Source organism: Ruditapes philippinarum, unplaced genomic scaffold, assembly GCF_026571515.1.
Source record: "Ruditapes philippinarum isolate M1 unplaced genomic scaffold, ASM2657151v2 ctg3438_1_1_1_1, whole genome shotgun sequence".
Lineage (NCBI taxonomy): Eukaryota > Metazoa > Mollusca > Bivalvia > Venerida > Veneridae > Ruditapes > Ruditapes philippinarum.
The window spans coordinates 1-72,089 of NW_026859150.1; the positions used below are offsets into that span (position 1 = coordinate 1).

Here is a 72,089-nt window from a genome sequence, read left to right on the forward strand (position 1 = left end):
GTAGTAAGTAAAAGTAATTAGTTAATAAAATCGACATGTGTAAACTTATTTTACAAATCATATTAAATAGCATATTAAATACACTCTGAAAATGCTTACATAAATTCATTAGTGATTATATTTACTGGCAACATATTTACTGTTAAAGTTAATTGGCTATATATTGATAGAATTATTAAAAGAATATATATTTAATTGCCCTTTATATTCATCATTATACGACTTGACATATGAGTAGAACCACTGGCCTTCCGTAAGCGAACTGAGTTGAATTATTCATGCAAGAGCTGATATCCGAGCTGACTCATTCTTAATTAAATAATAGCATGAACTGATATCAGAGCAGAAAAACGAGTTTTCAGTAAGTCAACTGAACATAGACTGACACTAGAGTAGAATCACTGTCTGTTTTCAGCCAAATGAATAAAACTACTTAGTACTAGTTTATTTCCAAATAGAACCAGGGATCTCCAGTATCCTAACTGAATATGGGCTGACAATTAAGTAAAACACAAGCCTTCCGTATGCCAACTGATCAAGAGGTGCCATCAGAATAGAACCACTAACTCACGCCGGCCAAGTGAATTAAGATATTTAACATTAGCTGATATGCGAAAAGAACCAGGGCCCTTTCGAAAACAAACTGAGCAAGGACTGACACCTGAGTAGAACCACTGCATGCTGTCATTGAAGCTATCTACGATATTGTAGTAAACTATTTTTGTTTGGAATTTATTCAACTTTCAATGGAATCATAAGGAAAAATTCAAAGGCTTACCTTGTCATAGCAACATTGTATATTTGTTTCTATGAAGTTCAAATCTCCTGAAAGTGATCTTACACCACACAAATCCTAACAGTAAAATTTCTCGAGTGATTCTGCATCGGGAAGATTTTGAAATTTTGATCCAAGGCCGCTGAAACGAGAATAAAGACACATGATTAATACATATTCTTACAACCCGAACATTGTCTTGTTCATAAAATGTTTTGAACAAGAGAGCCGTAATGATTCAATATATCGTTCGCCTGATTTTAAAGGCTCCTTTTGACGTGGACCAATTATTATTGCAAACTTTAATAGTCTATAAAAGAAAAGCAGATAAAGATTAATCAAAGCTTTATGTGGTACTTATCACAAAGTTCATTATAAGTTGCATATAAAACAAGAGCCTCCAGCAAGCGGGAACCACGTTCCACTTTTTCTTACTACTAAGGTTGAACACATTGAAGAAAAGATATTGCAGTAAAGAATACTTCAAACAAGAGGGTCATCATAACACTTATATCGCTCACCTGAAAATTATTACTCTCCATCACAATTAACAAGTAATATTGTAAACTATAAACAAAAGCAGATATAAAATCTTAATCATAAACTGATATCACAAATTTCATATTTGTATGTGAAATAGCGCTCATTTTAAAACATAAGCGGTTGCGTTTGCTAAAAAAAACAACAAAAAACAGTTACATAAAAAGTCAGTGGTTGCAATACAAAATAAATGTTTGAAACTAAGCATTAGCTCGTGTAGATAAAGAGAAGAACTTTAAAAAATAATTTATATACACATAAGAAACATTTATTGTTCCTCGGGGAGCTGTCGGTAGGAAAGCACGCTCGACTATTTTAGTGCTTGATAGTAAAAGAGTCTTGATAATGTAATTTATTTTCAAAAAGAGCATATAATACTCTCAAAGAAGTGTATAACATTTAAACTTGTTTCAAAGCCAGATGTCAACGGGATATGAAAATATTTGAGGTGGTATCCAAAACGTTTACATACATTTTAAGTCAAAAAAGGGGATAATTCAGCCAAAATGCTTGATAGAGTTACCTCCTCCTGTCTACAGGTTTGGGACATGCTGGTGAACAAGTGTGCAAAGTTTCAAAGCCAAATGTCAATGGACTTTGAAAATATTTGAGGTGGTACACAAACTTTTACATAAATTCTATGTAAAAAGGGGCATAATTCTGTCAAAATGCTTGATAAAATATCCTCCTCCTGCTAACAGGTTTGGGGCATGATGTTGAACAAGTGTGCAAAGTCTCAAAGCCATATGTCAATGGACTTTGAAAATATTTGAGGTGGTACGCAATCTTTAACGTTAATTCTAAGCTGGAAAAAAGGGCATACCTCTGTCACAATGCTTAATATAGTTACCTCCCTCTGTCTACAGGTTGAGGGCATGATGATGAACAAGTGTGCACAGTCTCAAAGCCATATGTCAATGGACTTTGAATATATATAAGGTGGTATGCAAACATTAACATAAATTCTAAGTTGAAAAAGGGTCATCATTCTGTCAAAAATGGTTTATACAGTTTCCTTCTCCTGTCTACAGGTTGGAGGCATGATAATCAACAAGTGTGCAAAGTTATAAAGTCATATGTCAATAGACTTTGAAAATATTTGAAGTAATATGCAAACTTTAACATAAATTCTAAGTAAAAAAGGGGCATAATTCTGTCAAAATGCTTGATAAAATTACCTCCTCCTGTATACAGGTTGGGGACATGATGGTGCAAAGTGTCAAAGCCATAATTATGTCAATGTACTTTGAAAATATTTGAGGCGGTAGCTTTTAAACAAGTGTTTTTATTTTCATGTGTCTTATCTGACTAAAATAGTTAAAGGTTTTATTTTAACTATAAAATCTACTTTAAGAATAAATAATTTATTGAAAATATAAAAGTAGTTTTATTTATTATATATAGTTGTTTTTTTTATTTATCATGGAAAAGTTTATAATATATTTCACTTTAATAATCTATTTCAATACTTTGATAACTTATATAAAATTATATATAAAATAATTCAATAAAAAATCTCTTACCTGTGAAATATTTCCAAATTCTTTTTTTTTTCATCCATAACGTTCCGGTAGAAAACTTTCTTGAATTATTTATCCTTTTTCAAATGTTATTATTTCTTTATAAACAACTGTTCCTTAATTAAACTTTAAACAGAAAGAAATGTTTTTAAAATTAATGACAAGCTATACAGTATATGCATAAATTTGAAGAAATCGCCATTTTGTTTTTAACAGTTTAAGTGTCCATTTTTAAATTGTTTTCATTTAAAAGTCTTGAGGTTATTTCTTCTGTTTATTTAACAATATTTTGTTTCGTTTATTCTGTACTTGGTTTTCTTGTTCTGAACACAAAAAACCCCCCACAATAGCTGTTGTCTTGCATCACATGAAAAGTTTGTGAACTCCGAATATTTTCTCTAAAACGATCATATTCTCTTACCGGTTTAATGTCGCTCATGTATACTGTAACTGACTGCGGAAGAATTTCCAACACGGTAATAAAGTTCTGTAAACATCCTGCAGACATTCTTAACAACCACAACGTCACACTTTTAATATTCAGCATGTCACGTGACAGTAACAATGAACTTTTATCTAGATTGATTTTCCCCAACTTAACCTTAACTAATGACGGTGTTGATATATTTAATTGTAGCCTCCAAGGTAACTTAACCAAGTCTAACTTTGATAAAGTTGAATGTTGAGACAAGTCCAAGTTCAATCTCTTACAATCAAAGTGGTGGCTGGTGCCATGTTCCTTACTCACTAACCCCCACAATGTTAACTTTTTCATTGAACTTTGACCCGAGATAAAATTGAAAAATGTTTCCAGTTTTTTGTGAGATAACGTGAAGAATTGAATATATAATTGTTGTAAGTTTTGTAATTTCCACAAATTTTCACTCAGATTTTCTTCATCATTTGTCAACCCACCACGCATCAAAGATACGTACTGCATACTGGGAAACAATATACGATTTGTCTCCGCCTCCTTCTTGCTCTTCCTGCTACCTATATAGTGAAGTTTCTGTATATGACTGAGATCTTTGAGAGAGAATAACTCTATAATTTCACGTAAACTGATGGAAATATGTCTTGTGTCTATATGAAGTGATTTTATGTTGGTTTTATTTTGTTTTAACAAACGTTGCAACTGCTCACTGTGCACGGTACTGACGTCAATGAAGAAATCTTGTAAACATAATTGAATATTTTCACTTTCAGGCATTTCTTGTAAACACGACATGATCATTTTCTGTATGTTATGCAATGGAGTAGTGTACATGTCCTCGCCACGTGTCCTAGTTCTATAGTCGCGTGTAATCTCGTCTTCATTTATCACAGACATCAAATCATTTGATATTGCACACATCCGGTCAGAATTCAATTCAATTACAAATTCCCAAATTTTTGACATGTCTAGAATATCTTGAACAGTTCTACATTTTTCTAGAACAATTGACTGAGCCTCTTTTTCATAACTTATAAATATGGCTGCAAAGAATTCTTGAACTGTTTTGTGGGAAAATGACACTTTACTAACCTTTTTAGTTAGATTTGTTGTTGTACTTTGAGACAATATTCCCGAGTGAAGAGTGAATTTCATCTCTTCTGGTGTGAGATATTTCTCAGTAACTGATCCATCAAATACCAGCGTGTTTTCTCTTGTTTTATTTGATAATGTATGATAAGCTAGTTGTCCTAAATTCACCAGGAGTGGGAAGTATTCCTTACATTTATCATGTTCAGTAAAGCATGCTGGGACATCACTGGAAGAAAGGGTTTGTGAAATATCTCCGTATTTCTGCGTCGTTCTTAATAAGAGGAGTTCGACTATTTTTACATACAGTTCACATTTTGAATTTCCTATATTGAATCCTTCACACCTTAAGCAAATCATATACATTAGAAGTAAAGGCACGTATGCAAGGTGAGCAACCCGGCTATTGAAGATTTCATTAACTAAAGTAGCGTCATCTATTTCTATTGACATGTTATGAGGAGGAGATTTCAATCTTAGTAATGCTCGTCTTATAAGTGTTCTTGCTGAGTAGTAATTTAGTTCGGTAAGTTCTACGGTTTTCCCTAATTCATTCGAACTTAAATTCAAATCTCCTAATTTCCATGGTCTCGTTGTCGTTAGAATTGTACAATTTTCTCGAACGTTCCTGTGGGGGATTGATCGTGGTGCTCTCTCACAATTCCTATTCGGATGAGTCCATTCATCAAGGCCATCAAGAATCACTAGGCAATTTTCACGACTCAGTAGTTCCTGCATAAATTCTTCCGTGAACGATTTTGAGTTGACCAGATTTGAAACAATAAGTTTAAAAATGAGTTCATCAACAGAACATGAAGTGTTCGAATCTCGCAATAACACCAGAAATACGAAGTCAAAGTCACGCATACAGTAAATATCATTCTTTTCAAAATGTGGCACATCCTTATCTGGACAATGCGCCTGGTACCAAGATGTCGCTAGATATTTTGAAAATGTAGTTTTTCCGAGTCCAGCATCAGCCTTTAGATATATTTCTCGGTTAGCCACACCCCAAGTTTTGAACAACTCCTGCAATTTTTTAACAGTTAATTCAGGCCTGATATAGAAAGAAGCCAACGGCGTATCTTTCTCTTCAAAAAGCGGCGAAAGTAGAACTTTGCTGTGACTCCATTTGTAGAATCTCATCAGATCTTCTTTAAGTTCTGAAAAGAAATATAAGAAACTTTATAAGTAAATGAATTATTTAAACATATAGCCTAAAATCAAATGTTCAAAACACTACTGAGTCGAATACGAAACGAAGCTGTAAGTCACTAGTGAATAATCAAGCTGGTTACCATTTAGCTTTATATCTCTTTTTATCGAAAAGTACATTTCAACATTTTGCTTATTTGTCAACATATCCTGATGTTATACTTAAACCCCAAAAAAAAAAAATAAACAAAAAAGTATGCTGCGAATTTATATAGATAAACTGTATATGAAAAAATGTATAAAAAACATAGCTAGATGACCCATTCATTTGGCTGAAATATTTCTTTATTTGTTCTTCCTAAATGTCCATATGAAAACTATAGTATGCGCCTTTGACATTGAATAGGTAAACGGCTATATCATATTCATGACGCTGTTTATATTATTGATATTATTTCATATTAATTTATTAATTATTATTATTTTCATCATCACAATTGGGTGCCCTTGTTTTCTACTTTATATAATCATTTACATTACTTCTCTCTTTATATTACAAGCGAGTAAAATAGCGAGTGCATTTGTTTATAAACAGATAGGTTTGGTTAATTGATTTAAAGTCATGTAATAAAACTGGAATAATGTACAGCAAAATACAAGAGGTCTTCATAAATAAGGAGCCGTTTATTAAGGAATCTGTCTTTCAATCCAGGTATCGAAGATTCGAACACTTATTGAATGCCGATCATGTTTCCTCATAAAGACCACAGTTTATATAAACCAGTCTACTTCCAGATAAAATATATAGGTTCCAAGAAGGGTAAAGTGATGCTTGTACTAGCAAGACAAGGTACATATTGAATTGTATAGGCTCGCAAGACATGGTACAGTGATTTCGTTTACTGTGAAGACACTAATACTAACTTTGCGAGTGATATCTTTTTACAACAATGTTACATGATCAAAAGCAGTTTAAATATACTGTAGCCCCGTCCATCAATAGAAATGAGATATCATATATATGAAATTAAATGAAATATCAGCCACCTTTCAAGAGTAAACCACACTTACAGCTGCTATTTTGTGACTTTAATCTAACATGCGTTTATAAACGATGAAAATCTTAGAGCTTCCTCTTAGATCTAACCAAATTTACCCTTTTGCGCAATTCTACATACAACCTATCTGGTCAAGCTACGCCTCTGAAATCAAAAACAAATGTAACCGCTTCAATGAGGTTAAAAATGAAGCGTTAAAAATGAAATCCGAAGTCTCATAAGAAAGCACCTTTTCTCAAATAATTTTGAATTGGTTTAATTCTGCCTACCTTTTCAGAATGGAATGTTAAGTTACTTTCCCCTAATATTAATAATGTTAATTTTGTAAATATAAAATAACATAAAATACATTAAAAATCTTACAATCGTACAAAACTGGCATCCATCAATCTTGATTTTAGTTCTCGTCTGTTTTATTTCAACTGCGCGGGATGAACGGTAACATACATATTTTGATGGCTATTTCACATGAAGGGACAGCTCTCGTGAAATGAATCAAAGTACTGAAGGCACTGCAATTGGGACATGCATTTGCACGGCAAGCCCAACATAACCATTTTGATCATTTCGATTGCAGAATATTCCATAATAATAATGATAATAACAATAATACCAAATAAAATGATAATAATAATAATAATAATAATAATAATAATAATAATAATAATAATAATAATAATAATAATAATAATGATAATGATAATGATATGATAATGGCAATGACAATAATTACAAAATATAACATTTTTATAAGCAAAATTCTTAAAAAGGAGATAACTCTTGAAATAAAGATGCACGACTTATGAACATTTTCATACATTGTGTAAGTATAATTAAAAAAAAAATCAGTAATGTAGGTGTTGATAATGAATGTTCATTTTGAATTTGAAGTTAATCCATGAAATAATAAGAAAGTTAAACAGAATGAATAAGAAAAGATTAAGGAGGAGATAATTCTGGAAATATAGATACCAGATTTATAACCTTGTCATATCATTATGATGTGGGAGTTTGAAGTCAATCCTATAAGTAATGAAGAAGTTGGAGTAAAATATACCAATTTCTCAAAAACAATCTAAGTGTTAGGGGACATAATTCGGGAAATAGTCTTGCTAGTGTATTGAACCTTCTCACAAATGATTTGAGTGATTATAAGAAACATATATATGAAGTCTGAAATAGATAAATTAAGAAATAAAAAAGTTATTAATTTTTTTTTTCATAAAAATTCTAAGTTCAAGGGTGGTTATTCTGATAATTGTTGTGCTAGAGTTGTAAACCTTGTCACATTTGATGTGGTTGATGACCAAAAACTTATATTTGAAGTTTGAAGTAAATACATTAAGAAATAAAGAACTTATAGTGAAAAAGCCTAAAAACTAGAATCAGAAATCTTGACGAGGTTGCTAATGTTTGGTAAGTATGACATCTCTCAATATACTCCCTATAGTCAAGATAAAAATGATGTGAATAATTGTCATACTGACATCTATTCAGATTTTAAGTTTCATAAAAATGTTCAACTCGTTTTGATTAATCACAAAAATTATTATTATGACATGTTTTAAGCCTATTTGTTGCCTTGACAACCATCTTTTTCATCATAAGAAGGAAATAAAAAGACGAGCATAATCTCCAAACTGCCATCTACCCATAGTTCAAGTTTAATTAAAATAATTCAGAACTTTTTGGGTTATCACTGGATCCAGTTTGTGTAAGATTTTGCCATATTTTCAGTCTGTTTGTTGCCATAGCAACCAGAATATTTAACATAGGAATAATAGAAAAAGACGTGCATTATCTCCATATTGCCATCCATCCATATTTAAAGATTCACAAATATATTTCCAGTACTTTTTGCGTTGTAAATGGTACTTATGTGACTTTTCCTTTGATCTTTTTGGCCATTTTTAGTCACACAAGGCTTGAAAAAATGACACACACGTAAAAACGGAATAAAAAGGATCAAAGAGAATTTACTGTTCCAATTGTTCTCCAAGTCACACAAGTACCTCTGGGTTTGTTCGGACGGACAGACGGACGGACAGACGGACGGATGGTAAACCTAAAGTCCCCTTCGGTTAAACCGATTGAGGACTAATAGTAATATCTTTATCTAAAAAAGGTAACATAATTATGAAGATATACCATCGTAGAAAACAAATAACATATCTTAATTTTAATTGTTTTTCCAAAAACAGTATGTTTAGACATGAAATAATGATATAAGCTAAAACAAATGCACAAATCATCACGATAACTGAAAGACATTCATACAAGTTCTTTCAATATATCTTGATTGCTTATTGATGAATTATGGCTGTTGCCAGAATGATGAAAATTAGAAGGTGCATAAGTTCAGTTTCAGTATAATATGGCATATATTGTATTTGTACCAAGTCCATCATATATGCTCTTTTGGATCTGATGAAATTTTCTACCTCCGACTATTATTCAAAACATTTCATGAAAGTCACGGTGTCACTTTTCATTAATTGCGGATACAAAGATGATTTGTCTTGGTATGTGGAAAGGTTTTTTTTACAGTTACCAGAGATGACACGAAATTCTGACTTGACCTTTAAACATATCACTGCAGAGAAAATTCAAGACATTTCACTTTTATGACATTTCACTATTTAGACAGTTCAATTCCAAGACAATGTTTTACTTTGCGGTTTATTTTTTCACATGCCAACTTTGTAAATGATATTAACGTTTCGTTTTTTCATATTTTCATTAGAGATGTTAATAGGGAGATGAAAAAACAACATGCAAAATGAAACACATTTATTTTTATTTTGAATCTATACTGGCTGGCTTGTGTCATTCGTTTTCATCGCCATGCAACCCTACCAAACAAAAATTCGAGAATTAACAAGTTAAAATGACAGGGGATAGGAGCGACAACAAGGTAATTAGTGTGTTTGAATTATTTATTAAACTTCGCCTGTGCCCTGTCATTTTAACTTTTTTTACTCAACTTTACGCTTGGTTGAATAAATATTTCAAACCACGTGGTCGCACAGTGAAAACACGCTAATTTCCGGGTACTTGGGGCGAAGTTGTATTTATTTATCTCGCGCCCCCGTTTATTAGTGTGTTTTCGCTCCGCGCCCCTCCGTTTATATCGAAAATCTTTGTCCGCTCCCCCGCGGGGCGGTGTTTTATTTATTATATCTTGCCTCAAACCCCCGATAACTAGCGTGTTATCGCTCTGCGCCCGCGTCATTTTTAACTTGGAAATTATCGACATTTTCGCTTGGCGTGCATGAATGAATGAATGAATGAATGATAAATGAATGAATTAATTAATTAATTAAATGAATGAGTGTGTGAATGAAAGGATGGATGGATGGATATATGGATGGATGGACGGACGGACGAACAAACTAACGAATGCATGCATGAATGAATGAATGAATAGATGAATGAATGAATAATGGAATGAATGAATGAATGAATGAATAAATGAATGAATGAACAGTGAAATTAATTAATTGATAAACAAATAAATAAATAAATAAATAAATAGATGACAATGAATAAATTAATAAATAATTAAATAATTAAATACATAAATAAATAATAAAATACATGAATATCTATTATATCTTATTCTATTTTTTTGTTAAATTTTAATTTTATTTTCTTTTAGTTGAAGGCGGGAAGTTTAAGCCTACATTTAATGGAGTTTGAAAGAAATTTCGTGCTCAAGTGTGAGTTATTTTAATGGTAAACAAGCAAAATGTCACCTTGCGAGACGTTTTATTTATTCATTTATAAGTTGCCGGTCTAGCAACCCAATCAAGAAATCTCTGTGAGTTATTTCTAAGAACCATTATTGCTCTTAAAACTCTGCTTCTGATCATTACTAAGTAAGTATTTATAAGTCACTAAAGAGTATGGCTAAGTAAAAAAATAAAATAGTAATGTTAATTGTGGGTACAGGGTAACAGAACTCGCATGGAAGAGGACATTATTATCTCAGTAGTGCTCAAATATGTATGAGCTCTACTCACTGAAACAAGACCACATACTAGCTGGTCGCATTCAACGTTTCTTCCTTTTTCTAAAATCAAACACATCGGAGGAAGAATATTATAGAAACGATTACCCATAGAAAGCATAATTTCAAATGTAGCACATTTTATTAATTTAACAACAACAAAAATACCAAAATGGTGAAAGGTCGAGAGAATGGAGGTAGGAACATAAAAATGCATTTAAACCATTACAAACTGTTGTCAGACACGACATATATCCAATCATCATTGTACCGAAACAGACTTTGGATGACAAATGCATACATTCGTTATACATGATCAAACATCAACCTCTCTGTGAAAACCATGCACGTGGTAGAAATACATTCAACACGTATTAAAATACTCCGCTTGAACAAATATTGTTGTGATCTCACTTATTGTACCTTCCTACTCACCAAAACTTCAGTTCGGTCATAAATAACAAGCTGATTAACATCAGATATCATAAAAAAAAGTTTCAATCATACACGTGCGGTATGTTATAGACATTTAAAAATAGATATGAAAGTGTTTTTTTGTTCCATGTTGGCGGAGGAAAAATTTATATTTATATTTAGTGACTTTCAGAAGCATATATAGATCCATATAATCTTTATTAAAGTCTCATCCATACAAAACATTTACAAATTGTAAAACATAAAATCATAAAATTGCCTGCATTGTCATTCTGATAGGAAACACAGTGAAAGGGGTGACAACTTCTCAACCCATACAGAAAATACTTCCAATATGTATTGAAGAGTTACCTCTCTTTAATTTACATTATAACGATTGAATTCAAAAACAACACTGTTAACCTCGTCCGAAAAGAATCCCAATGCCCATATCGATTTTGGAAAATAACGTTCCAGCAAAGTTCTTTAGTTTTGACTAAATTTAGAAGAAAATAATTCTAGAACTGATTAGCAGCTGTTTCTTAAAATTTAACACTCATACATTTATTTCTTGAAAAAATCTTATTTAAATGTAATATGTTGAAGATTTGATAGTGTTGTTTATTTACGGACGCCCTGAAGGGACATTTTAGTTAATTGTTATTTCTTATTCGTAAAACTATTAATCTACTGCAAACGTTTATATTCTAATTTTGAGAATACTTCCAAAATACTTGTATGAAAAAGCAAAATAAAGAAGATCTAGTAAAATGTTCTGACTAGTAAATGACGTATATAATCAATTATTACATACTGTTTAAAAACTTTTTGTTCTAGAACAATTTATTGTTTACGAACGATATCCACGTGTGTTGGATAATAGAGAGACTCTGTCAAATAAGGTAATAGAAACAATATAATTTCACGGGTAATATAATTTTTAAAATATGTTTCATGAGATATAGCTTGGTCCACTTTAATAGTTATTACTTATTTCTTATAATTGTATAGTATTGAAGCATCTTTATAGTTTCATAGCACTTTGAACTTGTAACAGGAGGCTTTTCAATGAAAAAAGCCATTTTTGCAGAAAATGCTCATGAAATAATGGGTGCTAGAACAATTGAGCCATGCCCATATACCTTATAATTTTGGCCGACGATGATTCTTTTGCCTATTGGTAATACCCAAACGGACGATTTCATTTTACTGAACAGGTAGAATAGCATAATATGTATACTTTGCGGGTCATTGATTAAGGCTGTAATCCAACATATTCTTTCACGATTTACCCTCAGAGGGAGAGAATAATATTTCATTGACATAGTTACTGATGATGAATAACAACAGTTGCTGAACAACGAAAAGGTGCATATACAGAGATAGTTCTGGCTCCACTGTGCTTTTAATTATGTTGCCGTACAGATTGTGGACCAGTGCTTTTTGTTATTTACGACAGTCGCCCTTCGTAAAGAGAGTCATCTTACCAATCCCATCTACTCGGCACTTTTCGTCAGTCTTCGGATAAGGACCTCGAACACAATAGTATGAAAACACAGAACGGATACGGTATTTCGGTCTAACCTACGATTAGAAACTAGACATTTAAACAAATGGAAATTTAATGCTCAGAGTTGTTTACATGTTTATTTCCAATATATCAAGTAAATGCCCACCTAAATTAAATGAATCCATAGATACAAAACCAAGCAGTACATTATTTGTATATTTATTATTATGGCTGTAGAAACCGAAAGTTCAAAATGGCAACCTTAAGACATTCAGTCGTATTTGTTTAAAATTGTACATCAGTGGGCAAATTTAAATTTAAAATGGTTGTCAGATATATTTTCAATCATAGTTGTACCGGAACAGTCTTAATTGTCTTTTGGATGTCAATTATATGAACATTCGTTTTACATTTCTCTCTCTCTTTATATTAACATCTGAAACCACGTGGTAGAACTACTTTCACTCCTTATTGTTTAGATTATAGCCGAGGCATTTCCGAATGACATCTTACATAATGTATTATTACCCCTCACTTTTTTCGTCATGCTAATTTCCCATAGGCCTCTGGGAGTTATTCTTACTGTTAATGCAAGTGTACCACGTGACTACGAATTTTGTACTGTTACATAGGTAACAGTATTTTTTAAGAGGTCACGTGGTCTATTTCCTTAATAAAATGAAATGAAATGGCCGCCATTTTGTTCTCGATTCATTCTTATTTTCAACGTTAAACCCCGATAGGACATCAATTTCTCCTCTTGAGTCCCTATGACACTCATAAAATTTAGTTGTTTGCACCCTGGTGAGCTTTTCGCGTATAAAATATCTTTTTGCTGAATAGTCGAAAAGTGAACATCCGTTTTCAACGGAAGTAATTGCAATGTAAATAATGTGTCAAACTGGAACATACAGACGATTTAAGCATGCAACAAAGGATTATTTAACAAATTTAGTCAGTGAAACGTTACAGATATGGTGGACATAGGATATCATCGTTATTTTGTCAAAAACCATGCTAAGAATATTCTGGAAACAGAAGGATCCGATTTCACAGATCATAACCGTATAAATGGGTTAGTGTTTTGTTTCCTAAATAAAACCTAGCTTATTGTATGTTTATGATTTGTAGATATCATCACTTGCTTAAAGACTGAAAGAAAAAGAAAACTTCTCAAGTAGGCCTACGGTAAAGTACACTTAAAACTTAAAAGGTAAGGACAGTTTAGTTATTGTTATTCTTGGTTTATTTTTGTTACAGTTAGATTTAGTTGACAATTTCAGATCATCTCAGTATTTTTGTTCGGGGTAATAAAATAAAAATAACACATGGGTTTGTGAGTAACAGTAAAAATATCATCCCTCGTAAAAATACTGTTACCCTCGGCTACGCCTCGGGTAACAGTATTTTCCTCGAGATGATATTTTTACTGTTACCCACAAACCCATGTGTTATTTATATAATATCAGTTTGTAAACAATTGGTCGGTTTTGCAGTCAAACTATTGAGACTAACCATGTTAAGCTGTGTTGCTTGAGAGCACTTTTCATGCTTCAGTTGATTATTTATAAGCATTGATAACAGGACATATTTTTTAGCAATTAGGAAAATGTTGTTGCTAGCCCTTCTGATAAAGTTATATGCATTGGGCACTTTTTATAAATAGAGATTATGCATGGGTCCACGGCGAAGGGCTCAAGGGGCTGAAGCACGCCTCTTGACCATCTAAGCCTAAAAGTTCTTATAAAAAAGACACATCGAGAATAAAATATAAGCAAAAACTGGCTGAAGATAATATAAGTCACCAAATCCTTGTTAGTAGTATAGCGGCCAGTTTGGCGCCACGACTGCGCATGCGCGGCACCATTTTTGATTCTATTTTTAGAATGACATCATCGTTCTATTTTTAGAATGACATCATCCTTCTATTTTTAGAATGTTATCATCCGCCTTTTTTTAGAAATCTATTTTAAATCCCCCGGAAGTATGCGGAGCTGACTCGTATACACGATCTAGGTCTTGAATCGCGGACATTGTAGGTCAGGTCCTCGGCCCTTGACAGAGAGATAATTACCTTCATAACAGATAAAAGAAATGTCTGTAAATAGATACGTGCTTAACATTTTAATTTATAAATGAGTTAAATTAAAAAAATACAAATAGTTTTTTAATTTGTTCAAAATAAATAATATTTATACATTTAATATCTGTAAAATATAACTTGTTTACTCTTCAACATCTAGTAAGGAAATGACTGTAATGGCGTAGCGTCCTTGTAGACTGTGTATGTGCCGATCTATTTTTAGTCGCGGTATTTCACAATCACCAGGAGCTATTTCATCAGCCCCACGCAGGTGTCAATGAAAGATTAAGTACAGTCGCCGCTTAGTCTAGGCTCATAATACCTAGCGGACCTATGTTGAACAAAAACCCTTTGTCCTTCGTTACAAAATAAAGCTTTTCATTGTTGAACAACACAAAAGATGAAAAGAATTAATTATCCCTTCAAACGCAGCGACTGTCAAGTACCTGCGTCGCTCAGTCTAGATTCACAATACCTAGCGGAACTATTTTGAACAAAAACCCTTTATCCTTTGTTAAAAAAAATCATTAAATGGCATTGAGGCGTAAATGGTTCACCTGGTGCGTGTCGGACAAAGTAATCAAATCGCATTCATCAAACAACATTGGAAAAGCCAGTACAGCAGTTAGGCGTGATAATTACATTTTTGTACATGGTTAGAAAGTTATAATAGTTTATCTCAGCAAAACATGCATAACATTTTATCAGAAAAATGCGTTTTTCGTCTTTTGTGCAACATTTTACGATATACATTTTGATTTTTTTCGCATCAAATGATAGACCTGCCAGAATGCTTCGAAATAAACCTTAGGGTCTCGATTCGATTTTCAGCCATTCTCGAGTTATGTCCCTTTAGCGGTTTTTAAACCATTTTTTCAAAGTCCATAAAACACTTAGATTTATATACCGTTTGAAAGATCTCTGCGAGTAGATACAGAAAATGTATTATTATATGGATCTATCTCTTACCATTTCTGAGATAGGAGAGTTTGAATATGGCTGACAAAATCACTCATGCGTAAAATGACGATTATCCACTTATTTCTAGACATAACACGGGCATGTTGCATATCAAACCAAAGGTCTTGACAAATGCTACAAGCTCGAACTAGCAAACCGGAAGTGAAATCACTCATTCGTAAAATTATTAAAATAACTTAAATAAGCTTACGACCAGTCTTTACTCCTCGCCTATCAAACTATTTATGACAAGTCACTATAGCCTATACGGTCCATTTACGACAGGTTTAAACCGGTATTGCTATTTCTGATCAGCCAATGAAATTGAAGAAGATGACGTCTAAAAACAGGCAGCCTCGTTATGAATCCACTCTCAACCAATCAAAATGGAGAACGATGACGTTCTTTCCAGAAATAGACTTGACTTGCCCAGTGGAGAGTATATAAGAGAGCGCTCTAGCCCCCTTCGTCATTCTGACTTCAGAACTCTAACCGACAACATGGAAAACATAGCAGCTACTTTTATAATAATGGTGAACTGATGAATTTTGCGGTGACGTGGGGGATACAGGATTTTACCGGGGTGCGGTTCCGACTATTTCAGTTAAGGAACCCACAATATGGAGATGACTTCGTGAATGATCAAATGGAAAAATTATTCGACAGTTTAGACGACACAGTGCAAAACTGAGAAGACGTTAACCTGGAAGATTGAGTTTTGGCGCTAAAGTATGCAAGAAAGCAAGAGGAAATCGAGGGTGCAGTAAGAGCACTATTATTTGACAAAGAAATGGATAAGATGGCGACTGCTTGTGTGAAAGACGGGGAGTGGTACCCACAGTCACCAGGGATACAAGTAGGGAGTGGGGATGAGCCTCAAGCGGAACCCTCTTATAGGTCCGACGCCCCACGGGAGCTTCAGTATACGATAATAAATAAATCAGAAAGGACGTATGCAAAAACAATAATATAGAAAGACATCAATGTGAGACCTCGTGTATAGTATGTAAGACGAATAATTGCCCGGAAACAGAAAATAAACTGCAATATGACATGCGGATCAGAAGAGTGTTATAATAAACATTTAGAGAAACTAGTACACAACAAAGGAAAATTCAAAGGAAAACCCATTGGACTATCCCAGTGTCAAAATACTGGAAATGCCCAACATGCTACAAAGTCATAAGGACAGACAAAAGGAAGAAAGAAGACCATGAGTGTGGAGAATATTTGTGTTACTCGTGCGAACAATACGTGATGGAAGGACATTTATGTTATCTCAGATCAATACCAGCCAAAGAACATTCTAATTCTAAATTTTTATTTTTTGATTTTGAATGTAGTCAGGATGAAGTGTCGGAGTGTGAAAATGGATATGTACTGAGTAGAAAACGAGATTGTAAGGACTGTCAAACACAACAGGTATGTAAATCTTGCTCTAAATAATTAACACTGTAAAACATCTTGGTGCGGAAAAGCCACTTATCGTCCGAATTTTGTAGTAGCACATACTGTGTGTCCAAAATGTATCGATAAGCCATTGACCCCTAAATCTATATGTAAAAAATGCGGAACGCGGTGCGACGAATGTGACAACTCTGAGCTACATGATTATGAAGACCCAGGACCGTGTCCGGGTAAATGTGGATTCAGAGGAGTACGTTCGAAAGTGCCGACACTGCAGAAAATGTGGCGAATGGTTATTTCCCCCCAAGCACGAATATTTCAAAGTATTTGCTCATAATATGAAAGCTTACGACGGTTATTTTCTATCAGAGTACTTAATAGATCAATCCATGAGACCGGACAAGATTATTTACAGTGGGTTCCAATGACTGTATTTTCTGTTTCCGGGCAATTATTCGTCTTACATACTATACACGAGGTCTCACATTGATGTCTGTCTATATTGTTGTAGTGTTTGAGGCATTGGTCGCAGAAATACCTCGTGCTGAAGAAACCCGTGATGCTGCTTATGGCGTGAAAGTGGTCGTCGTCCACGAGGAACTGGTAAATGCATGTACACTCGTCTTTACTAGGGCTGGTAATGAACTTGTTGCCTAGTATGGCGCTGACCATCATCACGCGCACTCCCAACACTTCTTCAAACGCCTCTACGTCGTTTAAACTGGCTGGACGATGTAAAGGCACTCATGCTTATTGGCTGATGGCCACCGCTAACTGTCTCTGTTCGTCTCTCTGTTTATTCCTCAAATGTTTGTAGTAACTTTCTGGTGTACTTGCTGGTGTTCTAGTATAAGTTGTACATTGGATTTCTTTTGACGGTATTTGGCAATCTCTTTCCATTCTTCCGGTGTACATCTATTGAGTTTCGCCCAACTGACTCCGATCGCCCTCGCCATACACATTTGGTCATCATTTTCAATGGTCACTATTGAGGTTTTAAAATTTAATGAATTATTTTTTCCTTTTAGTTTGTATCTTATCCATTTCTTCGTCAAATAATAGTGCTCTTACTGCAACCTTGATTTCCTCTTGTTTTCTTACATACTCTAGCGCCAAATCTAAATCTTCCAGGTTAACATCTTCTCAGTTCTGCATTGTGTCGTCTAAACTGTCGAATAATTTTTCCATTTGTTCATTTACGAAGTTCTCTCCATTTTGTGGGTTCCTTAACTGAAATAGTTGGAACCGCACCCTGTATCCCCCACGTCGCCGCAAAATTCATCAGTTCATCGGCGTCTGTGAAAGAATTCACCATTATTTCAAAAGTAGCTGCTATGTTTTCCATGTTGTCGGTTAGAGTTCAGAAGTCAGAATGAGGAAGGGGGCTAGAGCGCTCTCTTATATACTCTCCACTGGGCAAGTCATGTCTATTTCTGGTAAGAACGTCATCGTTCTCCATTTTGATTGGTTGAGAGTGGGTTCAAAACGAGGCTGTCTATTTTTAGACGTCATCGTTCTTCAATTTCATCGGCTGATCAAAATTTCCGGTTTAAACCTGTCGTAACTGGACCGTTTAACGATAGGCTATAGTGACTTGTCATAAATAGTTTGATAGGCGAGGAGTAAAGACTAGTGGTAAGCTTAATTTAGTTATTTTAATAATTTTACGAATGAGTGATTTCACTTCCGGTTTGTTAGTTCGAGCTTGTAGCATTTGTCAAGACCTGTCGTTCGATATGCAACATGCCCGTATTATGTCTAGAAATAAGTGGATAATCATCATTTTATGCATGAGTGATTTTGTCAACCATATTCAAACTCTCCTATCTTAGAAACGGTAAGAGATAGATCCATATAATAATACATTTTCTGTATCTACTCGCAGAGATCTTTCAAACGGTATATAAATCTAAGGGTTTTATGGACTTAAAAAATGGTTTAAAAACCGCTAAAGGGCCATAACTCGAGAATGGATGAAAATCGAATCGAGAACCTAGGGTTTATTTCGAAGCATTCTGGCAGGTCTATCATTTGATGCGAAAAAAATCAAAAGACGAAACGCATTTTTCTGTTAAAATTTTACACATGTTTTGCTGAGAAAAAAATCTTATATCTTTCCATCCATGTACAAAAATGTAATTATCACGCCTAACTGCTGTACTGGCTTTTTAACTACTTTTCAAATGTTGTTTCATGAATGCGATTTGATTACTTTGTCCGACACGCATGAGGTAAACCATTTATGTCTCAATGCCATTTAATGACCTTTTTAACGAAGGATAAAGGGTTTTTGTTCAAAATAGTTCCGCTAGGTATTGTGAATCTAGACTGAGCGACGCAGGTACTTGACGGTCGCTGCATTTGAAAGGATAATTAATTATTTTCATCTTTTGTGTTGGTCAATAATGAAAAGCTATATTTAGTAACGAAGGTCAAAGGGTTTTTGTTCAACATAGGTCCGCTAGGTATTATAAGCCTAGACTAAGCGGCGACTGTACTTAATGCCTAATGCTTTTTCTTTCATTGACACCTGCGTGGGGCTGATGAAATAGCTCCTGGTGATTGTGAAATACCGCGACTAAAAATAGATCGGCACATGCACAGTCTATAAGGACGCTACGCCATTACAGTCATTTCCTTATTAGATGTTGAAGAGTAAACAAGTTATATTTTATAGATATTAAATGTATAAATATTATTTATTTTGAACATATTAAAAAACTATTTGTATTTTTTTTATTTAACTCTTTTATAAATTCAAATGTTAAGCACGTATCTATTTACAGACATTTATTTTATCTGTGATGAAGATAAGTATCTCTCCGTCTTGGGCCGAGGACCTGACCTACAATGTCCTCGATTGAAACCCTTGATCGTGTATACGAGTCAGCTCCGTATACATCAAGGTGATTAAAAATAGATTTCTAAAAATAGACGGGTGATAACATTCTAAAAATAGAAGGATGATGTCATTCTAAGAATAAAACGATGATGTTATTCTAAATATAGAATCCAATATGGCGCCGCGCATGCGCAGTCGTGGCGCCAAACAGGCCCCTATACTACTCTTGTTATAAGAGTCTGGACCAATGCTGAGTTCCGGTCATAAAATTCTTGCAGTCAAAACATTGTTTGCCTCTTGGCAAAATGTCAACATAATGTCTTAGACTAAATATGTCATTCTCAATTTTTCTTCTATATATATACCAAAAAGTGATATATATATATATATATATATATATTATATATATATATTCACTTTTTGGTGACAATATTTCATATCTACTCGAAACAAATATCCACTATATATACACCTGAAAATCGCCCACCCAAAGATATTAAGTGTCACAAACCTACTAATTGTACAAATTTAAGATTTTGTTTATATTGTTTCTGCTGCTACGGCTACTTGCTGCTAGAGGTTATAAATACTGTCAAGTCCAACTTGCAGTCAGAGGTTATTAATACCATCGTGCCCAATATGCAGTCAGGGGAAATAAATACCGTCGTGACCAACATGCAGTCAGAAGAATTAAATACCGTCGTGACCAACTTGCAGTCAGAGGTAATAAATACCATCGTGACCAACTTGCAGTCAGAGGAAATAAATACGGTGTAACTTCCGAAAACCGAACACCCATGGGACTTGTCAAAAAATTCGGATTTCAGAGGTTTCCGGAATTCAGAGGTTTATGATAATGCGGACAAGACTAAGCCACTTAATATCACTAAATTTCAAGGAAGAAGTGGCCTTTACTGTAATATCATATATAATAGTCTTTTAATCAAGATAAAGATGTGAATGAAAAGAATACATTTTTATCTTACTTGCAAATGCTTTTGAATTTCTATCAGTTTGAAGAAATGTTGTTAATTGCATAAACTTACATATCGTCCGATGCTAGTTAATTAATTATTACATCAAATGCAATAAAATCCCTAAAGACTTTTGATGCATACATTGTCCAATTAATTGTCATATAATCCGCCAATAAACACTTCAAATTAACTGACCGCCGTAAATTACTTTGATTAACCGCATCACTTCAAACATACCATTTCACAGTTTGTGATTTTTAACGCGTGTCAAATTACACGATCACCGCTAATTAGTAAACAATCGATAGGGAGATTAAATCTTCCTGCAGGGTTTACAATGTATTTCACACCTTTGGATATTTCCGGTTTTTGGAGGTAAAATTGCATTGATTTGACTCTAATTTTACGAAAATATCGTCCGGAATTCAGAATTTAGAAGTTCCGGAATTCAGAAGTATTATATTAATAGAAAATAGAAGGGAAAAAATCGGGACTGAAAAAATTGTTCGGTTTTTAGAAGTTTCCGGATTTCAGAAGTTCCGGAATTCGGAAGTTACACTGTACCGTCGTGATCAACTTGCAGTCTTAGTTGATAAATATTGTCATGACCAACTTTCTATCATAGTTTATAATTACCATCGTGACTAACTTGCAGTCAGAGGTAATATATACCGTCGTGACCAACTTGCAGTCATAGTTTATAAATATTGTCATGACCAACTTGCAGTCAGAGGTTATAAATACCATCGTGAACAACTTGCAGTCAGAGGTTATATATACTGTCAAGTCCAACTTGCAGTCAGAGGTTATAAATACCATCGTGACTAATTTGCAGTCAGAGGAATTAAATACTGCCGTGACCAACTTGCAGTCAGAGGAATTAAATACCGTCGTGACAAACTTGCAGTCATAGTTTGAAAATACTGTCATGACCAACTTGTAGTCGGAGGTTATAAATACCATCGTAACCAACTTGCAGTCAGAGGTTATAAATACCGTCGTGACCAACTTGCAGTCATAGTCTATAAATACTGTCATGACCAACTTGCTTTTCATAGTTTATAAATACCATCGTGACCAACTTGCAGTCAGATGTTATAAATACCGTCGTGACCAACTTGAAGTCATAGTCTATAAATACTGTCATGACCAACTTGCAGTCAGAGGTTATAAATACTGGCGTGACCAACTCGCAGTCATAGTCTATAAATACTGTCATGACCAACTTGCTGTCATAGTTTATAATTACCATCCTGACCAACTTGCAGTCAGAGGTTATAAATACCGTCGTGACTAACTTGCAGTCAGAGGTTGTAAATACTGCCATGACCAACTTGCAGTCAGAGGTTATAAATACTGTCATGACCAATTTGCTGTCATAGTTTATTTTTACCATCGTGACCAACTTGCAGTCCAGTCATTGTTTATAAACACCATCGTGACTAACTTGCAGTCAGAGGTTATAAATACCGTCATAACCAACTTGCAGTCAATAGTTACAAATATCGTCATGGCCCACTTGCAATCAGATTTTATTAATACCACGTCCAACTACGTCCAACTGCCTGGCAAAGGCTATTGCATAAGGTTCATTGAAATTGACATATTCATATCTCAAAATAAATTACAATAGACCGTTCAGATTTCATTTACAGTTTTTCATATAAAGCTTCTCCATTTTCGACATTTTATTATTGCAAAATGTTTAAATTCCAAACCTAAATTAATTGACTTATTAGTGTCTTATAAAGGGAATATTAAGAAATATTGATGAAATACCATGCTTATTTTGTTTTCCCTATTTTCACTGTAAAAAATATTATCCCCTGCAGTGAAAGATATTTTCCGTATTTTCATTGGTGTCTCGTCGGACTTTTTTCTAATATATAATATTCTAGGGAAAGTCTTTTAAATTGTAATGTAAAAAAAGGAAAACTGTATATTTCAAAATTCATTCTACTAAATACAAGATTAATTACATCTTGCAATATGGAAATAATCATATTTCACAAGTGAACACTGCAACTCTTAAAATATTTGTTTTCATACCACTCGATGAAAATAAATCCTGTATTAATATAAAAAAAACTTGAATATCCTATATATATATTGACCAACCTGAAAATAAATACATATATACATAAACTGACATTTACTTACCCTTCTTGCGATTTTGATATTTTCCCTCCTCTGTCTGCATAAAAGAGACGACTTCGTTTCTTTTCTCTGTTATCAAATAGATACATATTTTATCACTATATATCCTGATTATTTTCTAAATTTTATATCTTTTTAAAGTCGTATGAAACTAAATTGTAATTTTCGAAACATTGCATTATATTCCATTCACATATTTATATTTCTCCAAACGGTATTGAAAAATATTGATTTTTGTTTTAAAGAAAGGTGATTAACAGTAGTGCAATTATCTTTTGCTCTACGTCCGAGAAAATAACTACACCAGGTATATTTTTCAAAGCAATGGACCGCGTCGTAATATGAAAAAATATCAAAGAAGAAACCTTCTTCTAGTCGTGTTTTGATCTCCTCTTGGGTTTTCTCCACTTCAGTGACCCTCTCTTTTACATTTGTCATTTCTTCTTTCAACCGATCAACATCAGCCTCATAGTCTTTCCATTTTTGTATTTCTTCTTGAACCCTTTTCTCTTCCTCTGGATCTAGAGGGCAGGTTTTGAAATCGTCAATTGTTTGCTGAATATTCAGAGCTGGAGAGCTAAGTCGGACAAGAATCTGAGAAGGAAATTAAACAGGAAATATCAACTACGATGTTTTTAATGCATGCATCCTCAAATTTAGCTTTGGTGTTTGTTAACTTATTCATGTTAATGTTAAGTCATAAAAGACGGAATAAAATGAATGAAGAAAATGAATTATAAAAATAAAAAACATATTGTCCATGTATTCAATACGCACGGTGATTTTATAGACATAAAATTATATACAGATGCACCATATTAACGAACATGTGGCCATATTTATAAAAAAATACTAAGCATTTTCAGTTAAAACATTTATTCTTTTAACTGTTTTAAGAAGTTGAGCATGGCTTTTGTAACATCTATTTGTATCCACTTTAAGTTATAAATGAGCAACCAGTATTGATTCGGAAACCGTTTTAACCTACAAGGTCAATGTGACCTTGACCATTGACCTCTTTACCCCTAAATCAAAAGAGGCCATCTCTGTTTATGAGCAATCACCATTCCAAGTTTGAAATTTCAAGGCTAAGCATTCTTTAGTTATTGATCGGAAACCGTTTAAACCTACAAAGTCAATGTGACCTTGATCTTGGACACCTCGACCCCCATATCAACAGGTTTTATCTACTGGACATCCTGAGCCTAAGCGTTCTCTAGTTATCACTCGGGAAACATATGTCTATAAACCGACAGACCCACGGACCGACCGACAGAAAAATGCAAAGCAACATACCCCCACTTTTTTGAAGGGGTAAATAAATAAACAAACAAACTGAAATTAATTATGTTTTGCTAGGCTATGCTTGAAAACAACCATTTCAAAAAAAATACTTAGAGTTACTTGGAGAATCTTGACCAACATTTTATTCATTTGTTTCAATCATGATTTTCTTCAATCATACTAAACAGTTTTCCCTACTTTGCCCTTGAAAAAAAAGCTAATTTTTCTATGAAGATCCTACCACCTTAAATATATAGTCATCTTTGATTAAAATACTTTTATCAATTGAACTCTAAGAAATTCTTACTGAAAATCATTTTCGAACATAATATAGCTTTATGCAGTTTCATATAGTTTAATTAAAGATGTACTTGAAATGTAAACAGAGACGATTTTATTATTTGAAATGCATCTAGTACTCGTATAACCGTCTATTTATCTCTATGACAATTGTTCAGCGAGGTCATGATCAGTTGTTGCAAACCTATGTTATTACCTGCTCTATGTCCTTCCACAATGTTACAAAGTCATGTGCTTCTATATCTGTTGTCTGTGTTTTATGGCTAATCTGAAATAATAATTAAAAGTACCAGTGTTTAAGTGAAAATACCCACATAAGCTCCTTTGTTTGGAAGACATTGACGGTTTCAAACATGACCTGCCAATGGAAAATTATACTGTTATTATTGAAGTGATGTACGAACTTTAGTTGGTTGGTATTTCAGCTATCGCTGGGACAGAAATTATGGACAATTTCACTTCTATAACACCTTTAGTGCAAGCCTGTCATATAACAGACATTCAACATAAGCATACAATACGTGGATATATATTGGAATAAAACAATGGAAATTACAAATGACACAATTGTGCAAAAGAACGTTTAATTTCTTGTGAATGCATTTCTGTTCAATTAAAAACGTTAAAACTGCTTATAGCAAAACACTTTTGATCTGACGAGAAATAGTTATAACTTTTACATCATTTGACTTGTGTTCAAGAGAAAGTATGTCGTTCTTCTGTTACACGGAACGCTATATATATTAATTACTTTTTCATAGCGTACTTACATCATTTCGATGAGCTTTTAACCGACATATATCTGCCTCAATTGATACATCGGTTGATATAAGTGAAGCCTTCCAGTCGAAATTCCTATTCAGTCCAAAACACCTCAAGCATCTTAGAAGAAAAATGAATATCAGCGTTAAGTCCATTTCTGACGTTGTTGGGACATGACCATCTGTTGGGAACAATATGTCGTATTGTTCCTGTGTTATAACGCCTTTGTTTTTCAAATGTGTAATTGTTGGCTTTCCTTGATTCAAACATGCACTAAGAGTTATGCCTTGAGCAGTCAGGGTCTGGTCAATTAAACTTCTCAAAACAAGGAGGCCTCCATCTATAATGAGTATTTGTAAACGAAATAGATTGATACGGTTTTCTGGCTTATGTGACATTTTCGTTCCCCCTTGTTTTGTCAACTCTTTCTTATAGCATCATCTGTTAAAAATAAAGATACAAATATCTTGAAATATTTGACAAATGATTTATAAACACACAAAACAGTACAATGCTTTCAAGATTATTTTTGGATATACTTAAAACATAACTCGTGACAGATGAATTGTTCAAAACAATATTAAATTGCTCAGATCAATTATTGGTGGTTATTTCAACGGTAGATGATATATACACGTATTTGGAAAATGTTATAACTTTATGTTGGATATTCGGTTAATGTTTGTTGTTGAATATAAATGTTTAAGTTAAGGACTTAACTTCCCCTTTGACCGGTTATTTCTTAAAATCAGCTATTCTGAACGTGAAGGTAATCATTTAGACTAAACTAACTAATGAAGCTGAATACTGATATCGTTATTGTTTTCGTTTCTATGTAAAAATGTCTATACCGGTTTTGACTGTCAAAAAGGTACATGAATTGATTTTGTTCAATACAAGTTTATTCTTGCATTAGGTTGAACAAAATATGACAAGCAAATATCATTCGGTAAAATGTACAAATGAACTAAAAAGGCGCTTACCGAGATTGTTACAAATGTAAAATAACATTAAAACTTCTTTTGAAAAATCAAACAGGCTAGAGCTTAGATATTTAGCATGAAACATCTTATAATGGGTGTCTACCACGATTGTTCAAATAAAATCTCTTGGATTGAAATTGGCCCCGCTCCGGGGGTCATTGCTTTTCCTGTAATGTTTATAGTACAAACGTAAAAAAAATCTTTTTAAAAAAACCTAGAAAAAACCTATATAAGAATGTGTTTCTCCTCAAAAACAATGCTCTATTTACAAGCATGACATTAACAGTGCCGACGTTAATGATCATGACGACCCAGGAGCCTAATGTATTGATCATTAAACCAGATTTGTTACAATGTAATTATTATACATTACTTATTCAAAAATAAAAGTTCTTGTTTAAAATATAATGTTGTCTCACAAAAAACGAACGACCCTTGCATAAAAAATGTGTTTTGTTGGTTCATTGAATGTCTTATCTTGTTTATCTCTGTCCTCAGAGCTGTTGACACACTATCAAATTAATTTAAGTACAACAGGTTGTCATAACTTATTAAAAAGAAGCCCGTCAGTCACAAAATGATATCCCATACAGACTACAAAAACGCTTTGCACGTCTGACTTAAACAATATAGTTATGTATTGATTTAAGACATTTGTCACATTAAAATGGTTTAAATCATCATAACAGACATAATTGTGCCCGGAAGGTAGGCAATGGATATTTAAACGTGTGTGAACAAATAAAACAATACTTTATTTTCTCAATTGATATATATTTCATTGGTAGTTTTGGTTAAAGTTAGATATTATATGTATATAACCACAAACGCAAATAATAACAAAAATTTAGAACAGAAAACGCACATGCATGATTTATAGTATTCTTAAATTGAATATTAGTGCACTCTCTAACAGAGGCCGTAGTCAATAATTTAGATCTTTTTATATATATTTCGAGACACATTTAAGATCATATCTTATTAATTTTAATATTACAGGGAAAAAAATGTTTTCAGTTAAATGCTCGTATTTCAAATTGATAAAAGACAATATTCAACATAGCGTTACAAGACAGACAGAAAGAAAGAGTCCGGGATATGATTGTGCGGCGTGTATAAATAAAAATGCAACCTTTCAACATATCGTTTTACAGTTTATATTCTAGCATATTATTATATCTATGATTAAAATATTACAAATATATCTTCTTATTTCCAATTTAAATGTGGACTTTGAAAAGGGTTATTTAATTCATCTGATGAATTTTTATGTTTGATTGTAATGGGTATCTTTATATGGAGAGCCGGTGCTCGTTAGTGAACCGGTTACGCGCCTATGGTTAAATCCAAATACTTCTTCTGTTAGGTTTTAAAGAACATTTTTACTATCCTATGAGTCGTTGTAGGATACAACAATGTAATTCAAACACATCATGACATCTTTTATAGACACACGTAAAATTTGGCACGCCGATAAAAATGCCATATTTCTGCTCTGTTGTATTACAATAAGTTTTATGGTTTTAAAGTTGGTTATTCAATTTGCATAAATGATAACAGACAAGTATTACACATTGATCAAATAATGTGTTTAATCATTTTGCTTAACATGTGTATTCTGCTGTTTAATTTTTATAACAAATTACTGCTAACAGTCCTAGCTTACAGCTTATGTGATATTCATATTCTATTCATAGATATAAGTTACGTTCTTCAAATAGTACATTTTGGGTATTTTTTTTTCGGTCGGTCATTTAATTTGTGTAAATAAAATTTATTTAATGTTTTATTGACATAAATAAGATATGCAATAATCAATCTTAATTCAATATGCATTCCTGAACAAAAACACTATCGAAGGAATTGTGATATTTAAAGCGTAAACAATTATTAAACATTTTTTTTGTCTGATGACGATATCACATTTCAACTGAACATAAGTTTAAAATACTTTACCGAAACGATTGTTGTGATAATGCACAAACCGTGCAATCATCAAACAAACAAAAAATGGATCACAATAATTAATTCACAGTTGAATTGCAATGTTTTACCGTTAATAATGTTAAATCTAAAATATCTTGAGTTAATTAAAACAACTAATAAACCATAAGATATGTTCTAAATTAAAGTTTGATTGTTTGAGAAGCCGGTTTTTTCAGGAAATCATGCTGTTTTGGTTATATTTGCCGAATAAAATACCGTTTTTTATTATTTCCATTGGTAAAAAAAGCGGCCACGAAATAACCATCTGGACCGGGTTGTTCAAAACATTTGTTAAAATTAACCAATGGATAGCTTATCCACTGGCTAAATCCTTAACCAGCGGCCAGCTAACCAGTGGATAAAATTCCATTGTTCAATAGTTGGATAGTACACTGGCTACCTAACCAGTGGATAGCGTATTTATCCACTGGTTAAGTACCACAATGCAACAGGGTTGGTTAGTGATTCTGGAAACAAAATGGCTTTTTTTTTAATGAATAATAAATTTATTAGAATCAAAAAGCTCCCAAAAAATAGTTTTGCATGTTTTGTGCTTTCATATTTTTGGAATTAAACAAAAAGTATATCAGAGGCCTTAAAGAATTGATAGATTTATTTTTCCCTAAGACACACATAAGAAAAAATTCAAAAACAACTTTTTTTACAATTTTGAATTGAAATTACTTCCATTAGATGGGTAATGTTCTAACTAAGAAAATGAGTACTGACACTTGTATGTTTTATTAAAAAATAAGAAAGTTATGACTGTTTAACTGAATTTTCTGAACTACAACAACAACAAATTTAGATTGAAAAAGGGTTCTAAAAGCACTTTTTTAGAAATGTTTCAATTTAATCCTATGCATTTCATATGAAATGTTCTAGTTAAGAAAAATAAACATATATTTGTAAGAAAAATCTGGTTTTAAACAAGTTTTAATGATTTTTACTGTTTTAATGATGATGACTAACCACTGGTTAAGGGCATTATCCGGTGGTCATAGGACTGGTTAAAGTTAACCGCTGGATAACGCATTTTATCCGTTGGATAAGTTTTGAGCAACAGAATTTATCCAACAGACAAAATTTAACCAGCGGATAATGAATTTAACCACTGGTTAACACTAACCAATGTTTTTAACAACCGGATCCAGGCGGACAAACGGCTTACTGTGTGCAAAATATTATTACCCCAAGAACAAAATAGGCGTACAATGTTCGTGTTTTAAATTAGCATTTTGTGATCGCTCTGTGTTTTATCAAAACAATGCTGGTGGGGACATCTGGATATTAATTCAGACGCACATCAGGCTGTATGATTGTTTTATTCAATATGACTTTGTATTTAACTTTCAATCAAATAAGTTCATAAATATCACAATAAATAATACAGAATTAAAAAAATATAATTATACTATAGCTTGGTTTAATTATTACGTTATCACATGCGTTATTCAAATTCGTTCATTTAGAACACCTTTTTTCATTTTTCATGAACCATGTTTAATTTGCCAAAGTAATTCGAAGATGAAAAAAAAATTGTTACTCTTATTTATTTTGTTATTGGTGATGTTGAAAGTAAAAATCAGATAAGCCCCTTTAGAGCATAGATATGGACATTTCATTTAAATTCAAAGAGTTGGCGTTCACGGTCGAAATCATTTCTAATCTAAGTCTCTGGTTGAATTACCAAATACCTTATTTATGGCCTTAAGTCCTGCTTCTTTTCTTTATTTTGGAATTAGTCCATAATGTAATATAAAGGTCTTGAGCTAGTTCAATAGTTTTTTTTAAAAGGTTGTTATGTCAAATTTTAATACAAAACACCAATTATTAAAATACTATTGTCAGTTCAAGTGACATTCAACGAATTGATCTTAAGGGCCAGTCAATGTCTTATTCCGTACAATTAATGCAAACAGACTTCCTGTAATTTCCTCCTTATAAATTTTCTTATAATTTAATTGAGCGGTTTTAGTCTTTTTCAGACAATTCTATAAGCTTACTTTTTCAGTTTAACCGTTTTATTTAACATTTTTTTGTAATGACTTTGAAGAATTTCTTGTCATATTGACTTGCCTTGTGGTAATGGATGTTAATATTTAATTAAAGTAATAACTTTACCCATGTTATAAAAGAATGCTAAGTTAGCAATTGTTAATACATTAATTGTTTATATATGAATTGTTTACATATAAGAACAAACGTGTGTCGTATGAAATGTTTAGATACATTTGCCCCATATCATATATACTATTTGAAGAAGTTTGCAGTGGTCATATGGCATGGAATGATAAAATAACGTTAATATAAATAAGTACAGTAAACCACCGAAAAGAGATATTACCTAACAAAACAATCCACTATTCAAAGCACGGGCATTTCTTAGGTCTGATAGTCCCCGGGTTATTTTCAATGTTTCATACATAAAATTATTGAGACCGGTTTTAAATTACAATCATATTTGGAAAGAAATAAGACAGAGTACAAATTGTTTTCTTGGCCTGATACATTGGTAAGAAGGTAATAATCTCCCAAAACATCAACATTTATGTGCAGCAGGTACTGGAAACTTTTCATGAATTATTCTACCTTGACATTAGTTTATTACAAATATACTGAACAGTCAACAAAGGTATGGATACTTCAATTCGTAAAAGGAACGTATAGGAGTTTCTTGTTCAAATATTTAAAAAAAAGATATCTGAATATTTCCTACATCTCTAACCGTTGTTTGACGCAGTATTCAACCTTCATAAGAAAGATAATTATTTAACATAGACAGTTGTTCGGATCAAAATTCACTAGGAGACAAAACTGAAAATAAAACTTAAGGTCTCCAGTCGTTAATACTTTAAGGAAACAATTAATTAATTAATTTAATAATAATAATAATAATAATAATAATAATAATAAAAATTGCAAAATAAGGGATTTCCCTCGTTAATAAATTTGATACATTATAAATTGACACTGAAATTATTTAAATAGTCTAAGAGATTTTTGAAGTCGATCACAAACCAAATTATTATTCTTTAGTATTTGTCAGGTAGAGAACAAATAATTTGCTAACTAGTGACTCATTTAAGTTGCTAATTGTCGTATTCAATAAACCTTTGAAGTGGTATGTTGCAAAAACGTTCAATGTAATCATTTATCTAACCTGAATTATCTTATTGTATCACCGATTTGGCATCAACTCATTTGTAAATGTATAATGACTATAAAATAACTACAATCAATACGGTATGCGCTTTGCCAATAGCTTAGTTTTAACATGCATTGTCAACTGTCATTTTATATTTTGAAATTCCTCGTAGGCACCTTTTTATGTTAAGTTTTGATATCCCTAAAATGAACTCCGCTATGATACATCGTTTGATTATATAATTAAAAACAATGTAACATCTTGATATTTTGGCGTCATGGTGTCTCTATATAAAAGGTTATTACAAGTTCATCTGATGATAGAAGACACTCAAAAGAAATATGTCTATAAGATAAAAATACAACTGAAGACATTTAATAGAATTTAAGATAAATAAATTCAAATTTTATTTGAAACGAAAGAAAAACTTTTTAACAGTTTTACACATCATCGTGTTTATAAAAAGTACAAAGCTAAGGATTGACTTTGACAATTGAAAGAAACCATTAAAACAAGGAAACAACCAATAATTGTTGATTCAATCCATCAAAGACGACAGAATTTATATTTTACTGGTAGCAATATGTCAAATAGGTCGCAAAGAAAACATGTCTTCCTATTTCTCATTTTTCACAGTTTTCAAAGCCCAAGTTTTAGTTCTGTTTTTTTTTCCTTGTTTTTTCTTTTGCTTGAATCATTTCTATTTTTTAAATACGGCCATAGATATTCGAGAAAAATTGTATTTTGTCTTTCATCTTGTGATAGATACAGTAATTTCTCTTTATCATTAAATTAATAAGAATGAGTGCGATTTAAATAAAATTACATTTACTCTCGAACACATGATGTTTTTATAACAATACATTGCATTGTTTAAGAATTAGATGATAGGCAATAAGCATATTTCTCCAGTTTTTAATACAAGTTTGTCTCCAAATTAATGTCTGACAAAATACATTAATTCTTAAGGGAAGTACAATTACAGATTGAGCAATTTTTTCCACCAACATTTAATAATGGTAGCGCATTTAAGTCAGTTCAAAATGTGTTGTTTGTTTATTTGATTAGGTTTTAAGTAACACATACACAGTATTTGTCAAAGGCGACGTTCCAGCTTCACTGCTGGAGGAAGACCCCAGACGCCCTTGTGCATTATTTAAGTCACGATCGGGCACCTGAATAGAACAACCAAAACGCGTATTAAATAGTTATGTTTCTATCGTACATTCTGAGTGGTATTTTTATAATGCACTTGTCAACATTGGCCTTTTGTGGTGTGTATAATTATAAACATCATCTATAATTACATAAACATGTAAGTGACACAGACTTTATTTCGTTTCAAACTGGAAAAAGAGAGTATTAATTTGTACTGAAAATATGCTATAACGCTCGACGGAAAGTGTTATACACGTAGAGTGTTAAGAATGTTTAGGAAAGTTAAATACATACAGAGTTTTATATTATATCAAAATAGGAAAATAACATTTAAACCATGTTCTGTTTAAAGATAAAAATTATAATAATTATCATGTGTTCATTCTTACGTGAGTGATTGTCGTAAAGCCGTAATAAAATATTTATAGCCACATAAAGCCATAGAAAAAGAACATTCTGGCAACAAAATAGATTGCACGCATATTTTTTGTCATAATAAACAAATATACATATTTATAATTGTTTTAAACATACTTCTAAAACATTTTTACCTATATAAAATGGGCCGAAATCTATTCACGGCATATTATCAACACTGGTCTAAACGTTTAATTATAAATAAAACAAAAACCTATCATCAGAACCGATATGTGTATTTGTTACAGTTAAGTATTCATTGAAGCACACACAAAAGGCATTGTTTTATGAAAATTAGATTTAAATACTATGCAATGCTTTTCAAAATAAAGACCGTACTTTAGTCTTTTGTTTAATTGTTTCAGCCAACAATACACTCACATCGACTTATATCAAACAAGGATCAATATAAATATTTTTATGTCAATTTGATTCGTTTAACAATTCCGTCTTTTATATTTGTTGGCATACATGAATTGTTTATGTGCGTGCATTGCATCTAAATTATAATCAGATAATGTATTTATTCATTGTTTATGTTTACTATAATGAACAAACGTTCTGAATAAGATGAAGTTAAAATGATATTTTAATATTCGACACATTCATATGAAAATCTGGTAAAAAAAATCCCACAGAAGTAAAAAATATGCCTTATAAAAACTAAACCGAGGTCTAAAACCCTAAAATCTTTAAATCTGATTTTTTTTATTTATCAACTTGTGCTTTTTTTGGTAAAACGCCAAATATAATAAGCAATCATATCCGGTACTAATTTGAATCGTCTTTCAAAGCGGTTTTTGTGGCCTATTCGGATGAAAGCGTTGTAACTCCTACATTTTTGGATCAATTTGTGATATAGATGTGATTATAACTGAGAAACGGAGTGAGTAAATAATTTTTGCACGAAGGATAAGGGACAAATGCATCGTAACTCATCCCCCACTAGCACCAGTTCAAGCGTGTTTCAAAATTCAAAACTATACATTGCTGGGATCACGAAAGATTATTCATATTTTTATTTGAATAGAAGAAAAACCGTGCGCTCTCCGAATTTAACTTTACCCTTATTTGCCAATATTAATGAACATTGAAAATATGCCAGAGAATTGCACAAATACTTTCACAAGTAAAGTCACAAATGTTTGTACTGCAGCAGCTATGTTTAGCCTCGTTTTTATGTAAAGAAATATTTACAACTTAAGTGGGTAGACAATTCACTTTCCGCATTGCCATAAATAAAGATATGTGTGGTTAAATATAACGGAATAGATTCAGGCTAATAAAAATAAGCATGTTTCTCAGTACAAGTAACTTGAGTATATCTACTTTATTTATAATAATGACACTACCCAAAGCCTACCGAATATTTATGCAAAATAATGATTCACGAGACAGTAAGGAGGACATTGTTAAATTTAGCAATGTCGATTTGCATATGTCGTTACTTTCTCCATTAACCTTTCAAATTTTCCCCAAAAATATCAAAATATCTCAAGACTATCACAAGAGATCAATTATTATATCAAATTACAACAGAGATTTACATTTAGAGAAGAAATATCACAATTAAATACACACAACATTGAGTTTCGAATCAAACTAGCCTTTATAGAGGAGATAATAGAATTTGCAAAATATGTCTCGCCTAAAACATAGACATGATGTGTTTTTTAAGCCAACCTCAGTTGTGTCGTATGTTTTATATGTAGGCGCCTAAGATGAACCACCAATCATTTATAAGCTAGCTGGACAGCTTCCTAACATGACCAGTTAAAAAAGTTCCAGGCGGTATTTTAATCAACAGCGGGGTGGGGGTGGGATGGCGGGTAAGTGGTCTTAGATAAACCACATTAAACACACGACCAGTCGTCACCATTTTTTTTTGTTTTATGTAATTGAATGGTATAACATTACTGGTAATGTAATGTCTATAAGTTGTCCAATTGGTATGAATATCACGATTTTCATTTCGTTTCATTCGTTTCAAAAAACATTACCGTTGTTAAATAGTTTGTATATTTGTAAACTTTAAAGTTCCTCTAGGATGTATCCGGATTAAAACATTGATGTGACACCAATTATTTCATCAATATGTAGCAATACTTAGTCACTTTAATATAGCTAAGCTTATCTTCGCCAATTTAAAGTTGCCCTGTATATCTTTGTAAAATCATTCACATAAACTGCACAGCTACATTTTTGACATCTAGACCTTTTTTTCATTTTGTTTTGAATATTCTACTAGTAGAAATTTTTTGATGAGAGTGATAACCAACAGATTTCTTAATTTTAATGGTTTGTATAAGGTATGAATATAAATAATGAATAAGTAGAAACAAGATTCTCAGTCTGAACAAACATCCACGTTATTAACATCCGGATAGATTTATTTTTGCAAAGATAAATGGAGTAAAAGCAGGCAATACCCAATGCACACATGTGTTATCAATACAAATGTTTTGGTAAAATTAAATCAGTTTGACTTTTTTAATTGCTTATCTAAACAGTCAGTCAGGGAAATACCGACACATGAAAACTGTCAGAGCAATTTTGCAGAAAATAAGACATTTCTAAACATTTTAAAAATGAACAAGTAACGAGCTGGATGTTGGTCTTGATGTTGTTTTTCCACATAAAATTCAGGAATATGTTAAAGGACAAATAACAATGGACTAGGACAGCGCTGTATAATTAGTTGGTATTCTATTTATAAACATTAAGAAATGATAAACATCGCTTTCACTTTGATATCTAAAACTAAAAAATAGTATATCAATGCAATGAAATATTTATTAAGCATATTACATATTTGTCTTTGGTGAAACATGTATTATGTTATCAAAAACATTACAAGTGGTTGATAAGGTAATATCTTTAATTTCTAGTAAGAAAATTGTTGTTTTAAAATTTGTTAAAATATATTAACATCATTTTGATAAACTCGTTCAGTGTTTGGAATTATAGGTAGTGACAATATATCATAAAACGTATCATGGACTTGAGCAAGATTTAAAAAATTAAAACCACCAGATTCAAACGTTATCCAATTGTCGCCAATGTGAGCAATTTATATTTTTATATCAGTATTCGAGCATATGACTGAAAAAATACATGCATACACATGTGTTATTTAATCATATTTAATATAAATGGTCTATAATGGAAGGTTTGTATACAATGAATAAATATGTTGATGATATTTAATATAAGACGAATACCACGAAATAAATATACATGGACGTTGTTGGCAAGTGTGAGATATTTTTTGTTCAATACCAGATATATTTATAAAAGCAGATAAAACAATGTTCTAGAATATAGATAATATTAGTCATTATATATATGTTCCCTTTAAATCATAAACAATTTAGTAGCATATTTGTTCAAGAGCATACAAAGAATACATTTCTATTGTTTTATAGATATTTGAAATATGTATGTGCAACTGTTGACCCATCCATTTTATGTAATGGTTTTCCCCCAAAAAGACTAACATTGGCCATAATCGTAATAAATGGGTCATTTCAGGAAAGTAATAATTCACGATCTTCAATATTATTTATCGTACATGACCGAAATTCAGTACAAAGTGATTAAGGATAAGTGGTTTTAGATAATCCAATGCCCAACATTTCGAAAGTAAAAAGTACATAATAACGTTTCGGAAATAACCGTTTTGCTACGACATTAGCCAATGTTAGATTTTTTGGTGGGAAAGCATTACCGTAAGACTACTTAACGTTTAAAGTTTCAGAAATATAATTATCGATAACATTTTTACATGACACAATTGAATTTTTCCGAGCAATAATGTCAAATAACAAAGCACTCATATATTTAGATTTTCACATTTAAAGTTGTTTGTTATAATAAATACATATTTATTTACCGTATTATGTTCTTCTTAAATCCATTTTCAGGTTTAAATAAATGTTCCTTGATAATCTTTAAAATGTTTTCATTTCAAATGTTCATGTAAAACCATGTTGTAACAATTAAAATTAAAATTAAATTATCAAATCACATTTAACACAAATGACTCAGTCTAATCTTATGACAACAGTTGTACAATATATTTTCTCATCTATGCCGAATCTCTTGAAACATAAATATTGTCATTATTATATTTCCTTTACGCTTGACGAAGCCGCTTGCCTGTTAGCCAATGAAAATTAATGAACTACCTCAAGACAACTCAATACTATATAAATTAATTATCTATATAATTAGTAGGTATGTCATTGTTTAAATATAAAAACCTCATTTAAATATATATGCCATGTTTCCGTTTTGCGTTGTCACAAACAAACCAAGAAAACCCATAACGTGTTAATCCATTAGTTGCGAATAACCGTCGTCTATTTAAGATTTATGTGATAAATCCGGTTTATCAGAAACTTGATCTAACTCAAACACGTAATTGTTCAAGCTTGCTTCTCTGCCTTATGCATTGTACAGTCATCATGATTTAAAGATTTAAATCTGAAGTTCTCACAAAGGCCCAAAATTATGTATATTTTATCATTCAAATGTTAAGTTCTAACTTTAACTCATCAGTTGAAATTTAAAACAAGTACTCATGTAGGACCGACTAAGTGATATATTACTTTATTATCCCTTTTGGTCATTGGTTAAGTTAAAGTGATAGTCTAGCTCAATAAAGTATTTTTTATAGAAGACAAAATGCCATTTCTTTCCTTTTTGCAACGTGTAAGACAATTTGTTGTATCATTTAAAAAAAACTAATGCACTCATATATAATGTTCTACACAGGTAAAATGCACCACATGTTAAACGTATGTGACACATATGTTTTACATATGGTAGAAACATATGGTGTCTCAAAGAAAAGTACCTCATATGTTTTACATATGGTGCAGACACATGTTTTTCATATGGATACATTTGAATAACGTATGTTTTTCATATGGTAAGAAACATTGTTTCTGCAAGAAAAAGACACTGTATGTAACATATATGGTATTCCTATACATATGGATTCACATGAATCATGTTTTTCATTACGAATGGTAAATTGTGTTCCAGAGTTTGGTTTGCTTGAACTTGATAATTCATCACCATACTAAGTGAAATTATATATATGTTTATAAATATACTTACAAAACAATTTTCAAATATCAAAGAATATCTAAAATATGTGCTGCAAACATTTTTCCACATTATTTCTTATTGAAAAATTTGTCTTAGACTTAAATATATAGAAAAACAAGGGTGCCATAGTCACAAAATACGCCCGTTTACGAAAGCTTTAGATGGAGATGGGGGCATTATGGATAAGTGTTATCTAGCAAGCAAGTTTTTATCCTTGGCACTGTGTTGTTAAATGAACCTTAAAACAAATCAGTAGGGAAGATATGCACAGGATGTGTGACCTTGACCTTGGTCGCAGGGACCTGAATTTTATGCACGGCACTCAGCCTCACAATGATGAACATTTGTGCCAAATTATATTGAAATCCCTCTATGCATGTAGAAGTTTTGCTCCAGACAAGTGTTTTGCTATGAGCTCTAACTGTGACCTTCACCTTTGACCTAGAGACTTGGTTCATGTGCAGGGCACTACGTCTCATGGTGGTGAACAATTCTATAAAGTGACATTAAAATTCCTCCATGCATGTAGAAAATATGCTCCGGACAACATCTGGATATTTAATCATCTCCAGTGACCTTGACCTTGCAAATATTAACCTAAATTAAATGTGTAACACCTGTAGTCATGATAGTTACCATTTGTGCTACAATCCATCAATGACTAAATGGTCCTTATACACCTCTTCAAATTTTTATTTGAACTTTGACTTCTATGTGTAACCTCGACTTTGGTCGCAGGGATCTGAATTTTGCGTGCGACACTCAGAACATTTGTGCCTAGTTATATTGAAATCCCCCTATGAATGTAGAAGTTTTGCTCCGGACAAGCGTTTTTCAATGAGCTCTAAGTGTGACCTTGACCTTTGACCTGGAGACCTGGATCATGCATGGAGCAATACACATCAAGGTGGTGAACATTTCCATAAAGTATTATAAAAATTCTTCCAGACATGTAGGATATATGCTCCAGACAAAATCTGGGTATTTCACCATCTTTAGTGACCTTGACCTTGCATATATTGACCTAAAGTACATGTGTCATAGCCGTAGTCATGATAATGACCATTTGTGTTACAATCCCTCAATAAATGATGATTAAATCGTCCCTATACACATCTTCGTATTTTTATCTAAACTTTGACCTCTATGTGTGGCCTTGACCTTGGCTGCAGGGACCTGAATTTTATGCGCGACACTCCGTCTCACAATGGTGAACATTTGTGCCAAGTTATATTGAAATCCCTCTATGCATGTGGAAGTTTTGCTCCGGACAAGCGTTTTTCAATGAGCTCTAAGTGTGACCTTGACCTTTGACCTAGAGACCTAGTTCATGTGCGTGACATGGCTTCTCATAATGGTGAACATTTCTATGAAATTTCATTAAATCCCTCCATGCGTGTAGGAGATATGCTCCGGACAAAATCTCGATATTTCATCATCTTTAGTGACCTTGACCTTGTATATATTGACATTAATTACATGTATCACAGCCATAGTCTTGATAATGACCATTTGTGTTACAATCCCTCAATAAATGATGACTAAATGGTCCATATAAACATCTTCATATTTTTATCTGAACTTTGACCTCTATGTGTGACCTTGACCTTGGCCGCAAGAACCTGAATCTTGCGCGCGACACTCCGCCTCACAATGGTGAACATTTGTGCCAAGTAATATTGAAATCCCTCTATACATGTGGAAGTTTTGCTCCGGACAAGCATTTTTCAATGAGCTCTAAGGGTGACCTTGACCTTTGACCTAGAGACCTGGTTCATGTGCGAGACACTGCTCTTCATAGTAGTGAACATTTCTATGAAGTTTCATTAAAATCTCTCCATACATGTAGGAGATATGCTCCGGACAAAATCTGGATATTTCATCATCTTTAGTGACCTTGACCTTGTATATATTGACCTAAATTATATGTATCACAGCCAAAGTCTTGATAATGACCATTTGTGTTACAATCCCTCAATAAATGATGACTAAATGATCCATATACACATCTTCATATTTATATCTGAACTTTGACCTTTATGTGTGACCTTGACCTTGGCCGCAAGGACATGAATCTAGCGCGCGACACTCCGCCTCACAATGGTGAACATTTGTGCCAAGTAATATTGAAATCCCTCTATACATGTGGAAGTTTTGCTCCGGACAAGCATTTTTCAATGAGCTCTAAGTGTGACCTTGACCTTTGACCTAGAGACCTGGTTTACGTGTGCGACACTGCTCCTCATAGTGGTGAATATTTCTATGAAGTTTCATGAAAATCCCTCCATACATGTAGGAGATATGCTCCAGACAAAATTGGACGCCGCCCGCATGCCCGCCTGCCCGCCCGACTGCCCGCCCGCCAGGGGCGTTCCCATAATACGTCCCGTTTTTCAAACGGGCGTATAAAAACGTTTTATTACCTCAATTTATTTACATGAAATTTAAAATTCTGAAATATTTTTTTTATAAATAATGCTTTTTGGAACTAACAAAATTGATAAATCTTAAACATTAAGTTTGTTTTTATTAAGTGAACATTTTAACAATTAAGAACCCAGGGTCACATTTTACGGGTCACTTCATGTTGGGTTCTTGATTGTTAAAATTTCACTTAATTAACACTAACATATACAAAGGGAAAAATCATAAATAAAAAAGAACAGCAGACTTTTCTCCCCCTTATCAGTTTATCACCCTGACGATTCACCCATACACTGTTTCTTCCCCTGACAGTTTTTCTTAATCATGTAAAAAACACATGCAAGTTCACATATATTTAACATATGAAAACTTATTCATATGAAAAGAATGTGATAACCATGAGTTTTACATATGTTTGTTGGCATATGATTCTCATATGGTCCTGTTTAATATATGTTTTTGACAAATGGAAAACATATGTTCTTAAACACATGTTTTTCAAAACATATGAAACACATATGTTTTACATATGGAAAACATAAGCTGAACCAAACATACAACAAACATGTGGTGCATTTTTACACGTGTATAGATCAATTATCAAAATATTAATATTATTCGTTGAACTTTTTAAGACTGAATCATCTTATTAAAGACTTTTAGGTTTAAAAGAAAAACTACTACAGTAAAAACCGTCAATTATACACTATATATCTTAACCTACAAATACTATATACATGTATGTTAAAATATTTAATCAGATGAGAGCAAAACATTTGTTTCTGAAGAAATTTAATATGAAGTTCTCTTTGGTCTGATTTCAATATTAATTACATGTATCATATAAGAAATAAAGTCTTCGCAAAATAAATGTGCTGAAAGCAACATTGAACCTAAGTAACTCTAAAATTTACTTTCACACCTTATTTCATACAATAACCGGGTAATAACATACAAGTATTTTTACACCTTGTTAAATCAAGTGTAATGCCTAAGATCATTCAATCAGATAATAACAACAAATGTGTGGACTTGAAAGGTGTTGACTTTAAAATCAGTGGTCTCAATAGTGAGTTCAAATAAAGAATAAATCACAGAATTTGGACTAAATCTGGTGGTCTTAAAAGTGGATAACCGAGGTGGTCTTAATTCTGGAGCATGTAACTATTGACATCAAGAACCGAATTTTTCGTTCGTTTAAAAACTGGTCTTAATAGCGGGGTGGTTTTAAATCTGAGTTGATCTAAGTAGGGACTCTAGTGTATTTCATTTATTATATAAATAAATTAATGTAATTGACAGTGCCATTAGAGAGTTAATCTTATATTTGCAATGTTATCCTTTATACAACATGAACTTATTCATAGAATTACCAGTGTTAGGTCATAAATCTTCATTTTCAATATCAATAATTTTATCCATATTACATGGACTGTTGGATTTTTTAAAGCGGCGGTTAGCTTTTATTTTCTGAAGTAAAACAATAAGGTATTGATTCAAACTAAATATTTCAATAATTCTCTCCGCATGACAATTATATGAAATTATTTATCTAAAAGTAACATATTTTATTTTAAGAAAAACTGAATGCCACTTTTATTTCAGATAAGATATTAAATGTTACAAAAATAGCACCATTCATTCGAAGGTGTTGTTAGGTTATACAATTACATATAAATAATATGTAAACTTAGCATTTTAAATGTTTATACATATTAATCTCCTCAGAAGCGAAACTACATGTCTTAAAATTACACATTTGTATTCTGGCTTGTTTTCCATTACAAATTAAAGCTTTATGAATCATTCCCATCAAAATTGGTTCCGCTCTGTCAGGTTCTATAGACTTGTATAGAATTGTGAAGAATACTAGAATATACGTAGCTTAGATATTTGACATGAGATAATTTCTAGCAGACCACTAACTAATATTTTATAAAGCATGTAACTTTGGTAAAAATAGAGTAATTGTTTTCATCCGAGTTGCAAAAGTCTGACTGTTATTAGCCATACATCCAACATTCATCAGCAATAAATTACCACCAATGCCTGCTTGTAAACATTTTGTTTTATCATACCCATCTTGACATTCTTTGAAATTGTACATTAAATGTAATATTAAAGTTAAAATCAAAATCAAAATAATTATATAATTTACCTATACAGTATTTATAATAAAAATATGCTCCTTTAATTGGACGTTTCCTTAAAATGAGATTATTTTACAAAACTAGAACTTTTCTACTGTATTAATATTGTCATTACTATTAGGATAACTGTTCAGAAATACTAAGAGGATATTTTTTCGTTTGAGTGAAATATGGAATATATTTTTACGAAACATGATAAAATGCCACATATTTTCACGAGCCGGGACGGCGAGTGACAATATAGGGCATTTTATTATGTTGAGTGAAAATATATTCCATGTTTCACGAAAAACGAAAAATAACCTTTTTATTTTATTTCATTATCAAAGAAAAATGGTTACAAACCCCCTTGATTGCTTCGCAACTGCAATTGTACTGCGCGCAGTAATATAATCATTGTCTTGTTTAGCACGCGATATTTAGCACTACATTGTGACGTCACGTAAACAACTCTTTAAACGTCTGTACAGCGTTAATGACTGAATTAAAGATATTGGTGTTCGGATTTATTTTCTTAGTTAGATTTTTTTTATCATTCTAGATAGTTTTCAAATCAAAATTCAGCAAAAGGTTGTTATCTATTTATCAGATTTTGTTAACAAAATGGCGAAAGAAGTCCCCTTTGTGACTCCGCCCACTTTCATATTTATATTTCATATTTATTGTTTACAAATATGAAATATATTTGACTGATATAGCACCATATTTCATGGGTAAAATGAAATAAAACTTTGTATTGCATGATAACATCAATTACCAGTTTACCGGTGCTGTATCATCACTCTTATTTTTTAATGATTTCATTTTTAATGTTACATGTAACATATGAAATAAGGCTAGTCTTAAATAACTACCTGGTGTTTTCTTCAGTCGGTTTTAATATGATCTGTAAAGTTCAGTTACTGTCAACCAAGTACAGATTTTTTTTTGCAATAAGATTTTATTCGATGAATAAAAGTATAGTAGCCATTGTCAGAAAGGTAAATGCCGTTTAAAGGGACGTTATAGAAACATGATTTCAATTTAACTATGCAGAGTAATTATCCATGTAACTGTTAATTTGTCAGTGAAGAATGATTGTCTCTTTAATACTATCGTCGCTTAAAGGCAAAATAATGTGAATGAATGCCGTTAATTTTCGTACAGTTGATACTGTTACAAAGATCAACATCAATGATATCTGACAAAATATTTTGGCAAAAGACTATTCATAAAAAGAATGAAATAATGAAATAAACGCGTGACTACGGATAATTACCAATATATAAATAACACATGGGTTTGTGGGTAACAGTAAAAATATCATCCCGAGGAAAATACTGTTACCCGAGGGTAACAGTATTTATACGAGGGATGATATTTTTACTGTTACCCTCAAACCCATGTGTTATTTATTTTATTACCCCGAACAAATACTGTGATGATCTGAATATGGAGACTAAATCTAACTGTAACAAAAATAAGCCACGAGAAGCAATAACTAAACTGTCCTTACCTTGCAAGTTTTAAGTGCACTGTAGGCCTACTTGAGAAGCTGTTTTTCTTTTATTCTTTAGGCAAGTGATGATATCTACCAGTCATAAACATAAAATAAGCTGTGTTTTATTCAGAAAACAAAACACTAACCCATTTACAAGGTTATGATCTGTGAAATCTGATCCTTCTGCATCCAGAATATTCTTCGCATGGTTTTTGACAAAGTGCATTTAGAAAATAACGATGATATCCTATAGATTATTGTCCACCAACTCTATCTGTAACGCTTCACTGGTTAAAATTGTTAAATTATCCTTTGTTGCATGCTTTAATTGTCTGCATGTTCCAGTTTGACACAAAATTTTTTACATTACAATTACTTCCGTTGAAAACGGATGTTTCCTGTTGACTATTCAACTGTAATAGGATGGGTATTTACGGTAATCTAATTTAACAGTTAATCTATAAGTTATGAATTACTATCTTTTATACTTATTGCATGGTATAAACAATATTATTCGCAACCAATCAAATTGTTGCACTTAATACTGAATTGTATAAATAAGCTGACTTTGACAATGTTAGCTAGGTTAGGTACTGCACCTACTCTGGTCAGTACAACAAGGCTTAGCCTTGAAACATTAAACTGGACTTAGTCCTTAACAAACGTTTACGTTTATTATAATCGACCACATATAAAATATATCATAAACATAATCTTAATTAAATAATAAATATAGTTATTCTTAATATAAAACTAAATATAATTTGATTAGTATACTCATTAAATTTGTTAGGGCTTTTCATATATTAAAAGCATTGATTGAAATTGTATTTACTAGTTGTTGTTGTTTAGTCCATCATCTTTATATAGTGACATTTATATATAAATCTACTGAGCCCTGAGAATTAACTCCAGTTATAATTTGTGATCGTTTGGTCTCCGTGTAAAGCATTGATTCTCATTAGAACCTGACCACTATTACATTGGTGCCGTGAACATAGAATTTAGTGCTTGCATAGAGACCATACATGTATATAAGTCATATATAAATTAAGTTTAGTTTTTTTCGTGTAAATAATACAATTTTTACAGTGATGACATGACTATATACATGTAGATCTATAAAATTTGTGTATTGTTTGGTACATACTTTGTGAATTGTACTAAATATTATTACGTGTATTTATTTGAGAATCTGTCTCATTTTTAATTTATATTGCACTATAACATTGGTTTCATAACTGGTGTCTTTATATAGTGTGTTCTTTTGCTTATTATTATTTTTCAGAGTCGTGTGTACAGACATTGTAAATCTGAAATACATGTATAAATGTAAAAAATTATATTGGGCATTATTCAGTAGATGTGTATAGATGTTGGACTATTCAATATAAATCTAAGATAAAATTAACATTAGGAATAAAATAGGGTAAATTAAAAATTTAGGAGTTAAAAAAAAAACATAGGATATATTTGTAATTTAGTAACATAAATTAGTAAACTGTTTGAAAATAAACTATAAAATAAACATACATTTATGTCATAAAATGATATTAAAGTAAAGTAAAAAAAAAAAAATAAAAAGTTTAAAACATGATATATTGACTATATACTTGTGTAAAGGTGTAAGGTTTATAAATAGTGGGTAAAATATTATCTTGAGTGTATATAATATAATACATGTATATGTATATATAGTGCAGGTAAAGGTATACCATGGCACAAGGTGGTCAAACAAGTTTTTCTACCGACGGTATCGGTCAATATTATGTAATTGAACAGTTAGGATATAATGAACATAATATACATGCTACTACACCTAGCACGAGAATTTCAAACAATCATTTACCACTTTATGTAGATTCATTTCCTTCTAATACAAGGCAAAGGGACACAGCACATTCACAAAGGTATAGTGAAACTTTTGATGATAAATTAAGGTCTCCATATTTGAAAGAAAAGTTTGTGTTTTCCCCTATCCATAAAACTGAAATTGAGGGACATTTGAATACACCTGAACAAATTATTTATAGCAGGTATAGTTCAGACATGCCTACGCGTACATATGTACAGACACCGTTAGTTTCTGAGAGTAGTAATGAAGGGTTGTTACGAACCAGTGATGGCTTTGTTTTGTCTAATACAAACAATGGACAACAACATCAACGCCTAGGAACGTTTACCCCACAAATGCGTTCAGTAAATAATGGTAGAGAGAAAGAAACAATTTGTCAAAATAAATCTTACACAGTACCAATGGTTACTATAAGAGAATATAGTGATGTTAAGCATTCACTTCCTTTGACTACAGCACCAGGTTTAAAGAGATTTACTACACCAATCACTATCAACACTTTTCAAACACCATTAACGCATACATTACCTCATATGTATAATAAAAATATGGGACAGACATCTCAAAAGTGTATACAAACAAATGCTGCATACATGACACCTCATACACAGTCAAGCTATATGCCTTTGCCTAGTAACATGCCAGTATTTAATTATAATATATACACATGAAAATCATACTAGTCCTCATTCAAACTCAAATAGAAACATAAAACCAGACAAATTTGATGGTTCTACCACTGAGTGGACAGATTATGTAATTCATTTTGAACGTGTTGCCTCCTGGAATAAATGGAATGAGAAACAAAAGGCGTGCATGTTATCCATCAATTTAAGGGGGGAAGCCCAACGCCTACTTTCAACATTAAGTTCCTCTCACTTAACAGACTATAATGAAATAAAACGAGCCCTGACCCAAAGGTTCAGTCCACAAGAGCGGGAACTGGCATATAGGTGTGAATTCCGAAACAGGAAAAGGAATTCTAGGGAGTCTGTTTCAGATTATGGATACGCATTAAGACGTATAGGACAGAAAGCATTTCCTTTAATGCCCCATACAGCACTCGAATCTTGTATCATTGATCAGTACATTCATGGTCTGGGTAGTTTTGAGTTACAAAAAACATGTACATTTTTTACATCCAACTACTTTAGATCAAGCTATTAGTGCCGCGGTAGAATATGCTGCTTTACAGGGGTCACTTGATAAAAGATCAAAACCCGTAGATGACGAAATTACAAGGGGGACTACTCTTCCATTGAAAGAAAATATAGTTTCTTCCCTTAGGCCATCAAATATGAAAACTGATTGTAATCTTGAATATTTACAGCAAATGTTATCTTCTTTGTTAGATCAAAAACTTGAACAAAAGTTTAATGAAAAAATGTCTATGCTTGAAAACAAATACTCTGGTAATGTTATTAAGAAACAAAACATATCAAGACAAAATAGCCCTTCACGTAATTTACGTGCAGATTCATCTCCACAACACAATAACAGACGAGTGGGAATTCAGAATAGATCCCCAAATCATTCCCCAAATAGGAATTTAAGGAATAATTCTAGGAATATTTCCTGTTCATATTGTAATAAACTGGGACATACAGAAAGTCAATGTTTTTTCAAAGAGCGTAGAGATATTTTCTGTACTTTTTGTAAAAAGAAAGGCCATATTGAGAGCCGTTGCTTTCTAAAACAAAATGCTCCCTTACAGGAAAACTAGACCGGACTGAGGTTGTGGCCAAAACTTCAGTCATTTGTAAAAATACTAGGCCAATATGTGACATTACTATGACAAAATGTGACATGCAGTGTTCACAAATTAGTGAAAACACTGAAAACACGAACTTGAAAAATGTTAGTTTACCAGAAATTGACAAACATAAACATTGTTCCGTTAAAAGTACTTTAACGTCTGAACATTCAAATATAAATGAACAAAACACATTCTATAGGAATATCCCGGAAATAACAATTACTCCACCCGAATTAAGTCCTACTCCTACTATAACAGAGACGAATGCTCAACGTGACTTAGGTCAAAAATTAGGACAAGAGTGTTCCGCAAACGAAGGTCAAAATGTATATCGTGCAAATATAGATGAACAAAGTACATGTACGAATACATATACATCGTTTAGTTTAAAATTTAAAGTCACTGATTCAAATCATATTGAGAGTAAGGTTTTGCTACAGAATAATGTTGATATAAAAACACCACAAAATTTAGGCCAAGAAAAGGAAAATATTGTTTCTGATATAGGCGAAACAAATAAAACATCATGATTGTTATTATGTGAAAACTGCTATAGGGCAGGTGAAGGGAGGAATGCTCATAGATTCTGGAAGTCCAGTTTCTATTATTTCCACCAAGTGTTATGATAGACTAGAAAATAAGCCTAGGTTAGAACTTGTTAAAATGCCTTTGTCTACAGCAAATGGAGTCAGGCTGAAAATTGCTGGAAAATGTATGATTAATTTTGAAATTGAACATCTTGTTTTCTGTTTTGAGTTTATAGTTGCTGATATTGAGGAAACAATAGGCATTTTAGGCATTGATTTCTTTGAAAATTATAATGTCAGCCTGAAAGTACACAAACGCTTGCTAAAAACTAGTGTGGGAAAAGTGAGATTGTATAACATTAACTCAAGAATGTGTGCAAAGGTACAAATAACATATATTTCTCATGAAAACAAACCATTATTACACAGCTACAATCAGGACAATTTGAATAAGTTAAGTGCAACACGCAAGTACTGGTTTATAGATAAAATAGATAATGGTAAAATGATACATCAATATGCATTTGACAAGAATCAAAGTAAATCTTTTGAAACATTAGACACAAACTCTGAGTCAATATTTCAAACATATTTATCCTTTGAGAGAAACAAGCAGTTACTTGTCCAAAGCAAAATAAATATGATAGAACTGATGTCCTGGATTAAAAGAGTGAAATGTTACTTAAAAATGACCATGTCTAACCAAGACTTAGACTTATGTATGGAATGGAATGTACAGAAAAATACCAGGTTTAAATCATTACAACTTTAGAGGAAGATGAATTGATATAAATCATTTATCCTTAAATGTAAATGTAATATAAAGTATACATTAATTAAATCTTGTGATGATGATAATACATAGTTTGATTTTAAATAGCAATATTCATGTTGACAATTGGAATTGAATATACGTTCCACATTGTATGTCTGAAAGATAAAGAGTTTAGACTTGTCATTTATTATGTTTATATGAATATTAATTCTTGTTTAATTTTTCAGACTTCATAAACATACTCAAGCCAGTTGTAACACACAACACACTACTTGTAACGGTGAAACATCTTGGACTTCACATTGTTTATATTCCACTATGGCATGCGCTCAATTCAGAGTGCATTCTTACAACAGGGCTTTACAGTTTCATTAAGAAAGTGTTGTGTTGCTTGAGTGATGTTTCATTCTTATTGTAAATAAACCGAATTTGTTTTCCATGTTTGATATTTACATTGATAGTTTAAATCGTATTGTGTCAGTTCACTATTTTGATGTACATACTTTCCTTATTTTGAATCATATACTTTTCGAAAGTAAATTTTTGTTTTAAAATTTTGATAAGTTTCTTAATTAAAGGGGTAATTCTTTCCTTCCTTTGTTTTTGACATTATATTTATTAAGATTAAATTTATAATTACATGGGGATTCTTTGTTTTTAAGGAGGGAAGAATGTAATAGGATGGGTATTTACGGTAATCTAATTTAACAGTTAATCTATAAGTTATGAGTTACTATCTTTTATACTTATTGCATGGTATAAACAATATTATTCGCAACCAATCAAATTGTTGCACTTAATACTGAATTGTATAAATAAGCTGACTTTGACAATGTTAGCTAGGTTAGGTACTGCACCTACTCTGGTCAGTACAACAAGGCTTAGCCTTGAAACATTAAACTGGACTTAGTCCTTAACAAACGTTTACGTTTATTATAATCGACCACATATAAAATATATCATAAACATAATCTTAATTAAATAATAAATATAGTTATTCTTAATATAAAACTAAATATAATTTGATTAGTATACTCATTAAATTTGTTAGGGCTTTTCATAAATTAAAAGCATTGATTGAAATTGTATTTACTAGTTGTTGTTGTTTAGTCCATCATCTTTATATAGTGACATTTATATATAAATCTACTGAGCCCTGAGAATTAACTCCAGTTATAATTTGTGATCGTTTGGTCTCCGTGTAAAGCATTGATTCTCATTAGAACCTGACCACTATTACACAACAAAAAGATATTTAATACGCGAAAGGGACTCTAGGGTGCAAAGAACTAAATTTTATCAGAGTAATAGTTACTTCGGCGATGCCCTATCGTCGAAAATAAGAATAAATCGAGAACAAAATGGCGGCCATTTTATTTCATTTTATTTAGAAAAAAGACCACGTGACCAGATTTTATACTGTTAAAAAATACTGTTACCTATGTAACAGTACAAATTCGTAGTCACGTGGTACACTTGCATTAACAGTAAGAATAACTCCCAGAGGCCTATGGGAAATAAGCATTACGAAAAAAGTGAGGGGTAATAATATCAAATAACTGTTTTGCCTTTTATCAAGTTATAACAAAAACTGCTCAACATAATTTTAACAGTCAACAATCGGGGGTTGATACAGTTTACTTTAATACGAATTTATTTTAATGTTCAATATATCCAATCAACACCTGTCAACGTGATCAGATAATTTGTGTTTTGTATCTTTTATATTTGATCGCTGTAACCGAATAGATAAACCTGTTTTTGTTTCTTTTGATTGTAATTAAATGTGTAAATAATCTTCTCACATGTCATATGATATTTGTTTTTTAGATTTGTTATCCTGATGTTAACAAAACTTTAATATCAAATTATCAATACAAGTCTGCAGTAGTTTCCTCATTTAAAAAATATAAATAGAAAAATGAACCGGTTTTGTTCATTTGTATTTATATCATATTTATATGTACAATATCTTCAGTAGAGAAGACGAGACTTATGTTTTGCAGTGTTTTCAAATTCCTTTTCATACAATACAAAAGTCAATTAAGTGTGTTTTTTTATATTTATGTTACAAGGATTGTGTCTTCGTTTGAATACTATCTATTTGGAGCTCTATATTCCGTACCCATACTTTGTACATTATTTCCCCATAATTTCAATTTTATTGATGCATCTCATTATACATTCACAACCATGGTTTGACAGACTTTATATACTTCATAGTTGAATTTAGTCATGTTAACCGTTATAAATGCGCACAAGAAATAATAAACATTTTATAGGGAGAGTTCTGCTGCCAATTATATAATGACAGGTTAATTGGTGTTATCAAATATGATTAAAATATAAAAAACTATGATAATACGATAAATATATGTATTTTGAGTGAAATTATCGTTATCACAAGAAGAAAGGATATTAAAGGTTGTTTTCTTCTCTAAAACTTTGTTTTTCAACCTGTCTCGTCTCCTCTTCAAATGTCATATTCCTCTGAGAGAGATTTCACATATATCCGTCAATTTTTTAAAAGGGAAATACCAACAATCGTCTAAGGAACATTATTTTTAATTAAGTAAACTTATTTTTTCCTACTTGAAAATATTAACATTATAAACTGTCTGCGCAATATATGTGTTGTGTGCAATAAGGAATATCTTTTAATTATCTTTATATTCAATTTCAATTGATTTTTTATTATTAACTTATTTTTCGATTTCTTATAACAGAACACAATTTTCATATATATTCATATATGTCATATATATTTCGAAGGCTGTTTTATGTTTATGCTTAATAAATCTAATACTTTTGTAAACAATAATTATTTTTTTTACAGATATTATAATACAAGTTTGTTTTTTTAGCTAAGTGTCATAATCAACTTATTCATTTGGTAAAGTCTATTTACTCCACCAAGGAAACCAACATTAATGTCAACATATTAAAAATAGTTAGACGCAGATAAAGGGAAGCAATACCATTCTTATACTGACCATGATTGTAGGAGTTGTTGACACATTTTTTCACCGTCAATCGATCAACTTTTGTAAAACATGTAAATGTTTTAAAATGATTGATTACAGTTTACGTTCCTGTGGCATCATGACTAAATTTTTCTTCTGATTGCTTGTTGCTTTCAATTTAAATACATTAATGCACGCTCTCCATCCTTGTTGATACTTAGACTAATTGGCGTCCCCGCCGAAGCTCAACGCCTTTATGGAATAAAATCAGATTTTGTGAAAGGGCGACAGCAACTTCTCGAGCCTTTTCGTCGGCCATAATAGCCGATCACTCCGATTGGTATGAGGCTTTTTGATTATCAAAAATGAAATGTCGCGAACAATAAATAGCAACTGGAGAATTTCGCAATGCAAACATATTCAAATGAAATAATCTTTTCTGTCAATTAATCGCGCTATTCGGGTTTTTTATTAATCATTTTGAAGTACACAGTGGGTTATTATGGTTTCTTATTGTTGTACATGTATATCCGTAAGCTGTAAATAGAATGATGACCTAGTCTGAAAATCTATTTATAGAGCGATGTACGAATTGTACCACACGTTTATTGTCCGATCTCTCCCGGTTTTGGAGTAGATGTTTGATATTGTTACAGATAAATAAGTTTTTTTTCCAAAATGAATGTTTGTCACTTAATTTGGTTACAATAATTAATAAACACAGATCAACTCTCAAAATTGATTATTATTATACATAAACAAACAATTCGAAAAAAAACCCACCAACAACAGTGTGAACAGATCCCTTAAGAAGTGTGGTGTTGATCATGTTCATAAATGGATTAAAGATGATTGTATGCATTCGTTACTATTAATTATCACGATATTACACTTATGACCATAAAAAATAACAATTATAATATAATATTATATATTTATTTTATTATTTCAAAAATGCAAAAGAACTACTATTTTGTAAGTTCCAAAGAAAATTCCACATGAACTTGAAATTCTATCAAATCACCAATATTAATGATAATATCCAAAATGTCTACTACTTCATCTTCACTTGCTACATTTCTTGCTTGAACGCCCTTTGATGCTGTGCATCAATGCTTTTCTTGTACGTCATCTATAATGATTGAATTCATGTTTTCGATATAAATCAAGTTGTACGTCTAAAGTACTTTCTGTTACATTTTGTACTCGCTTATTTTTCTGTATATATGTATATGTGTCATTTACAATCGCCCGATTTCTATTTCGGGTAGTTGCAAATTGTAAAGCTAAACAGTTGAACAAATAAATATGTAAGGATTACAAATAAGGGAAAAAACAAAATAGCGTGAAATTGATTTCAAATTAAAAATTTAACCAGAAAATTGAGATAGACGCAAACCAAATGGTCTTAAGATTATTTAAAAATTAATATCTTATATAGGTTTCACATGATTTAGATAAACATGTATTATTTTTAACCTGAAAGAGTTAATCATAGGACGTAAGTGTTCTTTATTTCTATGATTTAAAAAGAAAAAACGAAACAATATAACTTTATGGTCGATACTCGAAATAATTGAAATGTAGAATGTTTATTTTAAGTAACAAGCATAAATACTGAACGTAAACATGATAAATCATTTCAGTTTTAAATGGGGGTTTAAATATTATTTAGCAAAGAGTGTGTGCATTCCCATTCTTTATTAGAAAACTACCAACATATTTGTTTCAAACAAACATTTTTGAGGTTTGCATTTTCAAAACTAAAACATTATTTGGAGATATACAAAATGTAGACTTAAACGATTAAGATTTGTAACACAGGCAGACCTGTATATTAGGGATCTACCCCGAATAAAAATCTCTCTGTTAATAAAGACCACTTTTCAACAGACCTTCGCTGAAACAGTTACAGACAAATAAAGACCACTTGTATATAAATGCGCTTTCTAGTCTCTTATTCTAATGGCCTTTGTTAACAGGTTTGACTGTACAAGCACATGTCAGTCCAATATTGGCAATATTTGACTGTTTAAAATATAGACCCGTGGTATTTCTTTAAATCAGCGCTTTTTAATTTGGAAATTAAGCTTAATGTTACCTATTTAGCTGTAAGTTGCTTATAAATTATGTGATAGATGATTATGTACCTCTATAATTTAAGTTCTTTGATGTCTGCTATTAGGGTTTCAACAACGGATCAATCAGAACGCGCGACAGTGTTGTATTCTCAGATACGAATGTTGCAAGAAATCGTTCTGAGATTTGCCGCCATGCGTATTGACTCAACTGAATATGCTTGTCTAAAAGCACTCGTCCTTTTCAAATTAGGTTCGTACAGTATATTTTTGTTGTTGATGCTGTTGTTGTAGTACATTTTTATTGATTATTAGACTTTATATGAATGATTTTTGTTTTATTTTTTATGGTATTATTAAGTTAAAGCAGAATTAATTGTAGATCTTTTTGAATGAAGCTTTTACTTTTGGAGCATTGTTCTGAGTAATTAACGTAAAGACTAGGGAACATCGGCATGCCTCTGACGAGGTTTAATCAAACGAGCCTTGTAGTAATAGTTCCAAGCCTTAACCACTCGGCGGCAATGTCGCCAAATCGTAGTTAATTTGTTATAAGAATGATAAAATGTATATTTGTATTATTTCTGTGTTAAGTGCTATTTAACTTCTCTATACAGAAATCAAAGGGTTTCGTGACTACCTTCAGGTGGAACTGCTACAGGATCAAGCCCAGGTCATGTTAACTGAATACTGTTTCTCCAACCATCCAGCTAACAAGCTTAGGTTTGACAAGCTCCTGCTACAATTGTCCAGTTTGAAGGCAGTTGGTCCAAGGTCTATAAAAGAGGGTTTCTTTCGACGAACCATAGGCAATATTCCGATCGAGCGTCTTCTTTGTGACATGTTTAAATCAAGTTAAAACGATCGCTTAGTGCTTCCATGTTACACAAGTATATCAAATTAACTATTAACCTGCGGGCGACAACTGATTCTACAAGTGGCTAGTGCTGACCAAGGTCATCGTCGGTACTGCTCGCTATTGAATCTGTAAACATCCTGGAAAATGTCTCTAAAATGATGATGGTTTTGTGCAGACTGAACGTTTGAAAGTTTATTTCAGATATTTGGTGCGATTATGGTTCAAAAACAAAGTCCCTTACAATGATCACCAAACGATTAATTGAAATATACAGGTAACAAAATAAAAGCGAATCTTACTAATATTCAATTAACTTTAGAAATTTTTTAATTGATTTTTTCATCTTCCATTTTTTTAGCACTGTCAATTATCAATTTTAGGGATATCGAAATGGAAATATGAAGGGTTATTATATTTTGTGTCCTGAATGCGCAAGCTTTACAATGTACAGCCGTTGCCTGCAAGAAAAAGAAAAAGCATTGCAGCATATCTTACTTGTACAAAGGGACACTACCCCGGGAAACTCTCTCTCATATCAAAGGTTAATATTTAATGCATGTCGTATGTATAACTTCAATAGAACAATTATAAAAAATAATTTACAGCACATTTTTTCAGTGTATTTTTTCTCTCTTTGGTTCTTGTAATTTTTGGTAAATAAAAGAGGCGTATAATAACGCAAACTTCAGTAATACAAAATACATTAAAGTGGATTTGTCTAAAATAAGACCATTTTTAGATATTCTTATTAGATATTTCTAAAACAAATCTTGAAAGGGAGATCTTAGTGACAAAGTATGGACATTTATATGATGAATTATAATCTTAAACTTTTTTTACGACAGCTTAGCTTAATACTATCAATACCATTATTTATTGTATCATAGACCTTCAATTATGAACCAATCCACTTCAAAGAATAGTTACGTTCTTCAAAATGACAATGGCTGAGTATCATTCTGTGTTATTGCTATGTCCTATGTTTTTAATTGGCTAATGAAAAATTCGATAGAAAATTATTATCTTCTTTATTCCATTTTGCTTCGAAGAATCTGTTACTTTTATTATTTCTGTTAGTTTATTTTTTGTTTGTTTGTATTGTTAAAAATAAAATATGATAAAATTGTCAATATTGTCCACTTGTATTTTGTTGGCATCGTACATTCCCATTACATTTGTATAAATCCATGCCGGTAAATTCAATTTATAGCTTTAAGCTCCACTTTTCAAAGTAAAAAAAAATGGAGCTTTTGTCATGACCTTTTCGTCGGCATTTCTTAACCTTTTTGTTAAAGTCCATTTACCCATAAACTATGAAAGCTATTAATTTCAATTAACTATACAGTTTTTTTTGCATAAAAGACGCCATTTCATAGAGGCCAGGTTCATTGTGCACTTTCATAATGCGGCCAGCTTGTCTTGGTTCTTATATCTAGGTTCTATCCTAATCCTATCAGCTTATTTGTTTGGTTGTAAAATCTATGTACATTTATACAGCGACAAGCTTCTTGTGTTTGGTATATCTAAGTACTCTGTTTTTAATATTTGTTGTATTAAGGGTCTTTCATATTGCGGCCAGCTTTTTGGTTCTTATATCTAGGTACTTTTACAAAGCGAACATGATGTTTGTCATGTTTTTTATTTCAAAGGACTTTTCATAATGCTGCCACATTGTTTTAGTTATGATTTCTGGGTTCTTTTATCATGCGGCCACCTTGTTTTTGTTGCTGTAATAAGGTATTTTCATAATGCGACCAGCTTGTTTTGGTTCTGATTTCTATGTATTTTTATCATGCGACCAGCTCATTCTGGTTCTGATTTCTAGGTACTTTTATCATGCGGTCAGCTTTTCAGAATGCGACCGGCTTGTTTTGGTTCATATATTTTGGAACTTTTATAATGTCGTCATGCTGTTACTTAGTTTGTTTTTATAATGCAACACGCTTGTTTTGCTTCTGATTTCTTGGTTTTACAATGCGGCCATGATAATTGTTTTGGTTGTTATATTTAGGTATTTTCATAATGTGGCCAGCTTGTTTTGGTTCATATATTTTGGTTCTTTTATAATGTGGCCATATTGTTTCTTTCGGTTGTCTTTTTCATTATGCCACCTGCTTGTTTTTGTTCGCATTGATATTGTTTCACAATTTAATTTATTAAATATATAGACGATGGTATTACAAAAGCATGGAACATTAATTCATAAATGTCAAAATTGTCAAGTGTCAGAATCCATTGACCGATCAATGCCCGAACAAAATCCGTCTCCAACGTCAACAACAAAATCTTCAGTGGAGGAGAATGATGACGTCAAATGTGCTAGTATGTTTAATTAATAATTCCTTTTAAGACATTGTTATTTTCGTTGGATATGCTCTGCATATGTGCCAATTAAAATCGCCTAATTTCTTTCCCGGGTAGTGAGCTAAACAGTTGACAAATTTTTTAAAGATTACATAAAGGGAGAAAACAAAGTAGCCTGAAAATGATTTTTTTCAATTTCAACAAAACAAATGCATTCTATTTTCCAGTTTCTTCAGAACAAACCTCGTCCAGTGTGAGTCCTGATAGACATGCAACACCTAAAACACCATGCCATGATCTAGACGGCTTCTGTCCAAAGTACATGCCCAGTAATACTCTGTTCAACATATCCAATTTAGGAATGTATTCCGAGAGCAATTCCAATAATCGAGCAGACGTATCACGTCCCAACATTGACGTCACATACGAAACTGCGGCGAAAATAATCTTCATGTCAATAAAATGGGCGCGCAATATCCCGTCATTCCTCGCTCTTCCGTTACGGGATCAAGCCACTTTTATTGGAGGAATCGTGGTGTGAGCTAGTTATCTTAAGTGCTGCTGCGCAGTGGTCCATGTCGCTAGATACAAGTAAGGATTTGAACGAAGATGTTCTAAAATTGTTCTAACGTTATTTCATTTAGCTGAAAAATTTATTTAAACAATTCAATTGTTTAATTTTTGGACCTAGCTCTAAAGGCACCTTTAATGCTTAAAAGGCTTAAAATCATATCCTATGAAATATATTTATAAAATCTAAGATTATGTTTTTCATAACCTTATTGTCGATACTAGAAATAGTTAAAATGTTGAATTTTTTTCTTTTAATTAACAAACAGGAATGCTGAACAGAATAAATCATTTTCTTTAACTTTTAAATGGGGGTTTAATTACTACTTAGCAAAGATTGTGTGCATTCCCCATTCTTTATCAGAAAACTACCAGCATATTTGTTTTACAAGGCCATTCTTGAGTCATTCATTTTCAAAAAAAAACAACATTTTTAGATGTAGACTTATACGATTAAGATTTGAAACACAGTCAAACCTGTATAAATAACTGCAAATAAAAGTCACCTTGTTAATAAAGACCACTCGTCAACATACCTTTTTGTGTTATTCCTTTTCAAAACAAAAACATTTCTTGGAGATGCAGACTTATACGATTAAGATATCAAACACAGTCAAACCTGTATTAATAACTGCGAATAAAAGTCACCTTGTTAATAAAGACTACTCTTCAACATATCTTCGCTTTTATTCGGATGTCCTTTGTTCACAGGTTTGGCTGTACAGGCACATTTCAGTCCAATATCGGTAATATTTGAATGTTTAAAGTATAGACCCATGATATTTCTTTAAATCAGCGCTTTTTAATTTGGAAATTAAGCTTAATGTTACCTATTTAAATGTAAGTTGCTTATAAATTATGTGATAAATGATTATGTACATCTATAATTTAGGTTCTTTGATGTCTGCTATTGGGGTTTCAACAACGGACCAATCAGAACGCGCGACAGTGTTGTATTCTCAGATACGAATGTTGCAAGAAATCATTCTGAGATTTGCCGCCATGCGTATTGACTTAACTGAATATGCTTGTCTAAAAGCACTCGTCCTTTTCAAATTAGGTTAGTACAGTATATTTTTGTTGTTGATGCTGTTGTTTGCGCTAGTATGTTCATGTTAACAGTCACAAGTCGTTTTAATTATTATAAGACTTTATATGAATATTTCTTTAATGTTTTATTAGTCTATGGTATTATTAAGTTAAAACAAACTTTATTGTATTTCTTTTGTGAAAGACGCTTTTAGCTAAAGAATATACTTACGAATAGGGATCTCACAGTTAGAAAAAATGCTAACCGTTTGAATAGCGACCTGTTTAACGACCGTACCAATAAAATCCTTAGATTTTCTTTATGACAAGATATGGAATTTTATTTGCATTAGTGTACTCAAAATGATTACAATCCGTTAGGGTTGTACCGTACTCGATCAGATCGGGAAAAAAACATTGTTGAATAAACAAGGTGTCATATCTTATGATAAAAATAATAAAAATCTAAGATAATATATTAAATCAACTAAAAAATTCGGTTCTTTGTCAAATACTAACCTCGGTTACCGTTTATTAATTTTCTACCAGTTTTATTTGCTAAAAAAACGACCGTACCCGTTTAAACGGATAAACGAAACACCCTTTTCGAAGCATTGTATTGAAAATTTGCGTCAAGCTATCCTCGACGTGTCAACCACGCGGGCATGACGCAAAATTGTCGTTATTTTGTTATAAGACTCATCCAAGTCTATTTGTATTATTTCAGTATATTTGTATGCAGTACTTTTTATTATGCCACCGCAGCATCTGTGATGCGGTGGCATATAGCGATTCACCTGTGTGTGTGTGTTTGTGTGTGTGTGTGTTTGTATGTGTGTGTGTGTGTTATATAGATTATATGGTGAACTTAAAAAATCTTCTTGTGAAAAACCACTTGTCCAATTTCAACCAAACTTGGCAGGATTGTTCCTTGGATGAAGGGCTTCCAAAGTTGTTCAAAGAATTTCATTCCATGCAGAAATCAGGTTGCCATGGCAACCAAAAGGAATTATAAGAATAAATTTAAAAAATCTTCTTGTAAAGACCCAAAAGGCCTAGAGCTTAGATATTTTGCATAAGGCATTGTCTGGTAGACCTCTAACAAGATTGTTCAAATTATAGCCCTGGGGTCAAAATTGGCCCCGCCCCGGGGGTCATTGATTTTCACTATGTACATATAGTAAAAACTTAAAATACATTCTTGTAAAAATCCAAAAGGCCTAGAGCTTAGATATTTTGCATAAGGCATCATCTGGTAGACCCTTACCAAGATTGTTCAAATTACAGCCCTTGGGTCAAAATCGGCCCCGCCCCGGGGTCATTGATTTTCGCTATATGTACATATAGTAAAAACTAAAAACACCTTCTTATAAAGACCCAAAAGGCCTAGAGCTTAGATATTTTGCATAAGGCATTGTCTGGTAGACCTCTACCCAGATTGTTCAAATTATAGCCCTGGGGTCAAAATCAACCCCGCCCCAGGGGTCATTGGTTTTCCTTATATGTACATAGTAAAAACTTAAAAAAAATTCTTCTAGCAATTGACAAATGCTAGAGGTTAGATATTTTGCATGAAACATTGTGTGGTAAACCTCTAGCAAGATTGTTCAAATTATAGCCCTTGGGTCAAAATTGCCCCCGCCCTGGGTGTCATTGATTTCAATATATACATATAGTAAAAAATCAAAAAAATCTTATTGTCTGAAGGTACAAGGCTTAGAGCTTTAATATTTGTTAAATAATATAATCTAAAGGTACTCTACCAAAGATGTTCAAAGTTTGCCTCTTGTGTCAAAATAAGCCCTACCCCTGGGAGCCATAGGTTTATCTTATATGTATATAGTTAAAACTTAAAAAATCATCTTCTCTAAATTGACAAAGGATAGAGTTAAGATATTTTGCATGAAACATTATGTAGTGAACCTCTAGCAAGATTGTTCAAATTATAGCCCTGGGGTCAAAATTGGTTCCGCCCCGGGGGTCATTGATTTTCATTATGTACATATAGTGAAAAAAAAATTATCTGAAGGTTCAAGGCATTGATGTTTGATATATAATATCATGTATAGGTCCTCTAGTTGTTCAAATTTCAAAAATTGGCCATGTCCGGGGGCAGTGATTCTCATTATGTACACGTAGTAAAAACAGAAAATGAAACAAATGTTTTCGGAATGTGAGAAAGCTATAGCTTAGATATTTGACTTGAAATGTTGTTTGGTGGACCTGTATCAAGATTGTTATTAAACCCTTGGGTCAAAATTATGCCTTGCCCAAGGTGACAGTGACCTACTTTCTTGTCCTTTGATGTACAGCAATGACATTTTGACTATGTGCACAGTTTTAGTTGTAAAATTGAACTTTGACCTAGATTTTGATGATGTGACCTACTTTCTTGTCCTTTGATGTACAGCTATGAAATTTGAACCATGCGGTGGCATAGCATTTTTCTCAAATGCAATCTAGTTTATTTTTTTTTCTCTACAGAAATCAAAGGGTTGCGTGACTACCTTCAGGTGGAACTGCTACAGGATCAAGCCCAGGTCATGCTAACTGAATACTGTTTCTCCAACCATCCAGCTAACAAGCTCAGGTTTGGAAAGCTCCTGCTACAATTGTCTAGTTTGAAGGCAGTTGGTCCAAGGTCTATAGAAGAGGTTTTCTTTCGACGAACCATAGGCAATATTCCGATCGAGCGTCTTCTTTGTGACATGTTTAAATCAAGTTAAAACGATTGCTAAGCGCTTCCAGGTTACACAAGTCTGTCAAATTAACTATTAACCTGCGGGCGGCAACTGATTCTACTAGTGACTAGTGCTGACCAAGGTCATGGTCGGTACTGCTCGCTATTGAGTCTGTAAACATCCTGGAAAATTTCCCTAAAATGATGAATGGTTTTGTCCAGACTGAAAGTTGGACAAGTTCATTTAAGATATTTGGTGCGATTATGGTAAAGAAACAAAGTCCCTTATAATGATCACCAAACTTTTAATTGAAATATACGGGTAACAAAATAAAATCGAATCTGAACAATATTCAATAAAATTGTGAATTTTTTAAATAGATTTTTCCATTTTCTCTTTTAGCACTGTCAATTCTTTATTTTATGGATATCGAAATGAAAATTTGAAGGGTCATTATATTCTGTGTCCTGAATGCGAAAACTTTGAAAAAACTGTCGTTGCCCGCAAGAAAAAGAAAAGCATTGTAACATAAGGTTATCTTATTTGTACAAAGGGACATAACTCCGGGAAACTCTTTCTTATATCAAACGTTAATATTTTTAATGCATGTCGTACGTATAACTTCAAAAGAACAATTATAAAAAATAATTTACGGCACATTTTTTCAATATATTTTTTCTCTCTTTGGCTCTTGTTATTTTTGTACATAAAAGAGGCGTAATAACGCAAACTTCAGTAATACCAAATACTTTAAAGTTGATTTGTCTGCAATAGGAACATTTTCCATCAGTACTTCAAGTATTTATAAAACAATAGAAATTTATCGTTTTGGATATTCTTATAAGATATTTCTTAAAACAAATTTTGATAGGGAGATCTAATTGATAGAGTATGAACATTTATATGATGAATTATAATCTTAAACTTTTTCTTACGACAGCTTAACTTAATACCATTAATACAATTATTTATTGCATCATAAACCTTCAATTATGAACCAATCCACTTTAAAGAATACGTTCTTCAATATGACAATGACTGGGTATCATTCTGTATTATTGCTATGTCCTATGTTTTTAATTGGCCAATGAAAAATTCGATAAAAAGTTATTATCTTCTTTATTCTATTTTGCTTCGAAGAATCTGTTAACTTTATTATTTCTGTTAGTTTATTTTTTGTTTGTTTGTATTGTTAAAAATAAAATAAAATATGATAAAATTGTCAATATTGTTCACTTGTATTTTGTTGGCATCGTATATTCCCATTACATTTGTATAAATCCATCCCGGTAAGTTCAATTTATAGTTTTAAGCTCCACTTTTCAAAGACAAAAATTGGAGCTTTTGTCGTGACCCTCTCGTCGGCATTTCTTAACGTTTTTGTTTAAGTCCATTTTCCCAAAAACTATGAAAGCTATTAATTTCAATTAAGTATACAGGTTATTTGCATGAATAGACGCCATTTCATAGAGGCCAGGTTGATTTGCACTTTCATGATGCGGCCAGTTTGTCTTTGTTCTTATATCTAGGTTCTTTCCTAATCCTATCAGTTTATTTGTTTGGTTGTAAAATCTATGTCCATTTATACAGCGACAAACTTCTTGTGTTTGGTATATCTAAGTGCTCTTTGTTGTATTAAGGGTCTTTCATAGTGCGACCTGCTTGTTTTGGTTCTGATTTCTAGGTACTTTTATCATGCGGCCAGCTTGTTTTATTTTTATTTTAAGGTACTTTTATCATGCGGCCAGCTTGTTTTTGTTGCTCTACTAAGGTATTTAGCTCACCTGAGCTTGCTTGTGAACACTCTAGCGGTCACATTTTTGAACCAATCATCATCAAACTTTGTCAGGATGTTTGTTTAGTCAATTGCTTGGATGAGATTGAACATGGGTCATCTCCGATGAAAATCTAGGTCACAGGAGCTATAAATAGAAAAACCTTGTGAACACTCTAGCGGTCACACTTTTGAACCAATCATTATCAAACTTGGTCAGAATGCTTGTCTAGTCAATTGCTTGGATGAGTTCGATCATGGGTCATCTCTGATGAAAAACTAGGTCACAGGATCTAAAAATAGAAAAACCTTGTGAACAATCTAGTGGTCACATTTTTGACCCAATCATCATCAAACTTGGTCAGGATGCTTCTCTAGTTGATAGCTCGGATGAGTTTGAACATGGGTCATCTCAGATGAAAAAAGTAGGTCACCGGAGCTAAAAATAGAAAAGCATTGTTAACACTCTAGCGGTCACATTTTTGCATCAATCATCATCAAACTTGATCAAGATGCTTGTCTAGGTTATAGCTCGGATGACTTCGAACATGGGTCATCTCGGATGAAAAAGTAGGTCACCGGAGCTAAAATTAGAGAAACATTGTTAACACTCTAGCTGTCACATTTTTGCATCAGTCATCATCAAACTTGGTCAAGATGCTTTTCTAGGTAATAGCTCGGATGAGTTCGAACATGGGTCATCTCAGATGAAAAACTAGGTCACAGGAGCTTAAAGTAGAAAAACCATGTTAACACTCTAGAGGTCACAATTTTGCCTCAATCATCATCAAACTTAGTCAGGATGCTTGTCTAGGTGATGGCTCGGATGAGTTTGAACAGGGGTCATCTCGGATAAAAAAGTAGGTCAGCGATGCTAAAAATAGAAAAACCTTGTTAACACTCTAGCGGTCACATTTTTGCATCAATCATCTTCAAACTTGATCAAGATGCTTGTCTTGGTGATAGCTCGGATGAGTTCGAACATGGCTCATCTCGGATGAAAAACTCGGTCACAGGAGCTAAAAATAGAAAAACCTTGTTAACACTCTAGTGGTCACAAATTTGACTCAGTTGTCATCAAACTTGGTCAGGAAACTTGTCTAGGTCATTGCTTGGAATAAATTGAACATGGGTCATCTCGGATGAAAAAGTAGGTCACCGGAGCTAAAAATAGAAAAATCTTGTTAACACTCTAGTGGCTACTGTTGTGATCCAAATATTCTGTTAATTGGTCTGAAAGTTTGTCTTGATTATATCTAAGTCAAGTTCGAACATGGGTCATTTTTGAAAAAATACTAGTACACACCGCCCAAATATGGAAAAACCTTGTTAACATTCTAGTGGTCACATTTTCGACTCAATTATCATCAAACTTGGTCAGGATGCTTGTGTAGGTAATTGCTTGGATGAGTTCGAAATCGCATGTGGAACTAGATCACCGGAGCTAAAAATATAAAAAAATCTTGCTAACACTCTAGTTGCTACTTTTTTGATCCAAGTATCCTGGAAATTGGTCTGAAAGTTTGTTTTGATGATTTCTAGGTCAAGTTTGAATATGTGTCACCTGGGTAAAAAACTAGGTCGCACTGCTCAAATATGGATAATCCTTGTTAACACTGTAGTGGTCACATTTTTGACTCACCTGTCATGAGACTTGGTCAGAATGCTTGTCTAGGTAATTGTTTGGATGAGTTTGATAAGTCAGGTGAGCGATCTAGGGCCATCATGGACCTCTTGTTTTATAATGCGACCAACTTGTTTTGGTTGATGTACTAAGGTATTTTCATAATGCGACCAGCTTGTTTTGGTTCTGATTTCTAGGTACATGTACTTTTATCATGCGGTCAGCTTTTTTTGTTCTGATTTCTAGGTACTTTTATCATGCGGTCAAATTGTTTTGGTTCTGATTTCTAGGTTCTTTTATCAAGCGGCCTGCTTGTTTTGGTTCTGATTTATAGGTACTTTATTTATGTGACCAGCTTGTTTGTGTTCTGATTTCTTGGTACCTTTATCATGCGACCAGCTTGTTTCGGTTGCTGTACTAAGCTATTTTCATAATGCGACCAGCTTGTTTTGGTTCTGATTTCTATGTGCTTTTATCATGTGACTAGCTTGTTTTGGTTCTGATTTCTTGGTACTTTTATCATGCGAATAGCTTGTTTGGTTGCTATACTAAGGTCTTTTCAGAATGCGGCCGGCTTGTTTTGGTTCATATATTTTGGAACTTTTATAATGACGTCATGTTATTTGTTTTGGTTGTTATACTTAGGTTTTTTATAATGCGACAAGCTTGTTTTGCTTCTGATTTCTTGGTGCTTTTAAAATGCGGCCATGATAATTGTTTTGGCTGTTTTATTTAGGTATTTTCATAATGTGGCCAGCTTGTTTTGGTTCATATATTTTGGTACTTTTATAATGTGGCCATGTTGTTTCTTTCGGTTGTTAAACATAGGTGTTTTCATGTTGCGACTAGCCTTTTTTTGTATTGATGTCTGGGTATTCCTATGACGCCGCCATGTTGTTTAATATGATTGTTATATTTTTATGATCTTTTATAAAGCGGTCAGATTGTTTTTGTTCTTTTATCCGGTAGATTCTTTCATATATCTAAGTAGTTAAGAATGCGACTTTCTTGTTGGTTTGGTTGCAATATTTCATGAAGGTTCGTTCATAACGAAGCCATCCTTTTGTTACCTTATATCTATGTACCTTTATAATGCGGCCATCATGTTTTCATTGTCCTGATATCCAATGTATTTATACTGCAGGCAGGTTTTGTTATAAAACTTATAAATAGAAACGTTATAAAATATCTGCATTATACGACCAGCATTTATTTGAGATATAAAAATACGTTCATAATGCAACCACTTGTTTATTCTAGACAACTCAATTATTTTTTTCTTTCCTTGGTCTGGTCTAAATATCGTACCTTCATAATAAAGCCAACTAAAGTAACAGTTTTTATTTACCAGTTTGCATATTTAAAAAAAAACAACAACAACCAACGGCTTCATATAATTGAGTCACTTGGAGAGTTTAACCTTGTTTATACTGTACTTCCTGTACTAACCAGTACTAGTGTCACATTATGATAATTTTCCCAGTACGAAACACACCAAAGATAATTGTGTACAGATACAGACCTCAAGATATGAAAAAATAACGTACATTTGTGTATACATATGATAACTAAAGCATTGATGTTGTTTCACAATTTTATTTTCATTAAAAATATAGACGATGCTATTACACAATCATGGAACATTAATTCGTAAATGACAAAATTGCTGAAAACATATTATACTGCCAGTATAATTATTATGAAATACATATAAACAAAATGTACTCATACATAGTAATCTCCCTTCACTTTATAATGTATATTGTTTTCTCCTTTCACTATATAAATTACATTTTTACCTCCCCAAAATATATTGTGCATATATTTATCACCCCGCACTATATAATGTATATATTTATTCTTCCCTCACTATATAATGTACATATTTATCCCACCACACTTTATTATGTACATATTTATCTCCCCTCATTATATAATGCACACACTATCTCCCTTCACTATATTATGTACATATTTATCTCCCCTCACTTTATAATGTACATATTTATCTCCCCTCACTATATAATGTACATATTTATCTCCCCTCACTATATTATATACATATTTATCTCCCCTCACTATATTATATACATATTTATCTCCCTTCACTATATAATGTACATATTTATCTCCCCTCACTGTATAATGTACATATTTTTCTCCCCTCACTATATTATGCACATATATATCACCCCTCACTATATAACATACATATTTACCTCCCCTCAATATATAATGTACATATTTATCTCCTTTCACTATATTATATACATATTTATCTCCCCTCACTATATTATATACATATTTATCTCTCCTAAATATATTATATACTTATTTATCTCCCTTCAATATATAATGCACATATTTATCTCCTCCCCTCACTATATTATGTACATATTTATCTCCCCTCACCATATTATGTACATATTTATCTCCCCTCACTGAATAGTGTACATATTTATCTCCCACACCCTAATTATAATGTTCATATTTATCCCCCCCTCATTATATAATAAACATATCTATCTCCCTTACTAAATAATGTACATATCTATCTCTCCTATCTATATAATATACATATTTATCTCCCTACACTATATAATGTATATCTTTATATCCATTCAATATAAAAATTACATATATTTTTTTCCCATACTTAGTCAAAAAATTCAAAGGACAATTAATATAAAAATGAAAGAGTTAAGGTTCTTTGCCACTGAAATTCCTCTTTATGAGATTTGTTCATATTTAGTTTAAAATTAATTCCTATTAAACTTTTGAGTTTGAGTTCGGAATAAAAGTGTCGACTATCCAGTCAACTGGACTGACAAGCTGTCTACAGTATACACCCTCTTACAATCATCGCTGAGAAGGTTATAATAAATGACTGATAAAGATTAATGTATTTTTAAATAACTTTGGGTCTGTGAATACATTCTACGAACAAAAAAATCAATCTTACAAATATATAAGACAAATACAAATTTGTAATAGAAAAACTATATACATATATACATATACAAAAGGAAACTCAGAAAAAAAGTATATATCTCAATTAAAAGCCATTGTTTTTCAGAAAAAATAAATAGAAGTTGACAGGACAATGTTATGCACACAATATCTTAGATGTACGTCTTGACCTTTAAGAGCAGAATAACTTTAAAAGATGTTCTCTAAACAAATTTGTGAAAAAATACAACCCAGTGTAGGGTAAGTTCGGATTCAAGAGCAAAATTTGAGCAAATTTGGGAGATCTCAATTTTAGGAAAAGACTCTTTTAAATAGTTAGACCTAGATGACGTTCTTTGTAGTCATTGTAGACCACCACGGACATCTAAAGATCTTAGGCATTTAAACAACAAATATAATGCAAAAAATAATATCTATTTATCTATTTCCAGTATAACAAGCTAATAAAAAAGAAAGCTGAAAAATATATATTTAACTACATTTAGCATAAAAGTAAAATTAATGACGTCATTTGGTTTATTGACCTAATACGTGAAATACTTATGTTGTTTGTAACAAATATAACATATATGTAACTAGTTTGCTTGAAATGTCTATCTTAACAATTGTAGAAATCGGAATAAGTAAGGTTTCATAGATGTTACATAGCTGTTTAAAATAATTCAGTAGTTTCAATTGATATGAAACATTTTTAACGATTTTAAAATTTCTAAAGTTCAAGCAAATGTAAGCGATAATGAACTTGAAACATGTCCCTACACTCCACTGTCTTCTGACATACGGCAGGACAATAAGAGAGGGACAGACACAAGGACATTTTACATAGCTACCCCTACTCCTATGTGGTTGGGGCATAAAAAAGCATTGATTTGTTTTACTACACATACTGACCAGCAGTCTTATAAATTTTCATGACTTAAGTTCAAATATTTTTTAAAGCTTTGCGTCACTCAATTTGAAAATAGCACATTTAGACTAAAGGCAATAAAGCTTTCAAAACTGACATAAAACACATGCAAAACCAAGGTGCTCAGCTTCACATGCCGATCAACATTCCTGTAAAGTTTAATAATTCAAGCACAAGCACTTTTAGAGGTACACATGACACACAATTTTGAAAGTTGTTTTTTTGTCAAGGGCACTTACTCTACAGATTCTGATTAAATATACAAGGAACCCCAAGGTGCACAACTACAAATGCTTACCAATATTTCTGTAAAGTGTCATGACTCCAGGTCAAACATTTTTGGGCAACGTTTTCAGAAGTTGAAAACAGACAAGTTTTACTAAGTCAAGGGCAATAACTCTAACAAAACTGAATAAGTCCACATGCAAACCCCAGGGGCACAACAAAAGGTGCTGACCAACATTTCTGTGAAGTTTCAGGACTCTAGCTCAAATACTTTTGGGGCTACGAACCACAGAAATTACGAATCCCTGAAATTGAAAATAATTCAAGGGCAATAACTCTGAAGAAACTCAAGCACTTTTAGAGCTACACAGCAGGAGAACGGAATAACGAACACACAAGGGCAAATCTAAATGCCTCCAAACCCTATAGTGGGGGCACAAAAAGTGTTTCAGCTATTAACATAGATGCTATAACATTCCATTTGACATTATTCTTGTAACAAATTATAAACATTCCATTAATGTACATTGCGTTCAGATTTGTTCTGTCTCAAATAGAAATAAGACATTAAAACTTAATACTAACAATAACCGGTTGAACCGGGTGATGCTCCCCGAGAAGGTTTCCCCAGGAAAGTATAAACAAGAGGGCCATGATGGCCCAAAGTCGCTCACCTGTATATAGGCCCCCGGAGCGGGGCCAGTTTAAACCCCAGCGCTTGTATTTGAACAAACTTGGTTGACACCCATTAGAAGATGTTGCATGCTAAACATCTAAGGTCTAGCTTATTGGGTTTTTTAAAAGAAGATTTTTAATGTATATATGTATGTATGTATGTATGTATGTATGTATGTATGTATGTATGTATGTATATATATATTATTATATAGGGAAAATCAATGACCCCCTGGGGCGAGGCCAATTTTGACCCCAGGGCTTTTATTTGAACAAACTTGGTAGACACCCATTAGAAGATGTTTCATGCTAAATATCTTAGCTCTAGCTCTTTGGGTTCTTTAAAAGAAGATTTTTAAAGTTTTTACTATATACATATAGAGAAAATCAATGACCCCCAGGGCGGGGCTGATTTTAATTCTAGGAACAAAATTTGAACAACTTTGGTTTTGGACCTATAGATGATACCATAGACCAAATATCAAAGCTCTAGGCCATTTACTTTCAGACCAGAAGATTTTCCAAGTTTTCACTATATGTATATAATGAAAATCAATGACCCCCCGAGGGCGGGGCCAATTTTGACCCGAGGGCCATTATTTGAACAATCTTGATAGAGGTCTACTACACAATGTTTCATGCCAAATATCTTATCTGTAGCCTTTGCCAAATCAGAGAAGAAGATTATTTTAGATTTTACTATATACATATAAGGAAAAACCTATGACCCCCCGGGGCGGGGCCAATTTTGACACTAGGGACAACATTTGAACAACTTTGGTAGAGAATCCATAGATGATACCATATACCAAAAATCAAAGCTCTAGGCCATTTACTTTCAGACCAGAAGATTTTTCAAGTTTTCACTATATGTATGAAATGAAAATCAATGACCCCCCTGGGCGGGGCCAATTTTGACCCTAGGGCCATTATTTGAACAATCTTGATAGAGGTCTACTACACAATGTTTCATGCCAAATATCTAATCTGTAGCCTTTGCCAAATCAGAGAAGAAGATATTTTTAGATTTACCTATAGACATATAAGGAAAAACCTATGACCCCACGGGGCGGGGCCAATTTTGACACTAGGGACAAAATTTGAATAACTTTGGTAGAGGACCCATAGATGATACCATATACCAAAAATCAAAGCTCTGGCCCATGTACTTTCAGACAAGAAGATTTTTTAATTTTGTGTTTTTTGAAATCCTTTTCTGGCCCTGTGACCTACATATGCAACAGACTGGAACCATTTGAACAACTTTGAAAGGGGACCACCCAAGGATCATTTCTGTAAAGTTTGGTTGATGTGCAGTCATTGGTTTCAGAGGAGATGTTGTTTATGTTAAAAGTTGACGACGCACGACGCACGACGCACGACGACGGACGAAGGACACAGGGCGATCACAATAGCTCACCCTGAGCATTGCTCAGGTGAGCTAAAAATGAACAAAGGGCAAAAACTCCAAAATGAGGCAAAGCAGAGTTACGTTTTTGTTGCACTGTACTTCTATTCAACGGGATCTATCTATCTATAAAGTTTCGTGATGATATCTCTTATTGTTTCAGAGTAATGTCCCGGGTAAAATTCAAAATGTAGAAATGAACAAAGGGCAATAACTCCAAAGTTAGACAATGATGTTTTTAGGTTCTTTAGCATTGCAGTTCTATGCAATGAGATATATCTACCTACACATTTTCATGATGATATCTCTTATAGTTTTCCGAGTCGGAGTTAAGTCCCGGACAAAAGTCAAAACTAAAAGTAAACAAAGAACAATAACTTCAAAATTAGGCAAGGCAGATTTATGGTTCTTTAGCACTGCAATTCTACCCATTGAGACCTATCTACCTACAAAGTATCATGTTGATATGTCTTATAATTTAAGATTAATGTCCCGGACAAAGTTCAAAGTGTTAAAATGAACAAAAGGCAATAACTCTAAAATTAGCAAGACAGAGTTATGGTTTTTTAACATTGCACTTTGACTCAATAAGATCTATCGACCTAAAAAGTTTCATGTTGATATCTCTTATACTTTTAGAGTTATGTCCCGAACAAAGTTCAAAGTGTAAAAATAAACAAAGGGCAATAATTCACAAAATAGGCATGGAAGAGTTACGGTTCTTACGCACTGCAAACCTACTCAATGAGATCTATCTACCTACAAAGTTTCTTGTTGATACCTCATATAGTTTTAGAGTAATGTCCCGGACAAAGTTCAAAGTGTAAAAATAAACAAAGGCCAATAATTCAAAAATTAGGCAAGGCAGAGTTACGGTTCTTGTGCACTGCACACCGACTCAATGAGATCTATCTACCTACAAAGTTTCATGTTGATACCTCTTATAGTTTTAGAGTTATGTCCCGGACAAATA

At 32.4% G+C, this 72,089-nt stretch overlaps 1 protein-coding gene and 1 pseudogene across 1 annotated transcript; one reads left to right on the forward strand and one right to left on the reverse strand.

Moving 5' to 3' along the window:
* Positions 1-841: 841 nt before the first annotated feature.
* On the reverse strand, positions 842-25,673 carry LOC132755426 (uncharacterized; the record flags this gene model as incomplete). Its single annotated transcript, XM_060746291.1, has 8 exons — positions 25,284-25,673; positions 24,710-24,781; positions 23,295-23,523; positions 22,933-22,998; positions 4,101-5,520; positions 3,771-3,896; positions 1,297-1,342; positions 842-917 (listed from the first exon to the last, which is right to left on the reverse strand). Coding segments are annotated over exons 1-8 (2,425 nt in total), but the record flags the coding sequence as incomplete, so codon positions are not given.
* Positions 25,674-57,486: 31,813 nt separating this feature from the next.
* LOC132755427 (photoreceptor-specific nuclear receptor-like) lies at positions 57,487-62,746 on the forward strand (annotated as a pseudogene).
* Positions 62,747-72,089: the final 9,343 nt, after the last annotated feature.